Source organism: Peromyscus leucopus, chromosome 14 (assembly GCF_004664715.2).
Source record: "Peromyscus leucopus breed LL Stock chromosome 14, UCI_PerLeu_2.1, whole genome shotgun sequence".
Lineage (NCBI taxonomy): Eukaryota > Metazoa > Chordata > Mammalia > Rodentia > Cricetidae > Peromyscus > Peromyscus leucopus.
This window is the reverse complement of record NC_051075.1, coordinates 53,613,057-53,676,597: the sequence shown is the minus strand read 5'-3', so window position 1 is coordinate 53,676,597 and position 63,541 is coordinate 53,613,057. Positions and strand designations below refer to the sequence as shown.

The 63,541-nt window shown below is 47.4% G+C and overlaps 2 protein-coding genes across 2 annotated transcripts; one reads left to right on the top strand and one right to left on the bottom strand.

The window, feature by feature from the left end:
- Window positions 1–14,323: 14,323 nt before the first annotated feature.
- Window positions 14,324–37,336, bottom strand: Batf (basic leucine zipper ATF-like transcription factor). The gene is made up of 3 exons (XM_028877852.2): window positions 36,991–37,336; window positions 34,502–34,606; window positions 14,324–14,851 (listed from the first exon to the last, which is right to left on the bottom strand). Exons 1-3 carry the CDS (start codon window positions 37,051–37,053, stop codon window positions 14,642–14,644), a joined length of 378 nt encoding a protein of 125 aa, XP_028733685.1. The 5' UTR covers window positions 37,054–37,336; the 3' UTR covers window positions 14,324–14,641.
- Window positions 37,337–58,127: 20,791 nt separating this feature from the next.
- On the top strand, window positions 58,128–58,449 carry LOC114698978 (protein S100-A10-like). The gene has a single exon (XM_037210991.1). The coding sequence runs from the start codon at window positions 58,156–58,158 to the stop codon at window positions 58,447–58,449; it is 294 nt and encodes a 97-aa protein (XP_037066886.1). The 5' UTR covers window positions 58,128–58,155.
- The last annotated feature ends 5,092 nt before the right edge of the window (window positions 58,450–63,541 follow it).

The following is a 63,541-nucleotide window of genomic DNA, read 5'->3' as shown; positions in this document are numbered from 1 at the left end:
TGTTTTCTTACTTCATGAGGGAAGAACCATGGCACGGTCACAACCCGGCTGTGGCTCTGGCTGGCTCCACTCCACCATTGATACGGTTCTCCGTGGTCATCCCACGGTACTGGCATCTCCAAAATTCTGAGGTCTTCAGCAGCTGGGCTGCACTTTTACCAAGAGCCTCTCCTGGGCTCTCCTCATGGTGCCAAGCCTCAGCTTATCCACACGACCCTTCATTCCTGGGCCTTCAACTGATGCTGAGGCTGCCCCTTCACCAATGACCCCTCCTGACCTCTCACAGTGCCAAGCCTCTATGACCCCTTCATGCCTTCAAAACCATACCACCTGGGTGACTCTTAGCTGGCCAAGTTTGGCTGTCAGCTCAAGGCACACCCTTGGCCACCTCTAGAACACAGCTTCTGTGTGCTGACACTCAGGAAACACTTCGCAGAAGATTTCACCTCAGGGATGCTGATCTTGCTCTCTCTCTCTTTTTTTTTTCTTCTTCTGATCTCTTCCTAATTACCACTAGTTTCTCAGCTCCAGCCGACCAGCATCAGTTGCCCCCATAAATCAAAGGTTTCACTTCCATGGTTCTGGTCTCTTGTTAATCATGGCTGACTCTTTAGGCCCAGTTGACCAGAACCACAGACTCCTAATTGAAAATAGCAAGTATGCAGCGAGGCGGTGGTGGCACACGCCCTTAGTCCCAGCACTCAGGAGGCAGAGGCAGGCAGAACTCTGTGAGTTCGAGGCCAGCCTGGTCTATAAAGCCAGTTCCAGGACAGCCAGGCCTATACAGAGAAATCCTGTCTCGATATGCAACATCCCTGGTAGTCTTTACATAATTCTCAAACTTCCCTCTGAACCTCACACACCAGGACTCCATCTGTATTTCTTGTAACACCCTTTTCTTCCAGGCTCCCACAGAAGAGCTCATCAAGTTTTGAACGTTCATTTGACTTTTTTTTTTTAATTCAAAGTTCCAAAGTCCTTCCACAGTTCTCCCAAAAAGAGCATAGTCATATCTGTCACAGTAATGCTCCATGATCCTGGTACCAATTTCTATCTTAATTAGGGTGACTATAGCTGTGATGAAATATCATGACCAAAAGCAACTTGAGGTATCAAGTTGACATAAAACTAGCCAGAATGGTAGTACATAATCTGGTATGGACTTGGCCATATAAATCATGCACGTTGGAGGTAATTTTTGAGGACTAGACCAAGAAGCTATTGGGTTCATTTTGGCCAGAGCAAGGCGTACATTTACTGAGATGGCTTTCCTTCTAAGGAGTGACCTGAATCCTCCTTCCATTGGCAACAAGATGCTGAGGCCCGTGTCTGAAAGGGAATCGAAGCTCTGGTTTCCGTGGTTCGGGTGCCGTGGACCTGAGAAAAGAGAAAAGACCCAGAAAGAAGCTACGGAGTATGCAGGGAGTAGAAATGGGGAGGGGCTTCTGTTTATCTGCTCACTGCTCACACTCGTGTCTGTATTTCAGTTGAGACAGAAATCACTAGACAGCCACACATTTCAGACTGAAGCGATTCCTCACTGCCGTAAAGGTCAAGGAAGCCAACCTGCTGAGCCAGCTCCCCCCCGCTGCCCCGACTCTTGAGTCACTGTGTCTGAATGACTAGGCTGACAGGAACAGGTCTCACCAGGTGAATCCAACTGACAAAAAGTGGGGCACAGGGCAGCCTGCAAGAGCAGAAACACTTGGGTCCAAGGCACAGGGTTCAGGCCTCTGCCCTGTGAACTTGGACTAGAGAGCTGGCTGGTGCCTGAGGACTGGAGCCAAGCAGGACAGATGCAGAAAGCAGAGGTCTTGCCATAGAGGGGATATGAACTTTGACCCTCATGCCGAATGTCTTCAGAGGTGATGTGTAGAGACCAGATAGAAACCCCCAAACTATAGAGAACTGCCCATCATTCATTTATGCATCCCTTTAGATTGCACTCTGGGGTTCCCAGAGAGAGGTGGCAGCTTACATCTAGAGGTCACAGCTGTACACCCCACTCCTGGCAGAGCAAGGAAGGTATGATTGCCTTAACCAGAGCTCCTGTGGTCAGCTCAGGCAGGATAATAGGGACCAAAAATTGGTGTATGCAGTTCTCCTTCATGTCACTAGGTGGCAGCACCACCCAGGCCTGCTGTTCCCATGGCTCGCTCTGTAATTCTTGGGGCTGCAGGCCTGGCCCAGAGCCCCAGCTTTGGAGGCAGCACAGGCCAGTTTGAGTGCTGTGTCCACACTTAACCTTGGCAAACCAGCTAACCTCTGTAGAGGCTGTTTCTGATGAGGATTACAACAGTTCCTGAAAACGGCGTGAACAGAAAATGAGGCCGAGGGCAATCTCTGCCATCCCATGGAACACAGTCCCTTCCCTTACCCCTGGCATTGCCGTTATTTTCCTTCACACCTACTCCAATGCTTATTTCAAACAAGCACATGAATAATCACTTTGGGCTCGGGGAGACAGAAGGCAGGAGGGCCCAAATGAGATTTTTCTAGGGCAGACCAAACTCTCTCATCCCATCCTTTCTATTGCTCTTGACTTTTCTCTTCTCTCCTGGGTGTTTACTTATGAATCATGTGAATACCCTACTCTGTGCACAGCCCTGGGCTGGGCAGGGCCCAGCAGGGAAGCCAAGGAGGAGGAAATAGTTGCAGGGATACCCTGGAGAATGCCTCTTTCCCCAGGGCATTCAAGTCCCTTGGTGCTAAAGCTGACACCCAGGCAGGATGAGGGAAATGCAGCTATACTAGTTGCTAGGACAATGTCCTCTGTCTGGGTACCTCTCCCTGGGCGATACAGAAGCAACCCTGCCCTTCCTGCCCTCGTGTGACCAGACGGAAGTTTGAACACAGCCTTTGGACAGATGGGCTGGTGTGTCGGCCTGTTTCGCTGTGCTATGATAAAGTACCCGAGAGGCCAGGGGGCGGGGGGGGGGGGGGGGGGGCGGGGGGGCGGTACCTACAGAGTGAGGAGATGTGGAGCGAAGGGTTGTGTTCAGCTCACAGTTGGGAGAATTCAAATCCAGGGGGCTCACATCCCTTCGGACGTCTGGTGAGCGGCCATGATGAGAGCAGGTGGTAAAGGGGGTGATCATGTTGTGGATTAGGAAGGCGAGGAAGGGAGGGTGGGAGAGAGGGCAGTTTGTATAAGAATGCCCCCCCTTAGGTTCAGATATTTGATATTTGAGTAACTGGTCCTCAGTCGATGGTGCAGTCTGAGGAGGCTTAGAAGGTGCTGGAGGAAGTATGTCACTTGGGGGTGGGCTTTGAGTTTTCAAAGCCTCGAGTCAGTCTCGGTTCGGGCTCTCTGCTTCCTGTTTGCTGTTTAAGATGTGAGCTCTCAGCTCGCTGCCCCAGCCGTCATTATGTTTTACTTATGTATTTATGTATTTATGTATTTATTTATTTATTTATTTATTTATTTATTTATTTATTTTTGGTTTTTCGAGACAGGGTTTCTCTGTGTAGCTTTGCGCCTTTTCTGGAACTCACTCTGTAGACCAGGCTGGCCTCGAACTCACAGAGATCCGCCTGCCCTCCCCCCCCCCCAAGTGCTGGGATTAAAGGCGTGCACCACCACTGCCTGGCCAGTCATTACGTTTTATAATAGCATTAGAAAAGTAACTAATAGAGAGGAGGGGAGGGGAGGGGAGGGGAAAGGAGGGGGGAGGGAAAAGGAAGAAGGGACAGAGGGAATGGGACAATGAAAGGCAGCAGGAGTCCCAGAACTTCTTGATTTTCAAGACAGGGTTTCTCTGTGTAGTCCTGGCTGTCCTGGAACTCACTCTGTAGACCAGGCTGGCCTGGAACTCACAGAGAACCACCTGCCTCTGCCTCCCGAGTGCTGGGATTAAAGGTGTGCACCACCACCACCTGTTGAGGTTTTTAGTTTTAATTGTGCATGTTAATTAGATGAGCCAAAGGGGGATTTTGATTGCTGGACTTCAGTACTTGGATAGGTGGACCCTGGTAGGAGGAAGTGGCCAAATAAGGGAAGAGACCTTGGGGACTAGCTTTAGAAATGTAATCTAGTGTTTTTTAGCAAGCCAGAGGGAATTGGGGAGAAGGGCAAGGCCTGCTAGAGCTACATGCTCAATTGTCCCCTCAGAAAAGAAGGCGGGAACCCAGACAGCTACACTGGGATTCTCTGGTCGGGCTCCTCAGCTGTGTCGATGGAAGGGTTACCATCATCTCTGACGTCTTTCTGTCAAGAGTCAGATTCCCAGGAGAAGTTCTGATTGGCTCAGTCTGTGTCACATGACTGCACCTTGACCAGAGCAGTCAAGGCCTCTTGATTGACAGCCCTATGCCTAGAAAGAGGAGATTATTGTTTTGAAGTTTACTAGCATACTGGTTATACATAATGGGTTTTACTATGACATTTTCATATTCGTACGTAATGTATTTTGATCATAATTACCCACCGGGACCATCTTTTGTCTCTCTCCCCTCACTGATCACTTTCCTCTTCCTGACTAGTGTCTACCTATAGACAGGTCTTTGGTGACCTAATGAGTTTTGTTAGAATGCTTACAGGAGATGGGTGGAGGGCTGTTTACAGCAACATGGGCGCCTTACCTGTGGCTACACCGTTGAAGAAAACGTGTCCCTCCCCCAAACCATTAACTACCTCTGATCCACGGGGAGGATGGGGCTCTCTGACAGGATGTCTTATGTAGGCAATCACAGCTGCTATGAGTTTGAGAGTGCAACCCACGATGCCCAGAAGATAGAGTCCCCCAGCCTTCCACACCTTCCTCTGGCTCCTCCATTCTTTCCACTTCCTCTTCTACATCGTTCTCTGAGCCTTGGAGAAGAGGGTATAGCTATTCCCTTTATTATTGAGGAGTCAACATTTGTTTTCATCACTTTGCCCAGTTATGGGGCTCTGTTGTTCCCACTGCCCACACTATACAAACTATCTTCTCAGGCCAAAGCTGAAAGCAGTGCTCTTCTATATACATAAACGTCATTTAACAGGCAATGTGATGGATACATTGTTGCCATTTACAACAGCAGCTGCTTCCCCACTCTGGCCGTATGCTACCCCCAGCCATGGGCTTTTGAACCGGTTCACAGGGACTAGTTCTCTCCGGTGGATCTGGCCTCAAATTCAATCAGAAAATGCTTGGTTGTGTCTGTCACAGACTTGCCACTATTGTGCTCGTGGGCACCTCTGTCCTGGAAGGTTGGTGATGTCGCATGCAGGGTTCAGCTGAGTGATACTCCGGATGACAATCCTTTCTTAGCAGCCTGGATAGCACCTTTGAGGGCTCTGGGATCTCACCGGCAGTGAGGAAACGTCTGGCTCAGCTAATTGATTTCTCTGTGTCCTGTGACCAGAACACTTGGTCTTCAGCATTAAGGTCTCCACATTTTGGTGGGCACCCCAAAATCAGTTCAATTAAAAAAGTCATTTAAAAAAGATTTCTATTATTATTATTTTAAATTATGGGAACACATGTGTATCTGTGTATGGGTATGTGCCTGTGAATGTAGGTGCCCGAGGAGTCCAGAAGAGGGCATCAGCTCCTCTATCGCTGGCATGACAGGAGGTTGCGAGCTGCCGGATGTGGATGTTGGGATTCAAACTCTGTAAGAGCAGTACGCACTCTTAACCACTGAGCCATCTCACCAGCCCCCAAACAGGCAATTCTTGAAAGGGAAATTAGGGTGCTAATAAGGAGGATGGACACTTAAGTGACAAAAAAAAAAGTCACTTTAATCACCTGCATTCCAGCATTGGGTCACACTTCAGTGACACCCTGTCTGCTGGGATTAAAGGCATGCAACACTATGCCTGCCCCCACCTTTCCCATTTTTAAAAATATTTATTTTGTTTTATGTGCATGAGTGTTTTGCCTGCACATACACGCATGTGTGCACCTGATACTCATGGAGTCAGAAGAGGGCTGGAGTGACAGAGGGCTGTGGGCTGTCATATGGGTGCTGGGAACTGAAACTAGGTCCTCTGCAAGAACAGCAGAGCATTTAACTGGTAAGCCCATGGGTAGAATTTTAAAATTATTATTATTATTATTATTATTATTATTATTATTATTATTATTATCATTATTTGGGTTGCATGTAGCTCAGGCTGGCCTCCAACTCATACTGTGTAGCCAACGGTGACTTTGAACTTCTGATCCTCCTGTCTTTATGTCCCCAGTTCTGGGGTTAGTGGGATTACAGATATGCACCACCATGGCCAATTGGTTTGATGCTAGGGATGTCCGAAGGAGAAACCTGGATCGCCTTGGGAAGCCCAAGATGTTAGAGATGCCAGAGTCGTGGGATGTCTGCCAAGGAGAGCTGCTAAGAGGGAGTGGAACCAGCCCAAGAGAAGGAAGTGTGTTCAGTCAACAAGGCTGAAAGGAGCTGGAGATCTGAAGAGTGTTTTGACAGCAGACATGGATATGCAGACTCTGGGGTTTGCCCAGCAGGTTTTCTGTCTTGCTTTGGTCCAGTATTTCCTACCTATGCTCCCTTCCTACATTTTGGAATGGTAATGTATATCCTGTGCCATTATATGTTGGAAGTATGTGATCTATTTTTTATTTTGATTTTATAGAGGATTATAGTTAAGAGATCATGTGAATCTCAGAAGAGACTTTGAACTTTGGACTTTTAAAACATTGTTGAGGCTGTGATAGACTCTGGGGACTTTTGAAGTTGAACTAAATGTATTTTTGCATGATTATATTGTTACAATCTTATGGGGGACCCAGAGAGTGGATTGTGGTAGTTTGAAAGTAGTTGGCTGCCTTAAGCTCATAGGGAGTGGCACTATTAGGAGATGTGACCTGTTGGAGCAGATGTGGTCTTGTTGGAGGAAGTGTGTCACTGTGTGTGTGTGTGGGGGGGGGGGACTTTGAGGTCTCCTATGCCCAAGCTACTCCCAGTGTCACAGACCACTTCCTGTTGCCTGCACAAGATGTAGGATTCTCAGCACCATGCCTGCCTTGGTGCCAGCATGTCCCACCATGGTGATAATGGACTGAACTTCTGAACTGTTAGCAAGCCATCCCAGTTAAATGTTGTGGTCATGGTGTCTCTTCACAGCAATAGAAAGCCTAACTAAGACACAGGGGAATATGTATATCATAATAAATTGAAAACTGTAATAATTATTCAAACAAATACATACCAACCAGAGTAGAATAAGTTCAATCCAAGTGTCACAAAAACTCATGCTGCCGTACAGTTGGGTTTTCAAAAATGAGTAGAATTTAAAAAATAAACAAAGGCTGGAGAGATGGCCCTGGGCCAACCCTAACAACCTGAGTGCAAGCCCCTAGACCCACACAATGGAAGAAGAAAACGGAGTCATGTACCTTGTCCTCTTATCTCTACATGGATGCTGTGGCATGTACCTTCCTCAATAAATGAATTAAAAATGTGATAAATTTATAAAGCTCTCATGGATGTGGCCTAATAAAGTCATGCTTCTCAGGCTGCTTAGACCGGCATTACCTAGCTCATGCACCCGGGAAGGATCGCTGGGCAAGCACATGAGGGACTGTGGTAGACAAGGAGTGAAGGGTGCATGAACAAATGAGTGTGCAAGATCCAGCCAGGGATGAGTGTGTCAGGGCCCAGCTGGTGCATGGGGTTTGTTTCCAAGAGCAAAAGGACGAAGCAGAAGTTCTCACCCTGTGGGTCATGACCCCTCTGGGAGGTCGAACAGCCTTTTCACAAGGGTCACCCGAGACCATCAGAACATACAGATATTTGCATTACAATTCATAACAATAGTAGAACTATAGTTATGAAATAGCAATGGAAATAATTTTACAGCTGGGGGCATCACAACATGAGGTATCAAAGGGTTTCAGCGTTAGGAAGGTTGAGAACCGCTGGGTTAGGGTGTCAGGGTAGCCTGGTGGAGCAGTGGTCAAGGGTGCAGGAAGCCTCCAGCATCGGGTGCAGGCTTCTCATGCTCAGCAACACTGGCACAGGTGGGCTGCTGCTTTGTCGGACCTCTGGCCTGTACACGTGTTCCCTGTGCATGAGCGTGCAGGCACACACACACACACACACACACACACACACACACACGAGAGAGAGAGAGAGAGAGAGAGAGAGAGAGAGAGAGAGAGAGAGAGAGACTGTGTTGGCTAGTTTTCTGTAAACGTGACACAAAGAGTCATCAGAGAGGAGCAGACCTCTGCAGCTGGAAGTTTTCCTGTGTCCTGTCTGGTCCTGCAGCCACTTAGACCCAAGTAAACACACAGAGGCTTATATCAATTACGAACTGCATGGCCATGGCCTATGGCTCAATTTTCTTGCTAGCTCGCTCTTATATCTAAACTCAGCCCATTTCTGTTAATCTATATGTCGCCACATGTTATGTGGCTTTACCTGTATGCCATTACATGCTGCTCCCTGGACAGCAGGAATGGCATCTCCTCCACCTCTGCTTTTCTTCTCCCTGTCTTTCTCCTAGATTTCCCATCTGCCTCTAAGCTGCCTTGCCATAGGCCAAACAGCTTTATTTACCAACCAATCAGAGCAACACATATTTACAGCAGAGAGAAAGACATTCCACAGCAGACCTCTATTGAAAAAATGCCTCCGTAAGATCAGACTCTAGGCAAGCCTGTTGGGCATTTTTAAAATTAGTGATTGATGGGATAGGGCCAAGCCCATTGTGAGTGGTACCATCCCTGGGCTGGTATTTCTGGGTTCTATAAGAAAGCAGCTAATTCAGCCGGGCGGTGGTGGCGCACGCCTTTAATCCCAGCACTCGGGAGGCAGAGCCAGGTGGATCTCTGTGAGTTCGAGGCCAGCCTGGGCTACCAAGTGAGCTCCAGGAAAGGCGCAAAGCTACGCAGAGAAACCCTGTCTCGAAAAACCAAAAAAAAAAAAAAGAAAAAAAAAAAAGAAAGCAGGCTGAGCAATCCATAAGGAGCAAGCCAGTAAGCAGCACCCTCCATGACCTCTGCATCAGCTCCTGTCTCCAGGTTCCTGCCCTGCTTAAGTTCCTGTCCTGACTTCCCCTAGTGAGGAACAGTGATGTGCAAGTGTAAGCCAAATAAACCCTTTCCTCCCCACGTTGCTTTTAGTCATAGTGTTTCATCGCAGCAATATTAACCCTACCTCACATCTCTGTTCCCTTTCTACCCCTATCTTGAACTCTTTATGTGGAACTCACCCAAGGCCAGGGCAGACACTCGTCATTTTCACAGCAAGAACTCCATTAAACATCTCTGTAATCAGTGCTGTTGACCTGAAATGTCATTCACCATCAGGACCTCACACCCTTGAGTCAAGCACTATCCCTGTTAGGTCTTAAGGTGTTAATCCACTCTAGTCTTATAATCCCAACACTCAGGAGGCCGAGGCAGGAGGATTTCAAGTTTGAGGCCAGTCTGGATACATAGAATAGAAATTCTCAGTGTCTAAAAATAGGTAAATAAACAGAACAAAGCCGAACAGAAACGTATTTGGTACATTCATGTTGGTCTTGGTCCCCTAGCCCCTTTCTTCTGGGACTCCCTTGAGCAACTTTGGGGTGCTGAAATCAGTAGGAGAGAAGGGAACCAGAGGGATAGAGACAGCCTACCTGTCCTCCAAATAAGTGGGACACCCAGATGCCTCACCTCCTGTATCACAAAGCCACAGAGACAGCTGTAACACCGGCTGGAAGTATTAATAATATACGTTGCTGGTAAGCTGTGGTCCAGCAGACGGTAACCCCGTGACCTTTGAGTTCCCTCGGCTCCTCTTCTCTCCCCACCCACACCCCTCAACCCGAGGACTGAAGTTCTGGCTTTCTCGTAATTGATTCTCGGCGGTCCTGCTAGTCAGAGGTACACAGCGGGTAGCAGGGGGGGATGCAGGCATTCTGGAGGGGGGTCAAGGCCACAGGCAGCACTCATGCCGCTGCCTGCCTCCTGGCAGCCTGGACTTTCCCAGGAGATGCTGTTGACCCAGGTCAGGAAGAAAAGGTCAGACCTCAGAAGTCCCACTCTAGAATCATCCAGGAGGGCTCCCTGCTCCGGACTCCCCCCCACCTTACAGGGGCCAACACTCGTCTGTCTCCTATATGTTCCTTCTGGAGGGGCACGAGGTACTTAGGATGAAGGAGACATGCTTCCTCAGAGCCCCCAAAGCCCTGTGTGAACGGGACATCAGGATTCCGTGAGTCAATGCTCTTCCTCTGGCTGCAGCCTCTTCCCAGGATTATTCTTCCTCGGGCTGGAGTGTAGACAGACTCTGAAGCTGTGGCTGGGAGCCAGGGAGGGAGGGAGTGTTCATTGATCCCACCGGTGGAGAATAAGACCACTCTCTCAGTTTAAAGTCAAATTTGAAGCAAGCTTTAATTAAATATTGGCCAGGTGGATGGACTCCGGCCAGGTCCATCTCTGGGTTTCCAGAAAATGGCCCCAAGTCATGTTTTGTTGGGACTGAAGAAGGCCAAACCCGCGATTCACATTTCCCATCAGATTCAGTCAGGGGCAGGCATACATCCTGAAGTATTTCCTGCCTATGTACTTCCCGCCCACGTGGGATCACGCACATCTGGTGCAGATGGGTCAAACAAGTTTGTCTAGGGGAGTGAAAACACATGGCTTGTTCTCTCCCATAAACAATAGCCTTCAGCATTTCAGGAACTGTCTGTCCTTAGGCAGATAGTGTGGGTGGGGAGAGAAGAGGAGCCGAGGGAACTCAAAGGTCCCGGGGTTACCGTCTGCTGGACCACGGCTTACCAGCAATGTATATTATTAATACTTCCAGCCGGTGTCACAGATGTCACTGTGGTTTTGTGATACAGGAGGTGAGGCATCTGGGTGTCCCACTTATTTGGAGGACAGGTAGGCTGTCTCTATCCCTCTGGTTCCCTTCTCTCTTACTGATTTCAGCACCCCAAAGTTGCTCAAGGGAGTCCCAGAAGAAAGGGGCTAGGGGACCAAGACCAACATTAATGTACCAAATGGGTTCCTTACAGATCAGAGGCATTTTTGTGTCATAGATTTCTGAGGCATAGTAACCAAAACTTAAATATAACTTTGGCTCTTGCAGATCAGCTGCAGCTGGAGGGCAGGCTGTCTCCTCCACTACCTGTATTGATATAAAATTCCAAAATGTCTAAAAAGCCTAAATTTGAAGCTGGCATTTCGGGGGTGGGTGTGATGGGAAGTTGTCTTTGCCAGGGAAGAAGAGAAGAGTATAAAAACATTTAGACTTATAAATTATATTGTGATCTTTGTACTTTGTCCCAAGCCATGCAGATGTTGACGGCAAATGTGACCCCACATTATAGTTTGTGGGTCCACAGATTCTTTTAAAAATTGGGGCAGAGCATGGTAGAACACACTTGTAATTCCAGCACCAAAAGGCTGGGGCAGAAGAATTGCTTCAAGTTTAAGGCCAGCCTGGACTATTTAGTGCCAGACCAACAAAAGCTACGTAGCCAGATCCTGCCTCAAATAAACAGACCAACTCACAATCCTAAAAATTGGCTGCTGTGGGATGCTCTTTCTGTATGCAGTGAATATGTGTTGCTACTATTGGTTAGTAAAGAAGATGTTTTGACCTATGGCAACACAGGACATTGCCAGGTGGGAAATCCAAGAGAGATGCAGAGAGAAGAAAGGCGGGGTTGGGAGACGCTGCAAGCCGCTGGGGAACAAGATGTGAGAGAACACAGGTAAAGCCATGAGACACATGGTGATACATAGATTAATAAAAACAGGTTAAAGATGCAAGAGCTAGCTAGCAATAAGCCTGAGCCATAGACCAAACAGTTTGTAATTATGATTAAGCCTCTGAATGATTATTTTATAAAAATGGCTGCTGTCTGGGCAGGACCAGGCAGGACCCAGAAGCTTCAATCTACAATTGGGTTTGGATGCTGAGGTGTGATTCAGTGATAGAGAATTTGCCAGCCATGTGGGGGGCCCTGGATTCCATCCTCAGTACTGGAAGGGGAGAAAAACACACACTTAGAAAGAAAAAATGATGCCGGGCGGTGGTGGCGTGCACCTTTAATCCCAGCACTTGGGAGGCAGAGCCAGGCGGATCTCTGTGAGTTCGAGGCCAGCCTGGGCTACCAAGTGAGTTCCAGGAAAGGCGCAAAGCTACACAGAGAAACCCTGTCTCGAAAAACCAAAAAAAAAAAAAAAAAAAGAAAAGAAAAGAAAAGAAAAGAAACTCCGTAGGAGTTCTAATTTTACCTTTTCTTACAAATAGGGAGATGCAGTAATCACTGTGCCTGAATTCCTGCTGGACAGAACTACAGAAACATGACATACTCTTTTGGTTTGTCACACTCTCCAACTCACTGCATTTACAGAATCTGTGTGGGCCTAAGAACAGTCGAGCGTGAATCAGCTGGTCCAGCCCGGGGTGGGGGTGGGGTGCCTGTCCTGAGCAGCTAGCTGGGATAAGACGTCCACCGTCGTCGTCGTCGCTGAAGTTTTGGAAGTTCAAGTCTGTACTCAGTAGCTGCCCATCCCGAGACCCCGTCCCCAGCCTCAGCCTTGTGCTCTTTTGGCAGGCTTCTGAGAAAGGAGAAGTGGAACCCCCCCAGGGGCATTAGAAAGTGGAATGAAAGGGGAACAGAAGTCCTCGCTGAGAGATGGGAGGGGCACACGTGAGCTCACATTTCTAGTTCTGGCCCCGAGTCTCAGAAGATACCCAGGCCAGTCATGTGCCTTGTGCGGGGTTTCTGGGGGAAAATCACCATGCTGCGGCAGGGCTTGGGAGAGACACCTCTGACTGGAAAGAAGCCTGCCTATGAAAGACCAAGTTGTGGTCAGCTGCAAAGAAAACTGGACCCCGAGTTCTGGGTCTTAAGATTGTGACAGAGAGGTGGTCCGTGAGACACCTGGAGTGAGTGGTTTCTTTGTCTGGCCTGCTCTCAGAGGCGTGGGAAAGAGGACCAGAGCATGAACTCCCAAGTCCCAGGGCCTGTAGGGAGCTGGAGAGAGGGCAGCTCTTCATCACATGTCCCAGGCCACATGGAGCCTCTGCTCTGGAAGAGAAGCCCCAATTTGCCATTTTGTTGGGGAGACCAAAGATTAGGATTCCAGATACGGCACTGGAGGAAAAAAAAAATGAGTGTTCAATCAAGGTAGCTCTGGGCAGTCTCCCCAAACTCTGAGTCAGGGGCTCAGCCTAACCTTACTCTGGGGCATGCAGGGGCAATGGCTTCCAAGAGTAGAGCCTCCCTGCTGCCCCCATCCCAGTGAGAGCCTCTCACAGACCAGTCCCAAGGAAGCCACAGTCAGGGGGCAGGTTTGTCAGGCTTATGGAGTTTAAGGCTTACATCTGCTTAACACTGCCCTCATCCCGGAAGGTAGGAGACACCTGGGCAGAAGCCATCAAATGAGGCCTCAAAGGAGCCGGAGCCACTAGCCAATGGGTTAGGATTTGCTGACAGGTAAGTGGCTGGCTTCTCCCTCCCCTTCACCACAGCATGGCTGTCCTAAGGGGGGTAACAAGAAATGACTGACTATTCTGAGAGACTACAGGTTGGGCCTGTAACAGAAGCCTGGTCCTGTGCTGCCTGCCTCATTGGTACCCAACCACTCAGTAGAGACTGTGGAGGTGGACAGGTCCTACAGCAGCCTTAGAGGAGACATCTGTTCTTGCTCCTGGGCAGTGCTGTGGGTAAGGCTATATCGAAGGTCAGCAGACATGTGGCCTGGGGACTTCTGAGAAACAGGTGGGTATCAGAGGGGAAAAGGAAGCACACTGACTCCAACCAGATGTCCAGACTGAACACTACCCTGAGCTACTCAACCTAGGGACACTCAAGATGCACAGGTGGCAGCCACGCGATTTCCTAAGGGCATCTTCGGCAGGGTGTGGCAAAAGGCTACCTTGCTGCCTTGAATGTGAGGAGCTGACTTTGTGTTACTCAAGATTCCCAGCAAGGACCCTGGCCCATGACATCCTGGAGACTTGACCAGGAGCAGCCGTCTGGGAAGGTGTCCAGATGGGAGAAGCTGAGATCTCCCCGACGACTCCCGTCTCTCCAGACTGGCATCTTGTGCTAACCACTTTCTCTAACTACAGAGTGAGCTGCTCTGCCGCCTAGAAAGCGTGGGGTAAGAGGCAGGCAGGGCTGGGCAGGTCACACAGAGCAGATCTGGGGAGGAGGGTGAGGGAGATAGATTTCTAGAAGTTGAAGATGGTTTGAAAAGAGACCGGCTTCCCAAACAGGTGAACCAAACACGGAAAAGAGATAGACGTAGAATCCCTTGAGTCTGGAGGCGCTCCCTGAAGCCAGAGAGAAAAACCAGGTCTCAAACCAAAAGAAAGTGGTTTGTAGGATGCTCATGGGGAAACAAGGAAAGCCGCTTCCCAGGGCTGGTTTCTTAGAAAACATTTATTTAGAAAACTATCGACTCCCTGCCCTCCTTCCTCTGTGCTGTAGGTCTTGGGCATCATCCATGACTCTCGGGGCTGCTTTTCCACTCATGTGGGGTCCAGTACATTGGCTACACTCTGGTGGGAGGCTTCGAGTCCCTCTGGCCAGCACAGTTCTTGTGTTCAATCCTTGTCCAGGCCTCTGCCACTGGGTCTCCAGATGGAGGTATGAGGGTAGCCTGGCCTCGGTTGACATGCCCCTCCGAAGGCCCATGGGAGGAGCATCAACTGGGGCTCTGTCCTCTTCCTGTCTGGAAGCTCAGGGCTGGAAGCGTGGCGAGCTGATGTGAGGCTGGTGGAAGGGATGGGCGCTGTATACCACTTCGGGAGGCGAGGGGGCGCCGCTAGCCAGCACGGAGCACAGGGGCTCGTGGCTGCTCAGCACGGATGTGAAGTACTTCAGCTCCTCCGTGAGTTGTTTGATCTCCTTCCGCAGAGCCGCATTCTGTTTCTCCAGGTCTTCACTCTCCTGGAAAGGGACAATCGGCAGGATGGTGAGTATCCGGGAAGGGTGGGAAGGTGGGAAGGTGGGTGGGGCAGGAAGGCAGTGCCGGGGGCGGGGGGGGGGGGAGTGGGGGGCTCAGAGTCGTTTTCTATCAGCACAGACATGAAGAAGTGCAACTGAGAATTTATGTGCACATGAGGATGTGCGTACATGCACACATATGTTTGTATGGGTGCACCTATATATGCGTGTGTGTGTGTGTGTGTGTGTGTGTGTGTGTGTGTGTGTATGTGTGTGTGTGTAAATATCAGGTTGACCCATATGACCCATATGCAAACTGCTGATAGCCGTCTGTTTTGACTAATAAAAATGGCAATTTCATAGTCCCATCTGTCTCTTCCCTATGACTATAACAAAACACTGGAGGCTGGGTGGTTTATTTAGCTCAGAGTTCTAGCGGTTCAAGGATATGGTGACAGAGAGCCACAAATGGTGGAAAAGTGGATGGGCAAGCAGGGAGTGTAGAAAAGAAGCTCGTGCTGGGCGGTGGTGGTGCACGCCTTTAATCCCAGCACTCGGGAGGCAAAGGCAGACAGATCTCTGTGAGTTCGAGGCCAGCCTGGTCTACAGAGCGAGTTCCAGGACAGACTCCAAAGCTACACAGAGAAACCCTGTCTTGAAAAAAAAACAAAGAAAGAAAGAAAAAAATTAAAAAAAAGAAGCTCATGTGTAATAGAAAGGAGAGGTTTATAACAATCTCTTGTGAGTCTCTTTATAACAATCCCCTGTGATACCCAATGCCATCCCTCAGAAGTGAGATGAGCTGGGCACGGTGGCACAGACCTGTCATTCCAGCAGCCAGCGTGTGGACACAGGAGGATCGGGAGGCTAGCCTGGGCTAGAGAGGAAATAAACGGAGAGCCTGTCACTGTGTCTCTAGATAAATGTGCCCAAAGGGCTGGGAAACACACCTAGTGTGGTAAGACAACGAAGCCTTAAGCTCAATTGCCAGCACACCAAAAGGGAAGGGGGGGGGATGGAGATAAGGAAAAAAGAGAGAGTGTGAGGAGAGGAAGAAAACAATAGAAAAGAAATGGAGAAGGGCATTAATACCTCTTAGGGACATACTTGTCCCTTGCTGGCACCACACCCCCCCAACACTGTTGCTTCACCAGGGACCAAACATACACACAAGTCTGGTGCAGAAAAGCCATGGAAAACCTCACCCAGGTAGAGTGTGTGCGTGTGCGTGCATGCGTGTGTGTGTGTGTGTGTGTGTGTGTGTGTGTACACGCGTGCGCACAACCTCACACTTGTGCTCTTATGGGTACGTGTGCAAACATGCCTGCATGTGTGTCCCTGGCCTGAGAGTGGTAAGCATATACCTAGAGGAACTGGCGATCGGGCCAGACCCTAAGAGAGTGGAAAGCAGTGTATGGAACACTCTCTGCCGGTTTACTCCACCCCCAACACGCACACCAAGTGCCGTGTGTTTGCACTTGTCTCACAGGCACCGCTGCTTCCCCCTCCAGGGTGTTTAGAGCGAGCCTTTCTGAATACTGAGGCTCCATGAGTGTCGAGTTTCGCAATCCTGTTCCAAACCATCCCCAGACCCTGGAGAGTGCCCACTAACACTCTGTGCTTCTCGAAGTGTAAACCTAGGAGGAAGTTTATAAACATAGAAAGCGATTATCAACAAACAATCATGGAACGGAACATTTATGACTACTACATACTATAATCGGAGTCACTTAAGACTTGTTTATTTCTGGAACTTTCCATTGAGAATCCTCAGATCACAATTGACAGTGGATTCGCTAAAACCATAGGAGGGGAAGCTCAGGCAAGTCCTGTGTTGTCCGCCTCAGTATAGAAGCAACGAGCATTTCGTCCGGAAACATCTTTCCGAGTTGGTAGGGGACTGCATCCTTTACCAGCCGCCATGGCGCTCTGGTACATAGCAATTGCAGAGAAGCAATAGCTTCTCCAGACCATGGGATTCCCAGACCTGAGAGAACAGTACCCTGCTAAGTGCTGGAGCTTCCCCAGCTCACCAGATAGGCAACCTGGCTTGGAGGGGCAAAGGAATCTCAGCTCGGCTCAGAAGCCACCTGCGCCAGCAGGCAGCTCTTATTTTTGCAGAGTTGGGATTTGAGGAGAAATTTCTCTTTTCCGCGTGTGCGTTCTGTGCACACATGCATGGTTGCAGGTGCATACATGCTAGGTGTGTGTGTGTGTGTGTAGGTCAGAAGGTGACTCCCCACCCCCACCTCACACCTTCCACAGTTTGAGAGAGGGTCTCTCACTGGCCTGGAACTTCCAGCTGGCCCACAAGCTTCCAGGGATCTGCCTCCAGTTTCACCATTGCAGAGATTCCAGGCATGCACCCCCTCACCCCACTTTTTATGCGGATGTAGAGAACCGAACTCAGGTCCTCACATCAGTGCTTTACCAACTAAACCATTGCCCTAGCTCTGGACATCTGAGCCTTTAACAGGTGTCCTGGGTCATTCTAGTGACCAGGCAAGTTTGAAAATTATGGTGAATAAAATACTGGGTCAACACGGCGCAAGCAATTATAAAATCTGCTTTAATTATCTAAACACGTATTAAATGGCTGCTTAAGTGCCAAATGAACTTAAATGTTTGTTGACTGGCTGGCTGATAGCATCAGTTGTTGGCATGAGAACGTTGACTCAAAAGCACAGCGGTTAACAGAGGTGAGATAACTTGACATTTACAATTTGCCCTAAATAATCCGTCAGGAGCGGGCTGCAGGCTGACGAGAGATGGGATTTATCACTTACACTGCCAATCATCTAAACCCAGTGCAGCCGTGGTTTTTTTTGTTTTTGTTTTTGTTTTTTTTTTTTTAAGTGGTGGAGGGGAGCATAGGACCCTGACCTCGCTCATCAAGCCGGCTTCCAGTTCTTTGAAGGTCAGATGTGAGCGTGCTCAGCCTCAGCCTGACATCCTGAATGCTTTCTGAGCTAACCGAGGCCCCTAGCCGGGTGCAAAGGAAACCCCCATTTCCAGAGTGGGGTAAGGGAAGCCAGAAGCTGGATGGTGGTTAGTCCCTGGATGCTGCTCCAGCAGGCTGTGGCCAGATGGGCATTTCAACGCTTTTTTTGTTTTTTGTTTTTTGTTTTTTCCTGACACATCCCAGAGAGAGGTCCGCAAGCCCTTTACCAGGAAGGCATTGCCCCTTTACTGAAAGGTGGGCGAAATGAATCTGGGGGGGCGGGGGGGGGGGGGGGGGCAGTACGCTAAGACGGGAACTGGGGCCCGGAGTCCTGGTCCTTTCCTCGCCCCCTATGAGAGTTTCCACTGGTGACAGCATTTACTGTAAGTTCAGTGCTCTGAAGAGCCTGGGCAAACCCCAAGGCAGCAAGTAGGGACGGACAGGGTGGGCGGGCTCTGCGCTTCTCCCCGCCTAGGGGCAGGCCCAGCTTTCGGGAAGTGACTAGCAAGCTTTCTCCTCTTGCCATCTCCTGGGCCTGCAGATTCCAGAGCCCAAGCTGGCGCAGGCCTGACCGATAAGCACGGCCTCCTGCCTCTAACTGTGGGGCAAAGTTTGTCTTGACCTCACAAAGCCAAACTGCTTCTTGCGAGAGAAATGTCTGTAAACTCAGGCCCTTGCCCACACCGGCCACTCCCTAGAGAAAGGTTCTGACTTGACTTCCCTTGCAGGAGGAAGTGGCTGATCTGGGCCTCATCTCTCTACCCTGCCCGGGGCAGCAGGGCCCCCTGAGAGGACTTATAGCCAAAGGGACAGTTGGGGCCAGCTGTTTATCCACAGGGACAACAACCATACCCATTAGCTTCCCAGTGTGGGCAGGGACCAGAACTCAGTGAGGGCATGGAGTGAGTGGGTGGGTGTATGAAGGAAATTTCCTCTACCAGGCAGGCCTCTCTGGCCACAGTGGACAGAGCTAACCTGCCTCCTGACTGTCACATAGTTAGCCTGATCTTTGCTTTTCAGCATCCGGGTTCTCACGAAATCTGAGCTGTCAGTGTTGGCCATCCTACCAGGAGGCCAACTGAGCCCCGGGGCAAAACCATACTGCCTAGTTTCCTAAAATGCCCACAGGCTGGTGAGGAGAAAGTGCCACAGAGTCCCTGCACACATGTGTCTTCTCAGAAGTGAAGAAGCCTCTAAAGGTGGGCCCAGAGCCAGGAAGGAGATCTGCAGGCCTCCAGCTGGACTCCTCCTTCCTGCCTCTCCTGCATTGAGGACCTGACTGCTGGGGTGAGCCAGGGGCTCCCAGGAGCAAGGAGAAGACCCCAGCCCTCTGTGCCCTCCCAAGGGACAGCAGTTATAACGATCATTACACACAGAGACTAGGACCCCACACAACATCACATAACACCACGTGCCGAGCTGGCCACACCCCTGAAGCCACAGAATTGCCCACTTCCATCCTGCCACCCTGGAAAGGCTCTCCACGGAGGCCAGACCATCCTCCACCATGAGCCAGGGCCTGGCTCCATGGCAGCAGGTGGCTGGCCCTTGGGGGATTCGCTTTCCCTGTTGAATACCAGTTCTTTCACTTGAAGACAAGATGATCCCCGACCTTAGCCAGGTATTGGGTCCTCCGGCAAGCACTAGCGATGCTGGGGTGTTCCACTGTTACAGGCTCCACAAGACTTCCACTGGGTAGCTAATGCTGCTAGTCACAGGAACGGGGGTGTCTCTAGAGTCCCCTCGATTCTCCAATATTTCAGATTCCCAATTGCCTACCTAATGCATTAGTAGACTAGAGCCTGTAACACCCCCCAGCTGTGTGTATGTGTGTGTGTGTGTGTGTGTGTGTGTGTGTGTGTGTGTGTGTGTGTGTGTGTGTATGGCAGAGAAGGAGTCTTATTATGGAGCCTAGCTGACCTGGAACTGGCTGGGTAGACCAAGCTGGCCACAAACACAGAGATCTGCCTGTCTCAGCCTCCTGATTACTAGGATTATAGGCGTGTGCCCCTTGACCTGCCCTTTTAAGTGCTTTATAGCTGTCATCATGTCTAATCTTTGTGACATCATGGCACAGTATGTAACATCTCCCTTTTACAGCAGAGGGAAAGCTGAGGCCCAGAGAAGTTAAGCAACACATCGGAGGTCACACAGCTTGTAGGCTGCAGCCCCTGCCTTGGGAACCTGTTAGAACCCCACGAGCTAGAATTAGCCCTGCTCTGTTCACGTGCCCACGTTACCCGGCCCCATCTCCCTCCCCCATGCTGATCCAAATGCTAATGTTCACAGCTCACCCTCCCTCACCTGTGGGGTCACCTGATGCCACTTCTGTCAAGAGCTGGGGGTGGCTAAGGAGGAGGCTTCCTGAGGCATGGGAACATTCTGGGAAATCCCCTATTGGAGGGGCTGAAGAGGGGGTCACTCAGCAGTGGGGAATCCCCAGGCTGGTCCCTCAGCCCCAGGCAGCTGAGCTGGAGGCAGACTGGGAGCAGCTGGCACCTCCTGGCTGGGGTCTACTGTGCTCCGGGCCAGCTCCGGGCGAGGGCTTTGACCTTCCTGCATTTTATTTGTTAAAAAAAAAGAAAGAAAGAAATTGTATTTTATGTGCATGTTTACCTGCATGTATGCTCACACACCACTGTGTGCCTGGTGCCTGTGGAGGCCATCAGAGGGTGTCAGATCCCCTGGAACTGGAGTTACAGATGGTTGTGAACCACTGTATGGGTGCCGGATATCGAACCTGTGTCCTCTGGAAGAGCAGACCCTGCTCTTAACCACGGAGCCATTGCTCCAGCCCCATCCCCTTGCCTGTACTAATAGCCATTTCCAGAGGTTGAAATAACCTCGGTGTTCTTCCGGCTCAAAGGAGTGTGCATACTTCCTTCGGCACAAGGAGATTCCAACTCACATGCATCTGGAGTTGGTGCCACCCTGTGCCGCACACACATCCAGAGCAGGTTACGGTACGTGGAGCCCACAGTTCCTGAAGAATGTCTCTCACTGAGAGGTGGGCTGCTCCCCAGGAGAGGAAGGACTAGGCCTCCACCTGCCACCATTGCCTTTCACCTGAGGGGAAGAGTCACCACATACATATTGGGTTCTGGACCTGTCTTCAGCTCCCAGCCACCTGTAGCTGGTCAGTCACACCAGCCATGCCCTCGAGGCCCTGTCTATAGTCATGGGAGTGGAAGGCTGTTGCCTGGGTCTCATTTTTCCTCACAGTTTGAAAAACACTGGAGGTTGGCTCACTCGGCGTCCTTCCCCAACACCTCACTGCTTTCAACTTGAGAGACTCAAATGCCCAGCTTCCTTGTCCTCGAGTTTGTGTGTGTGTGTGTGTGTGTGTGTGTGTGTGTGTGTGTGTGTGACTGGTGATATGTAGATAGAAGCACAGGGACAGGGGATTCTCTTTCTTCTTACAGGGTAGAGCCACTGGGCAAGGACAAATCCACTGTCCTTCAACACAGAGTGAAAGCCATGTCGCCGCCTCGAGAAGAAGCTGCTCCGATACTGGTTGCACAGACAGGAGAGCTTTGTTTTTCTGCCTCTAACCTGCTCTTTCCATTCTGAGCTTCTTGCTACGTGAGAAAAAGAAACCGCTGCCGCTACCTGCTGCCTCCCCCTTGATGGCCTATCTACTACGTGTCGCTGTCTGGACTCCTGGGAAGCCCAATTGGGAAAACAGAGAGCAGAGGCTTACGAGGTGCTATGACGGGGTCCTTGGGTATACATGCACATAACTGTACAGACTGAATCCACACTTCCTGCCGCATCCCGCCCCCCCCCCCCCCCCATGGCTTCAGTTTATCCAGTTTATTTCTGCCTGTGGCTCTTCCATCCATTTTTGGTGCCTCAGGTTGCTTTGGCCCAGAGTCTGTCCACTGGTCCCTTTTTCCCAGATCATCCCGGCTTCTGCTTTGAGTCCTACTTCATCTCCAATAGCAGAGGCTCTGGAAAGTCTCCCTGCATGGCTGCCCTACCCCTGTCCTGAAATCCCTTCAGCATTGCACTCTTTCATGCTTTTCAAAGCACTTTTCAAGCTGTGTGATGAACAGCACCGCGATCCACAGGCAGACTCTGCCATCTGGACTCCACCCTGTGCCCTGTAGAGGCCCCAAGTTCATTGTTCTGCATGGGGCGCAGGCATTAAGATTTTAGAAATATTTCCCCGACGAGCCCAGTGCTTAGCCAAACTGAGACTCATGTTCACTGTGGGTTTTTAACACCAGTATAATAGAATAACTAATCACCTTATTAAATTTATTTCATTAAATATATTTCTTTCTTTCTTTCTTTCTTTCTTTCTTTCTTTCTTTCTTTCTTTCTTTCTTTCTTGTTTGTTTGTTTTTGGATTGTTTGTTTTTCAAGACAGGGTTTCTCTGTGTTGCTTTGGCTGTGGGAAAGCTCTGTAAACCAGACTGTCCTCGAACTCAGTGATCTGCCTGCCTCTGACTCCCAGAGTGTGCCCCACCACCACCCGGCTACATTAAATATATATTTTTATAAGTACATAAGACAAAGCATCTTAGAGTTGGATGAAAATTTCTAAGTTAAAAATTTTTCTAAAACACTTTGGAATTTTAACATAATATACTGTTGGTGAAAACAACGTTCAGAACAGCTCTTAAAGTGTTAAATTTATTAATCGTTATTATTACTGTGTGTGTATGATGTGTGTGTGGGGGGGCACAGGCATGCATGAGCTATGGGCAGGTCTGCAGAGGCCAGAGGTCATCTTTGTGGTGTCAGGTCTATGAATTTCAGGGATCAAACTCAGGTAGGCACACTATGCTGCAAGCTCATTCACCCAGGAGCCTCTCTCTGGCCCCAGCACACCTGGCTCTTAGGAAGGAAAGGCGGGAGGTGGGAATCTGTGTGAATCTCACTCAAAACTTGGTCACACTAGTTCCTTTTGAGATGGCGATCTTCCCTCAGGGCAGAGGGAAGATGCCATTATCTTCACGAGTTAGTCCTCAGTGATGGGACAGCACTCAGTAAATGCTCAGGAGGCTTGCTTGCCCGCTTGGAATGTAACAGATGCCTGTGAAAGTGTCTACCGAGTAGGTGTGTGACATTCAGGCTATTTGGTGAGTGTTTTACCCAACATTCCAGCTGTAACAGCTTCTGCTTTGTGCCTCTAGGACAGTTACAAAAGAATCTCAGAGGTTCCTTTTTCAAAAGGCCCAGCCGCGTAGAGAGTGGGAATAGCCAAGTTAATACTACTCTGCCACCACCTCAGCTTTGAATGTCATTTCCTTCACTTGGGCTTGACCAACCCAAGGAGGCTCCAGCAGACACAGTGGAAGGCCATTGTGGTGAAGGGGCAAACTCAGAGTTCTCCTGAGCACGCTGACAGAAAAGCATTGTTCTCAGGGGGAGAAGACACCCAGGTTGATGTGTGTGTGTCAAGGCCGGGTTCTGCACTTGATGAGCAGACAAACCTGAGACAGATTCCTCCTTCCTTCCAGCTGGAGTTCCACTTTCCTTCCAGACAGAGAAGAGAATTTTCACACTGGCTCTCTAATTCCAACTCATACAGCCTGGGGAGGCTACTGCTTCCCACTTTGTGATAAGAATTTAGGTTCACTGGTTCAAAAGGCCCTTAGCTTGGGAGGTCTAGGCCCAGGTCGGGTAACCTGATACCGTTGTCCTGATAAAGGACATGCTGTCAAACTGCCTTCCTGGTACTGATGCTGATAGCCACAGAGGATGCTGCCCTCCACCTTGGCCAGAGAGAAGTCTGTCTGCTGTGGCCAGCAGTTAATGTAGAGGCCCATCACGGGTCAAAGGGCAGGGGACAAATGGCTTCTGAGTGCTCAGCCCTAGATGGTACCTCGATAGCCACTCTAGCCCTTCATCCAAGACTCAGGGAACTCCACACAAGAGGGGCAGACAGAATGGAAGAGCTGGAGGATGAGGAGGAGCCCCGTGAAATGCTGTCCTCTAGATGGGCCATTAAACTCATGAACTCACGGCAGCTGGCTTTACCTGACAAGATCAGCGAACAGTCCCCGGCTGCATTAACTGGACTTCGTGGATTTAAAAAAAAAAAAGTTTGTTTTAAAAAGAGAGGACATGAGTCAGGGAGGGAAGGGGAATGTGTTGGGGAGATTGGGAGGAGAGAGTCGGGGGAGGATGATCAGTAGGCACTGTTTAAGTGTATGAAATTGTCTAAGAATTAATAAAAGATATTCTATTTTTAAAAAAAGTTTGAGAGCAATCCCCAGCCTGGGTTAGAATGGTCTTCATATCCTCCACCTTCCCAATCTGGACCCCCCCTCTGCATATCTGACTCTCTGTGGCTCACTGTCCTTTTCTGATGCCTCATGGCTTTCCACCCCAAGTCTCTGTCGTGGGTTCCCTCTCCCCAGATCTTCCCAGCCTCCTCTTCAGTTTGCTCTTGAGCTCCAATGTCAGGGCCTGGGGAACCCCTCCCCCCCACATCACTGCCTTCACCCTGTCCCTAATTCACTTTCAACATTGTATTGCATTTTCTTCGAAGCGGTTTTTTTTTTTTTTTTCACAAGGTGTAATTAATGAGATCCTGTGTTTGTTTGGTTTCTAGACCAACAGTGGAATGTAAGACCTGGTGGTGGGTGCTGAGACTCGGGTCTCCCTTTGCTGGAGCTCCCAGCTAATCGACGAACAAGAGGCATGTTCATGTGCCAGCTGAGTCGTTCCAGGTACTGGAAGTTGCCTTTTGGGCCTAAGAATTTGGGCCCTCTGCTTGGCTTTGAGCTTATCATTTCCTTTGTGTTTGTGAGTGATCCAGGTCCGTGCCCTTGGCTTGCCCTGCTTCCTGGGATGGTCCAAGTCCATGTGCCATTAGGGTCTGATGTTTACTAGGGTCCATTTTAACTCCCCAAAATGCTCCAGCTTGGAGGATAAATTGCAAGGTCTCCTATGTACCTCTGCTGACCTGGTCCTTACTATATAGACCAGGCTGGCCTTGAAATCAGAGGGATCCATCTGCCTCTGCCTCTTGTGTTCTGGGACTAAAGGCACACTGTGGTGGTATTCTAATTGTACTGAAATGTGATTTTGATTGTATGTTAATAAATAAAGTTACCCCGGGGGTCAGAGCTATTAGAGCCATAGCAAGAGTGTAGCGGTGGTAGCACACACCTTTAATCCCATAGATCTCTGTGTGTCCAGGGATACAGCCAGCATTGGAGACATATGCCTTTAAGACCTGGGGGGCTGTACATACAGACAGTGACGAGACAGTCACGTGTTTGGGTTTACAACCAATGAGAAGGCAGAACAAAATACTATAAAAAGACGGACAGACAGGATATAGCTCTCTTTCGGGAAGCTGGGACACCGCAGGAGGAAGGGTGAAATTTTAGCTCTGAGCTCTGACCTCTCGGCTTTCTCTTTTACATTGGTTCTGTGTTTCTTATTTAATAAGACTGTTGGTTACATCTACAGCACGCATCACCATGTCTGGCCTTAAAGAGCTTTTAAGAAGTAAAATACCCATGATCCTAGTCCCTAACACTTTTTTGCTGTTGTTGTTGTTTGTTTGTTTTGTCTATATGTTTTGTTTTGGTTTTTTTCTTTGTTTTTCAAGACAGGGTTTCTCTGTGAAGCCCTGGCTGTCCTGGAACTCGATTTGTAGACCAGGCTGGCCTTGAACTCACAGAGATTCGCAAGCTTCTGCCTCCCAAGTGCTGGGATTAAAGGCGTGCACCACCACTGCCTGGCATTTGTGAAAATTTCCTAATGCCATCTTACTGGTACAAGTTATCGATTTCTAATGATGAAAAAAAAAGACCATCTTAAAAAAATAAAAAAAGAGGACCTTACACGTCCTTTAAGGCTAGCCTGGGTAGCTTCGTGATACCTTGTCTCAAAATTTTTAATGTAGAGGGGAAAAGACCAGGGGTGTAGCTCAGTGGTAGAGTGTTCGCCCTGCATGTATAGGCCCTAGGCTCAATCCCCAGTACCAGGGGAAAAGAAAAATGTATGAGACTCAAAACGCCAATCACCCTGAGGTTGAGAAACCCTGCCTTGATGCGTATTGTTTTTGTTATCAGAATAGAAAATTAGGTCATTTTCATTTGGCTAGGAAAAATGTGTGTAGGCCTTCTGTGCACAGTCTTTGCCCACTTATTGATAGGCGTCTTGATGTTTTTCTTTCAAAAGATGTTCTTTCTCAGTACACATATTAAATCTTCATGTATTTAATTTAATGCAAGTATTTTCTTCAAAAATATCATCAGCCTTTTGGGTTCCTGCCTTTACATCTTCTCAATAAAGAGGTATTTAAACTCTAGGCCTTACCCACTTTAAATCCTCTTAGTGTCTCTTGCTGTTTGTCGAATGTTCTAGAACTAAGAAGAGTCTTGCTGTGCAAGAATTCTGGCCATGGGTCTACTTCATGGCTTACCCTTTGCGAAATGACAGATGGGAACAGCAAAACAAACCAACCAACCGACCAAACAACAACAGCAACCCCCCACAAAACAAACAAACAAACAAAAACCCAAAGCTCAGAAAGCTTTGCACAAAGCAGATGCAGACTTGTAGGGAGACAAGAACTCGAGATCCTTGGGTGTCCCTAAGAAAAGACACTGATTTCCTCACTGGCAACATGACAAGTTGGCCTACCCCCCACCCCAAGTTTCCTTTTTAAATATTTTGATCCTGTGAACAAGATAGTATGGCCACACTTCCTGGCATTTCCTCTAGAAGCCATTATGTGAACCCATGGTGAGACCCTCCATGGAAAGACAAACTGAAAGGACCTTTGTGGTGATATACTGTGTACCACAATAAAACTTATCTGGGGATGAGAGGACAGAGCCAGCAGCCACTTAAAACTTCTTACCTCTACAAATCCTCATACTCCTGTCTCCACCTCTCTAGTGCTGGGATTAAAGGCCTGCACCACCACCACCTGGCTCTGTTTCTCTTGTAGACTGGTTCAGTCTCTTGTAGCCCAGGGTGGCCTTGAACTCCTGATCTTCCTACTTCCTCCCCCCAAGTGCTGGGATTAAAAGCATGTGCTACCACTGCCTGACCTCTATGTTTAATATAGTGGCCAGCTTTGTCCTCTGATCCCTAGGCAAGCTTTATTGAGGTACGCAATATATCACCACAGACCTTTATCCCATGGACCAGTCCATTCCTGTGGGAAGCAGGGATCACACTGAGGAGCCACTGAGGATGGCCTCCTGAGGACACCTGTTAAACGGGGTAGCTGTTGGCTTATGACCTGGTACCCACAATCCAGTTTAGACAGGCATTTTTCAAGTGTGAGTACCTCCCAACCCTAACACACCAAACTATCATCCTTGGATAAGCAGTTGGGGTAGTTAAATTGCTTTGACATGTTCTTCCTCTACTCAAATAGCTGATGTGCAAAGACTGGAACTATTTCTGATTGCTTACACAGCACATATTCATCATAATAAAACTGCAGAGTACCAGGAGTGAGGCAATTACCCAAGCCCAGTCACCCACGAGTAACCACTATTAGTATTTTGGAGACTGTGCTTTTAACCCCAACCCACAGGCTTTACATTAGCAGATGGTGCTCGGCATACTCCTCAAGACTTGCTTGTTTAACTCAATTCAGTCTCGTAGACATCTTTCTAAGTCAACAGACATAGATCTCCACAGTCATGTCGAGTGCCAGCCTCAAACTCCATTGTATAAATGGATCACAATCTGATCAATACCCCGTTCTTAACCATCTACCGAATTTTATGGCATCCATAGTGTTTGCAGTCCACAGATACCCATGCTTCAAGCATCCTCATCTATTATCTTTGCCTTACACAATTATAAATGGAAGTACTGTCTCCAAAGTTTATTCTCGTGTACAATATCAATGCAACACAACCTTCTAAAAATGGATACATGTATCACATATGTGTATATATATATATATATATATGCATGCATGTGTGCACGCACGTGCGCGTGCGCGTACACACGAGAGAGAGAGAGAGAGAGAGAGAGAGAGAGAGAGAGAGAGACAGAGACAGAGACAGAGAGAGGGGGAGGGAGATGAGAGAGAGAGAGAGAGATCTTTACTTTCTTAATGAAGCCTAAAGATGAGCTGGGAAAAATAAGAATTTTGGAGGGCATTGCTTAAACAGTAAAAAATAAACTCAGCTAGTGATCCAAGGAAGATACAAATAGTGTGTTTAGTGGTTAGGAAGGAGCACTCTGAAGTTCAAGCTGTGTAACCTTGAGCGGATTACTAAAGGCAAAGGATTTTTTTTCCTGATCAGACGCTGTATTGCTGGTAGGGCACCAAACACACAGAAACTGACCACGGCCAGGTGTGCAGTCACCACACTCTTTAAAAGAAATTCAGAGAGATAGAGACACCAGGGAGGTGTCTCTCTTCCAGAGATGATTCACTGGCTTCACATTGCACTTTTAAAAGGTAGAACTAGCCAGAACATAATCTCATTGTGTTTTATTCTTTTACAGATCTTTGAATTCTTTATGCTAATAAATCTTAGGGCACAGTCTCCCAGAGTCAGACAAAGAACCATGGAAGTGGTAGAGGAGCCACCCCAGCAAGCAAGTGCACCCCAGCACCAAGTGCACCGTCTTTGGGAACTTCTCAATTATCTAATTTTCCTCTAACTTCTCCTCATTTTTCATGGTATTAACTCAGTTTACATGATTTTTCTGTCTTATGTGATATTAAACATTACAAATATCTCTGTCCTGAACTGTGGTGAGATTCCTTCAGGAGCCTATAGCAGCCAGTTACCTGGCTCATCTCCTTTGAAAGGAGCACTGGGTACTCTGGTTTCCAGATCTGACATCGGCACTCAGACTACCTTGCTTCAGGTCGCCCTAGGGACCAGATCTCACAGGCCAACAACGCTCTTTGGGATGACTCTGGGACCACCTCCCACCTCCTCTACTCTGAGCCTTCTGTGAGCAATGTTTCTAAATTGATCTCCGACACTGACTGAAAGGTCCCTATGCTGGAAGGTGCCAGAGAGCCTCCAGCGGTGACAGATGACCTGCCATGGGGAAATGACTAGCCATCCCTTACAGTGTTTCATCTCATACCATGGACCTGAGGGTCACTCAAACCTCAATGATAGTTGCCCCTTGAAAGGACAGAGATAAAAAGGGATTAAAAGAGCAAATGACGCCCCTCCGGTCTTCCAACTTCAGCGTGACTTTTTGGAAATAGATAACATCAGTAAGTTTGGGTAATCCATTTGGAACTTACATGTATACTTTGCTCAAACAGATTTAAAAATGTGGTTCGGAGCTGGGCAGTGGTGGTGCAAGCCTTTAATTCTAGCACTCAGGAGGCAGAGGCAGGTGGATCTCTGTGAGTTCGAGGCCAGCCTGGTCTACAGAGAAACCCTGTCTCGAAACCCTCCCCCCTCCAAAAAAAAATGTGGTTCAGAGTAAACTAGATACTGTATTTATACTTTTCTTACTTAAGAGTCTGGGGACTTGGGGCTGGTGAGATGATTCAGTGGGTAAAGGTGCTTGCTGCCAAGTCTTATGACTTCAGTTCCATCCCCAGGACCTACACAGTGGAGGGAGAGAACTGACTCCTTGGGTTGGCCTCTGACCTCCACACATGGTGGCATGCATGCACCTTCCCCCCATATTAAGCAAGCAAACAAACAAACAATAAATAACTGTAATCTAGAAAAATGTAAAGAGGAGCTGGGCAGATGGCTCAGTCATTAGGGGGGTCTACTGCTCTTGCAGAGGACCTGAGTTCAGTTTCCATCTCTATGGCTCACAGTTCCATGGGGTCAACACCTCCTTCTGTCTTTTGTGGGCACTTGTACTTCTGTACTTGTGCTTACATGTGTGCGTGCACATGTGTGCACACATACATACATACAACTTTAAAAAAAATTTAAAACTATTTTAGAAGAGGAAATGATAGTCTTTCTACATTGAAACACAACTCACTTTAACAGTTTCATCATGGTCCACTCAGAATGGACTACCATTTATTCAACCACCCTTTTAAAAAAATAACTTATTTAAATTTATTTTATGTGCATTGGTGTGAAGGTGTCAGATCCCCTGGAACTGGAGTTACAGACAGTTGTGAGCTGCCATGTAGGTGCTGGGAATTGAACCCAGGTCCTCTGAAGGAACAGCCAGTGCTCTTAACCGCTGAGCCATCTCTCCAGCCCCTCAACCACCCTTTCACTGATGGATATTTAACTGGTTTCTGGTCCTTACAGATCAGTGGTAGAGAGAGCATCTGCCCAGCCATGTACAAGTTCCTGAGTTCAGTCCTCAGTACCACCAAACCAAAACAAAAACCAAGAGGAAAAAAAAAAAAAACAAAACCCAGCAGAGAATTGAGTCATCAATGGTGTGCTAGCAAACAGATTCCAGGACAGCAAACTGCTGGGAGACAGGGAAGGTGTCATCTGAGGGGGGGCTGGCCACGCTGCCCTCTGATGGGCTGTAGCCACTGGTCCTGCTAAGGGAGTGTGATGCTCACTCTCTCCTCTCCCTTGGCCATTTCCTGTGTGACCTTTCACCCTGTCACCCTAATTGGCATTTTCCTGAGGAGGCCTGCCACATCTTCACATATTTAAGCACATTATCTTTCTCCCTTTCTCTAAGTTTATAGTCCCTGCTCATTTTTCTGTGAGATCCATCGCTTTCAGGGTCAAAGAGCTTTCACAGATGCAGTAAATGTGCCTTTCTGGCTCACAAGCTCTCTAGATAATCTCCTCCCTGTTTTCCATTTGCCTTTGATTTTGCATATAGTGTTTTGAGCTATGTAGACTTTCGAGATGGGGGGGGGGGTCTCACTATGTAGATGAAGCTGGTCTCGAACTCACAGAGATCCACCTGCCTTTACCTTCTGAGTGCTAGGATTAAAGGTGTGTGCTACCATGCTCAGCCAATTTTTTTTTTCTTTTTTGATGTATGTTTGTATATCAGCATTTTCCTTTATGATTTTCTATTTTATTTGAATTTTTTATGCCAAGATACATTTTTAAAGCTCATATTTCCCCCTAAGATGTCTTTAGTTTCCTTGAACAATACTTAATCTGTCTGTGTGTTGTATAAGGAACGAGGGACCCAGCCTTTTGCTTCCTCGAGTAATTAGCCAGGTGTCCCAACTCTATTTATTGAATAATTCAACTTTTCTGTTGTTTTGTGTTTCCGTCTGTGTCTTGGAAATCATCACATCCATTTCATAATTATGAACAAAATCACAAATACATTTTGTATGGAGTTAATCAATGCTGAGATCACTGTAACATGGTTGCCGCAGGAGGCTCCTCCCACCCCTGTCGTTTGAAAAGCAATCAGTGCTCCATGCTTGATGACAGAGCGAATATTCAAAATGCTAACTGGGCAGCATCTTATACTCTCACAGGAGAGGCTAGGCTCTGGGGGCTTTAAGGCAGGTAACAGTGCCAACGGGAAACATTAAGAAGACACTGGCAGCCTGGCGTATGTGAGGCTAGGACCCCAAGATGAGCCAGCCCCATGTGTCCCTTACTGGATATATTCCCAGTAACCCACAAGCCCTGATTTTCAAATTCTTGGTGGATGAACCCTATGGCCGGAAGAAGGTTCCGGAGCCTTGCACGTAGAGAAAGCATGGAAAGGAGTCAAGGGCAAACCGAGACTTGAAACTGAACTCACGGGAGGAAGCAGGAGCTTTTCTCTCCGAACCACACATGTATATAAGAGGGTGATGGAGAGGGGTGATGGTCAGCAAGAGGACACGCCGTGGAGCTCAGACCACAGCCAAACTCTCTGCATGGTGGCAGCCGTGTGTTGCTGCTAAGAGCTGCCACCCGAAGCCACGGAGCTCTGGGTTATCCTGACAGCAGCCCACAGGCTTGCGGTGCAGCCCCTGAGACCTGGTCACTGGGCAGGACACGAACGCACAGTACAGTGCTCCCAAGAAGGGAGCGGGTAGAGTTTAAATACAAGGAAACTGGGGTGCTGTGGGGATTGAGGCTGGGACATGGACATGATGACCCCATGACCCTATGGACCCACAGAACACCAGGGATTACTCGACCGCAGTCATAACCAGGACCATCATCTAAACGTTTTGGTCCTGCCTCTTGTCTTCCCAAGACAGACAAGTTACCAGTTCAAGGACCTCCCCTGAGGGGCTGGGCAGAGCCCAGAGGGCTGAATTTACAGGGAGGCAGCCTGCAGCTAGAGACAGGGAGACTCTCCCACTCCTGTGTCAGGAGGGAGGCAGCACTCTGCTACTAGAAGTGAGCAGGTGTGCAGTGGGAGCGGGGTGGGGGGGCTTCCACAGGAGGGGTGAGTACTGCAGAAGACTCTCGGGCCTCAAATGTGTCTGAGCTTTACAGCCGTTAGGAAGTCTCTCAGCACCGAGATTCGGTGGAGAAAAAGTACATACATGCACGCGCGCGCGCACACACACACACACACACACACACACACACACACACACACACTACACACACATACAACACACACATACAACACACATAATAGTACATATATACATACAGGGAAATACACGTATGCCTTTATGTAGAAAAGTATACATATGTGCATGTATATGCCTGCTTAATCTCAGTTTTCATGCTTCTTATGCTATTATTCCAAGTCTGGCTGCACGGAATCTTTGGAGTGTTTACTGCACGCCAGGCACCATACCGAGTGCTTCATCTGCACTCTCTCTATAGGCAGCAGTTCCTGCCATTTCCCATTGAGATGAGGGCCCGAGTCTAAGGCTCATGAAGACCATACCTGGGCTCAGTCACACAGACAGCGAACGGCAGAGTGGCTGTTGGAGCCTGGCCCTCCCTGTGCAAAGCTGTGCCCAGCTTCTCTTCTTTTAATCTTGCGAACTTACAAAGATTAAAGGTGCTTGTCCACCCACCCAAACAAAGAGGATCGTATCCTATTTTTAAGTGTGGCTTTGTTGCTTTAAGGACTATTACATAAGAACCAGACTCAGGTGGGAAATGTCAGCTTAAACTAATGAAACTGCTGTGAGATGTTTAAGCCCTACGGGAATTGCTGGAAGTGGATGAGTAGCCGGGTCTCAGTCTGTACTGAGCGCTGTTTAGTCTTTATTTTGTCAGTTTGACATGTATGGTCAACTGGAAATGGTGTCAGCATGAGAGTATGTTAAGTGCCTATCAAGCAAAACATAAGCGCAGCAGAGGTTCAGACATCCCGTTTTCGGTTTCTTTAAAGCTAAAAGAAGAGCTCCCCCTTTTTGTCTTCTAACGCCGCGCATTACTTATTCTTTCGTTGGATGTGTACGTGTGTGCGGTGTGTACATGTGGGTGCTTGTACGTGGGCATACATGTGTATGGGTGCACGTAAATGTGTGAGGCCCAAAGCTGATGGCAGTATCTTCTTCTCCAGTCACTTTCTAACTTCTGTATTGAGTCAGGATCTCTTGCTGGACCTAAGGCTTGCTCTTTTTCACTAGGCGGGCTAGCCAACTTGCTCTAAGAGTCTCTGTTTCCACTTTCCTTGAACTGGAATTACTGCAGGCTGCCATGCCCATTAGGTGCGCTCTCTCTCTCTCTCTCTCTCTCTCTCTCTCTCACACACACACACACACACACAAGGGCTCTCTGAAGTTCTGACTGTCCTGGAGCTCACTATGTAGATCAGGCTGGCTCAGATTCACAGACATCTGCCTGCCTCTGCCTCCTGCCCATTTGGCTTTTATGCCAGTTCTGGGAATCTGAACTCTGACCCTCATGCATACATGACAAGTATTTTGCCCACTGACCCGTTTCACCAGCCCGCATTACTTATCCCTGATAAGGTTAAAGCAGTCCATTGCCATGCTAAACATGCTAAACATTTGTATCATCAGCTTAGTTGTTTTTGGTGCTTATTGTACTTTTACCATTGACAGAAACTTCTAGAATATTAGCAGTATGGGAATATTTTAGGAGAAAGGATGTGATGGAGAAAGAAGGGTTGAGCAAGAACACAGTGAATGGGGCAGACTGTAAAGAGGGAACAGGTTGGGAGCACTGTGCCCAGCAAGGACTCAGGGTCTCTGGCCCAGGCTGTGGACCTCCCAGGTGGGCCTGCAACTCATCTCCTCCCTGCTGGAAGAGTTTGAGAATATTGGCCACTCAAGCAGGACGGTGATTGTCCCAGAGAAGTGCCCAGAAATTGTGTGTTTCCCAGCCCCTAAGATGTATCATTAACAATGGGAAACTCAACACAGGACCTTCATGGTGTTCAGGAAAAAAAAAAAAAAAAAAGGGCAGCATCATTGACCCTTTGCTCTCAAATGCAAGGGCATTTGGGTGGCAGACAGGCTGCCTTCTGGAGGGATGAGATGTGTGGTCCTGAAAGATTGGCCATCCCAAAGCCAAACTTAACATCTACCTTCCTCTGAGCAGCAGTATTTTGCTCATGGTGACTCAGGCAGGATGACGCTCTCTCTGCTGTCCCTTTCCAAACAGGTGATTCCGCCTCTCGTCAAGCCCCGAGGCTGCCAGCATCCCACTCATGTACCCTTGCCCTCTCCTGGGTTAGAAAGGCTCAGCCTCTCTGCTACTGAATGTTTTCAGGCGTGCCTAGGAGAAGAGAGCCTTCCCTCCCCACCTCGCCCCTGCAAGCCTCATCCTGCATTTACTCTCCCCATGTACATAGCACCCCCCCCCCAGCAGCAGCATCAGAGCTGGGTCTCACAGTCCCACTGGTGTGGGGTGCAGAGCCTAAGGCACAAGAGCATGCTGCGAAGGCTGGGCACTCACCAAGTGCAGGGTGTCGGCTTTCTGGGTCTGCCTCTGTCGGCTCTTCTGCGCGGCGATGCGGTTCTTCTCCCTCCTCTGAACTTTCCTCACATCATCCGATGAGTCCTAGGAAGCAGTGATAGCAATAACTAGGTAGGTCAATCCCTCTCTTCTAGTCAAAACAGGCTATTAGAGAGTTTAGCTTGCTCCTTCCTTCCTTCCTTCCTTCCTTCCTTCCTTCCTTCCTTCCTTCCTTCCTTCCTGGTCCTCAGTTCCTTCCCTACCATCCATCCCCTTATTTACAAAAAGCCTGCACCCAAAGACATTTTCTTCAGCATCCCCTGCTACCCACCCTCAGGTCTCCTCCCATGGTCTTCTTTTGATCAAAAGCTACGTGAAGAGGTGAAGAGAGATGGAGGCCTCAGGACGGCAGCTTCGGGAAACAGCAGTTAAGACAATGAAGTCTGCCCCGCCACCTCCGCTCACTCCAGAGCTGCTCTACCCTCACGTTCTCTCTCTGGGGTGTGTGTCTGTCTGTCTGTATGTATGTCTGTATGTCCGTCTGTGTGTGTCTGTGTATATCTTCTCGGTGTTCTTTTTGCTGTCTTCTTTACAAACTTGGATGAGCATTCACTACGCGCCAACTTCTGTACCAGCGCTCTCAGAGACGCTATGATATGACTCCCCAGCTCTCTGAGCAGGTACAGTCATTTCTATTTTACACGGGATGAAGCTGAGGGTCTCCACACTGGTCCCTGAGCTCATGGCCAGCCAGGGGTATGGCATCCTCTGGTGCTGATTCTAAAGCCTGAGAATTTCCACCAGCAATTTTCTCGTGCTGTGCCCTTGGGCAGAACCCGCCCCCCCCCCATCTCTCCTTCTTTCGTTCATTTCCTTCACTGTGCAGCCATCTTGAGACCTCCCCAGTCCTGAACATGATGCCTGCTACAAATGAGGCCCCAAAAACAAGTCTATGAATCGAGGTGGAGGCCGCCTGCTTTAGTGAGCTACTGGTAGGGGCATTAGAAGACAAAGCGCTCTTTGGGTGCTCTCTACATATGTCCTATAGAAGACCAGGGAGGTCAGCTCCAGCTTTGCCCCTGATACTGCAAGTCAGTGGAGATGCTAAGAGAAGCCCTTTGGCAACCCCTACCCTGTCAGAGGGGTCACAGATCCTGGGGCCAGGCTCCAATTCCCCTTCCTTCTTTATTCAATTCTTCTAGGTCATTCTAGCAGGCAGACATTGGGTTAGAGAGAGCAAGGAAGCGCTCTTCCCATAATGCTGCAGGGGACTAGGTTACCATGGAACTGTGAGTAATTTCCTCCCTAAGAAGAGTATGGTACCATCTTCCAGGCAGTTGAACCGCTCTGATACCATTGTGAGCAAGGGGATGACTGTTTTCCTCTAGAGGTCTTCACCAGTAAGGCTTCTTGGTTAGGGGCTTATGGTAGATGTGGTAGCAGATGATCACTTATGACAAGTGTGACAGGGGATGGTTGCATACTTTTATTTTGGTTGCAGCATTTTGCAAGCCCTCTGGATACGTGTAAGGCAAGCACTCTATCAGTGAGCTACAGCCCCTGCCCGATATGTGTGCTAAGAATGACATTTTTACATTACTGAGATGTAGAAAAGTTTCATCCGTATGGTCTATCCTGGATGAGGAGAACCCTCCAGAGCAAGGGACGTCAAGAATGTGGTAGAGAGAGCTTCAGAAACTACGAGGTGGGAAGGGCATCCCATTTGAGGCATCTCTCATGCTGAAGCATCTTGGTTTGGTAGTTGGTCAAGACTCTAAGAGTCCCAGAATCCTTCCCTCCTTCCCTGGTTTCCCGGAGCTGATATTAGCTACTGGTGCAGGTAGGTCTCCAACAAACCTCCACGACCACCGCCTTCTTCCTGCTATATGGAAGCCACAGGGAAAGAGATACGGGCTGTGGCTTCAGCCTCCCTCCCCAATGGCTGTGGCTTCAGCCTCCCTCCCCAATGGCTGTTCTAGTCACAGAGGCAGTCAGTCCCTCGGCAGGTAGATTTAGTCATCCTTTCCTTCCTGTCTACTTTACTTTGGCTTAATGTATTTCTCTCCCCTCACCTCAGTTCTGTCTTGCCCCCCGGCTCTTCCTGGAAAGCTACAGATCTAGGATTTGGGTGGAGTCTGCCAGCAGCCTGCTGGAACATTCCTCTGCTGGTGCCGCCGGCAGACCCCTTCCACTAAGTTCTGTGATATTCCCCCTGCACCTCGCTTCCTAGAAAGTTCCACGGTGGGAACCTAAGTGTGCCAGAGATGAGGCGTACTGCTAGGAACGGAGGAAAGGGGGGCTTGTGGTGGGATGAAGGCTTTGCCACTGGTACCTCCCCATAGCAAATACCACATCTCGAGTCTGTACAGAGAGCACCCTGCCAAGTAGAGAGCTACTTCCTTCCCCACAGAGCTCCCCGGGCAGAACAGGGGAGTCTGGCCCTCTTCCACCACCCCAGGGTATTCAGAGGGCAGGGGATGTGGGGGTACCTGCTTGCCAGGGGGCGGAGAACGGCTGAAGCTGGAGTCACTGCTGTCGGAGCTGTGAGGCATGGCCGTAATCTTCGGGGCTCTCCCACAAAACGTCCCAGATGCCTCTGGGCGATCTTCTCACTAGCTGGCTCCCCTTCCTGACTGCTAGGGGGGCCACCAGCCCTCCACCTTCCACAGGTGCCTCCCCTGCTTGTCCAGCAGTCACCTCCAACCGACCCCTGCGTCCTTCTGTCTCTGGGGTGCAGAGGGACTGCTCCCCAAAGGGACATCTCGCTTACTTTGGGGCTTGCGCACACGCTCTCTCTTGTGGTTTCTGGTAATTCAAGCTGGAAGTCACATGGGCGGAAACGTCAACAAGTTAGAAGGTAGTTAGACAGAAAATACATATCTGGGAAAAGACCAGAGAATTAGGTGAAAGAAAAAAAAAATACACAAAACCCCAGTATCTTCCGGCAGTTTGAAAGGCAGAGCAAGCTCGCTTCAATTGATGGAGATAAAAGAGAAAAACAGCCAGGCAGGGAAAATCCCCAGCCCGAATTAGCAAGTCCTCTTCTGTCAACATGGCAGAGCGCGGGGAACAGCGGGAAAGAGTTTCCACCATCACACGACTTGATTTTTAAACCCAAATAAAGCAGTAAGACTGGGACCTCTCTCTGGGTTTCACCCGAAAGCAGCTACCCACCCTGTTTGGGGGGGTTGGGCCTCCCTCATTCACCTACAGGACAGGGGGGTGATCTGAGGACAAAAGTGAAGGAGAGCAATGTCTTTTACAGACTGCCAAACCAGAAGTTGGGACTCTCTGAGGGTCCCAGGGGGGCTCTGGAACGGATAGTGTGATAGTCACCCTCTCCCTGGCTTCCTAGAAAGATCCATGGTGGGACCCTAAGTGTGGCAGAGATGAGGTGTACTGGTGGGAACGCAGGAAAGGGGGGCTTGTGGAGAGGTTTAGCACCACCCATGCCTCTTAGCAGGGCACTTATATTCTCCCAAGAAAAAGGATGCCTTCAGCGGAGAGGGTCCTTCAGGAGTTCAAGGTTGACCAGGAGTCTTTAGGAGTCAAAGGTCAGAACCCAGCAAGGGGAGAATGTCAAAATGAGTGTCAGAAGCTCTGGACTTGGAGTCAGATCAACCGTGAGGAAAATCCACCCCCACCCCACCCCCCACCTAAAACCTGCCCTGCCTTCCTCTCAGAGCTACTGCAATGAGAGAAAAACGATGTGAGTTGTAATGTCCCCACACCCTGTCGAACATGCTATGGAGATGGTCGTGCTTGCCATATGTGACATGACATGGTCACGTTCGTAGTTTTATTATACCATCCCATTCCCATCTTGGCACTTTGGCTCTTTAAAACAGGTTTGGGGGCTGGAGAGAAGGCTCGGCAGTCAACGGCACTGGCTGCTCTTCCAGAGGACTTGGGTTTTCTATTGCCAGCACCCACACGGGGCTCACAACCATCTGCATCTTCAGTTTTGGGTCTCCAATTCCCTCTTTTGGCCTCTTCAGATAACAGGAATGCACAGGGTACACACACACACACACACACACACACACACACACACACACACACACACACACACTGTACAGTCAAAACACTCACACACATTAAAATAAAATGTCTTACTACGTTCCCAGTATAGCTCGAAGCCAAACGCTCACCTTGCTTAATCTGACAACACATCTGGTCCCTAAAGAACTTCAGTATCCACTAATTACAATTACTAATTTTGCCTGATGACAATATTGTTCTAAGGGCAAACTTACCAAAATAAAAATCTCAACACTTGTGGAATTTTTATTTAGTGGTGAGAGCATACAGTAAACAAGTAAGTGGGCATATAATATACCAGGGTGACAAGGGTCCCAGGTAAAAATGAATCAGGGTAGAAGAATTCTGAGGATGGCCACTTCTCTAAGCCAGTAGTCAGGAAGAGCTTGATGAAGGGGAATTACATGAGCAGGAACCCAAGGAAGAGTAGGGGCAATATCTAAGTGAAAATTCCATCATCCGTCCTGAAGTGGGAGCAGGAGAAAGGCCGGTGTCTCCGGATTAGAGGCTCTGAGACGAGCAGGAGATATGGTACGTGAGTCCTGGGTACTCTTGGAGTCCATTGGGAGGATTTTTGCCTTATTCCAAAGTAAGCAGAGAACCAACCACAGACCCATGCTCTCATCCCTGCTACCATTCTACCTCAGTAATTGTGTGTGTGTGTGCTCCGCAGCACTTACCATAACCGCTGATTAATCTTGTTTCCTTCATTGGAATGCTAACTCCGTTTGTGACTCTCTTAATTATTTCATCGGATATTCCTTGAGCACCTACCATGTGCCAGGCAAAAAGTTTGACTTTTTTTTTCCCCTTTGAATGAGATGGCTGTCACTAAGTTTCCACTGTGTAACAGACCAAGAACATCATGACAGCTTTAAACAAACATGTTTTTGGCTTATGAGTGTGTAAGTCATACAGAAGATTCCAGAAGGCTGCATTAGCTCGGATCGCGTCTGTACGTCTCTACTGACAGGTTGATTGGTAACTGACTGATCTGGAAGGTCTTTTCCAGCAGTCCTCCTTAACCCACCCTTTCCCCTCCTCCCGGCAACCCTGCCTGTTCTTTACTGGGCAGGTGCAGGATTTCAAAAGCAGAGCAGAGGAACCCAGAACCTCCAAAAATCCACACCCAGAACCAGCTCAGTATCCCACCCACTACATCCTATCGACCACAGTCACAAAGCCACCCAATGTTCAGTGGGCTGAAAATACAGTCTCCCTCCTGATGTGGGCCCAATTGAGAGACTCGTGGTCATGTCTGCTCCCTCCCACAAGTGGGCAGCCATTGGCAGGGTCAGAGCGGAGGACTGGTGTGTTCTGACTCGGGTTTCACAGGATCCCTTTTAACACAGTTGAAATTTTACTATGGGGAGAAAAGTGAAGCAGGTAAGACCAGCTGGGATTACAATGTTAGATGTAATGACCTGAGAAAAAGGTGCTCATAGCATAAATCATGGAGGTGGTGATGATGGTGCTGGGATGTGGCCCTTGTTCAAGCTGAAGATTGTCTCATGTTTACAGTCGCATGTCCGGTGCCTAGTAGGTACCCAGTAAAGAGCTGTTTGAGTAACTCTCCAAATGAATTCCTAAACAGCTACAAGCTATGACCTGTATCTTCTCTAAACCTAAGTGTATGAAAAACTCCTTAAGGAACAGAATGGTCATATTTATATTTCATTTAGTTTCACCTGACGTATTTATCACCTATTATGTGTTATAATAGGAATCAAGAAATCATAAATATAAACAAGACAGAGACCCTGCTTTCATAGAAAGAAAAACATAGTCAAGCAACCAAAGTAGTCATGGGTCATGTGCACAAAGTTCTTAGCTCCTTGAATATTCTGTCATTTGACAGACAATGATGGCCTGACTCTGGTGTCCAGTCAATGCAGGGAGGGAATAAATGAGACTAATGAGAAATACAAAATGGCCTCTTCTGTAGAAAGAGAGGGTCTCACTCAATGGAATACTAAAACATTGTACTAATACTAATACATTGTTTTAAAATAATTAAGTTTAAAAATAATAAACATCTGGGCTGGCAAGATGGCTGCCTCAGAGGATAAAGGTGCCTGCCACCCAAGGCCTGGCAACCTGGGCTTGGTCCCTAGTAAAGATGGAAGGAGAGAATCGATTCCACAAAGTTGTCCTCTGGCCACCCACCACACAATAATAATAATAATTAATAAGAATGATGATGATGATGATGCAGGTTTCATTACAGCACAAGACTGAACAGGCAAGAGCAGTGAGGAGGAGGAGGGAGAGGAGGAGGCGGAGGCGGCAGGGCCTCCTGGGTTATCGACTGTTACACAGAACGTTGCCCCAAGCGCAGCAGCTTGAAGCCGCTGAGTTGCTTTAAGTTTCCATGTCTCACACAGGTTTTGAAGGTCAGGAGGCTAGGAACAGTCGGGCTCAGGGTGGGCTCATGAGGTTGCTCTCAAGCTGTGAGTCGGGGTCGTTGCCCTCTGAAGATCCTGATGGACTGGACGATCCATTTCCAAGCAGGAGTCCCCCCCTGGCTGTTAGCCAGAGGCCTGGGTTCCTCTCCCGGTCTTTTTACAGGGCTGCCTGAGCAGGCCTCAGGACTGGGGAGATGGCTTCAGCTAGTGTGAGCAGCAGGGGAGGGGGAAGGGAGGGAGGAGGGGGGAGGGGGAGAGAGAGCATGCTTTTTATGACCCAGTCCTCTCTTCTGTCGGCTTTGCTACTCACAGGTGAGGCACTAATACCCGGCTCTTGAGGGGAAGCCAAAGAGACTTCACCTCTTTCGCTTTTGTTTTCAATTTCATTCATTCATTCATTCATTCATTCACTCATTATTTTTGAGTGTTTTGCCTGCATGTATGTCTGTGTTCCATGTGTGTGCAATGCCCAGAGGAGGGCATCAGATTCTCTGAGCCTGGAAGTGTGAGCCCCTATGTCGATACTGGGGACTAAACCTGTGAGCCATCTCTTCAGACTCTGTCGTTTTTCTGAGACAGAGTTTCACTCTGTAGACCAGGCTGGCCTAGAACCCGCAGAGATCTTCCTGCCTCTGCCTGCCCAGTGCTGCTCTTAAAGGAATCCACTACCATGGACTAAGACTCCACCTCTTGAAGGTGAGACTATTAAAGAACTTGAGGACTGGCCACTTGTGGTGGCACATGCTTTTAATCTCAGTACTTGGGAGGCAGAGACAGCCAGATCTTTATGAGTTCAAGGCCAACCTGGTCTACAATAGCTAGCTCCACCACACTCCCTCAAACTAACTTCTAGGGGAACTTTCATTTTCATGAGAGGCAAGTGGACTGATATGAGACTAAAGGGGTGTCAGAGGCAGCAATCTGTCCCTGGCTTTCCCCTCAGCTGAATTTATAACCTTGTGTGGGCTAGTTTTATGCCAACTTGACACCAGCTAGCATAATTTGGAAAGAGGCAATCTCTGTTGGAAAAATTCTCCTACAGAATTGGCCTGTGGGCAAGCCTAAGGTACATTCCTTTTGTTTGACGGTTGATGAGGGAGGGTCCAGTTTACTGTGAGTAGGGCCACCCCTGGGCTTGTGGTCTTGGGTGCTGTAAGAAAGCAGGCTGAGCAAGCTATGGAGAGCAAGCCAGTAAGCAGCACCCCTCCACAGCATTGCTTCCGTTTACGCCTCCAGGTTCCTGTCTTGAGTTCGTGCCCTGACTTCCCTGGTTAACAAACTATATGTAAGCTGTAAAATGATATTAAGTCCTTTCCTCTAATACTTTTGGTCATGGTGTCTTATCCCAGCAGTAGAAGCCCTAACTAAGACTGACGCTAAGGAAGATCTCTTTCCCTGTTTCCCCAGGTGTAAGCCTGGTGTGTGTGTGTGTGTGTGTGTGTGTGTGTGTGTGTGTGTAGTTGATGTGTGCCCTCTGTCTATGGAGGTCGGATAACAGCTGTAGGGAATCATTTCTTTACTTCTACCACGTGGATCCTGGGGATCAAACTGAAGTCGTCAGGCTTTGTGGCAAACACCTTTATTCCAGCTGGCCCTCTCTCCGGACCATCATAGTGATGACTTCCCGGGATGAATGAGCTAGACCTAACCGGAGGCCCAGCCCTCCACTGCATTTGGCTAATGTGCCTCGATTTCAAAATGGGATGTCCAAAATCCCTCCAACCTGGTAAGACTATTACAAGGTCCAAATGAGCTAACAGTTTACAGTCCTCTAGAGCATTGTCTGCTACACGGAGGACGTGATGAGAACTTGTGAAATAAAAAAACCTATGTGCTGTGGGATGGTCTGTATGTCAAATCTGTTGCTCTGATTGGTCAATAAATAAAACACTGATTGGCCAGTGGCCAGGCAGGAAGTAGGTGGGACAAGGAGAGAGAAGAATACTGGGAAGCGGAAGGCTGAGAGAGAGACATCGCCAGCCGCCGCCATGACCAGCAGCATGTGAAGACGCTGGTAAGCCACCAGCCACGTGGCAAGGTATAGATTTATGGAAATGGATTAATTTAAGCTATAAGAACAGTTAGCGAGAAGCCTGCCACGGCCATACAGTTTGTATGCAATATAAGTCTTTGTGTTTACTTGGTTGGGTCTGAGCAGCTGTGGGACTGGCGGGTGACAAAGATTTGTCCTGTGGGCAAGACAGGAAAACTCAAGTTACACCTATGTGCAGGGATCCAGCGACATATGGTAAACAGAGAGCCTCAAACAACGGCTGCCGTGAGCAGCTGAAGTGATTTACAAGGAGGGACCACTACTCCACCTCTAACATGGTGGGCACTTGTTGGTCGGAACAGACTCTGGCCCCTTTGAGTCACAGTAACAATGTTTTAGTTGCTGATTTCAGGGAGATGGAAGAGGTGGGAAGAAAATGGAAGACACTCCAAGGGCTCAGGTCAAGCTGACAATCCAGTCTCTCCATAGCTGATATTGTGACACCTATTGGTCGGCCTTGTTTCAAATCAGCAGAATATATCATTTGCAAACGGTTTCTTTCTTTTTTAAAAAATATTTTTAGATTTTTAAAGTATGTATAACTATTTCAGCTACATGTGTATGTGCACCACATGTGTGCCTGATGCCTGTGGAAGTCAGAAGAGGGCATTGGATCCCCTGAAACTGGATTTACAGACCGCTGTGAGCTATACAGATGCCTGTGAGCTACCGGGTGGGTGCTGGGAACTGAACCCAGGTCCTCTGCAAGAGCAGCTAGTGATCCTAATGGCTGAGCAGTCTCTACAGCCCTGCAAATGGATTTCTTAAGATCATCCAAAATAGGGTCTTTTTGTTTTAGCTTTTCAAGTGTGACAACGTATATTCATACCAGTCCAGGTCCCCTAACTTTGCTCTTCCATGTCTCAGGAAAGACAGATTCCATTGGAACACACAGGGATCAACTCAGTTCACAGGCTTTCAGTTCTGACTGGCTGATGATTGACAGACAAGGGCAGGGAGGCTCCGGCCACAACATTAGGAGAGAAACCTAGCAGAGCCGAGTGTGGTGTGGCCCTGGCTGACAGAGGAGAAGGTGCCTTTCCTCCTTGAGAATCATGTCAGGAGTCAGGCCTCCTTTCTAGGAAGGTGGTGAGACACCTCCAAAGCCAGAGAGAAGGAAGGAAATACTGGCTTGACACCCATGATTGTGGTTCTCATGCAACCCTTGGTTGGATGGGAAATTCTGGACACATTGTCCAGTAGGGGGCAGTCTGTGGCCTCGGGGGCAGCTTAGTGTCTCAGAGGAGTAGATAGCCCTGGCCTCTATTATCTCTCTTGACTCTCACTCATCTGCCTAAGGATGCACAGGGGTTGACTCTGGGCCTCGTCAGCACCCACAGACTCCGACTCTTCTGCCTAAAAGGTCTCAAGTAGATTGTCATCTATTCTCACCATCTGCTTTGAGTTATCCAGCAACTTCTATGAACCAAAGCACACCAAGCTAAGTGGGGAGCAGGATGTATGTGAATCCCTGACACCCGACTTGGCTCTCATTGGTCCTCTCTGAAGCCCCTGTCTGGGCTCTAGGCCTCCACCTTGGCAGGTGGCAGAGCTGGTTCATATTCCCAGAGTGCTGGCCTCCTATTCCCTAGTAGCCCCTTCTCCACTTAGTAAAGATGAAACCCAGGGACAATGAGCAAGAGCCTCTAAGGAGTGTATGCAAATGACCCAGACTCCCCAGGGACTCCACGTGAACACTGGCTCCCAGCCTGGGGGAAGTTTAAGGCCTCTTCCATGCTCCCACACACTGATGTCCAGCCATGTTGGGCTGTTTCCCAGGCCAGAACTTTCCTGTCTACGCCATCAATTGATTCATGACATTTAAACGCCCCGCCGCTCACCTTTTTTTCTGAGCTCCCTTTTGAGGGATACTCTTGAGATGTGGTACCTTTGAAGTCTTCGAATTGGCTGCTATTAAGTTATTTGAACAAAAAAAAATAATAAAAATCCCCTAACTGCTTTAATTTAAAGAACTTTTTAGTGGAAAAAGCACATTAGGGTACATCATCACAGCTTATGGGATGGCGAGAGGGGAGTTTTTACAAAGTTCCCCAAACAAGCAGAGAAAACATTTACCTGAGGTAGAGCTCTCTAGTGAAGGGGCCAGAGGGGATGGCCAGGTGATGTCCAGGAAAGTCCCTTGCAGTGGCCCATAGTCTAGTCCTCTGAATTTTCAGTCTAGATAAACACTGAAGGAAACCCTTAGATGGAGTGGTAGCCCTTCATGAAGCCAGCCTAAAAGGGAGAAGGCAGGTTTCTTGATATTTTGGCCACAGAAGTCTTTGTTGTGGAGGCTGCCCTGGGCTTAACAGGATGTTTAGCATTTCTGGTCTACCCATCAGACTTCAGTAGAACCCCAAGTTGAGAAGAACTGACATGTCTTTAGGTATCACCAAATGCTCTGAGGGAGGAAGCATGTACATCCTAAACTTCCAGCTCCATCTGTCAATCTCAGCCTGTGGCCTCTTCTGTCCCCTCTTCCTCAAGCTTAAGCTAGACAGGTGTCCCTGTTCCATGATACAGCTTTGAGTCTTCAACCTGAGGGTGTGGCCATGTTGATAGCAGAGTTCCTGAGGCACTCAGCATTGCTTCTAGAAGGTTCCAATCTGCTTTTACCTTTCGGGACAGGAAGGCATTGGAGCAAGGCCCCTCAAAAGATGAGAGAGAATTCCCAACTTTGTTTCCCATCAGATTAAAAAATGAAGGACTGGCAAGATGGCTTAGAAGGCAAGGGCGCTTGCTGCTAAGCTTGACAACTTGAGTTCAATCACAATGATACTCACTAGGAAGCTTCCTCCTTAATGGCTAGACTTCATAGTACTGATAAGGGTTATACAGGAAGTCTCTGATAGTCTTAACCAGCTGTATACTCTGGATGCTAGAGTAATGACCAGCATCACAAGATATGTCTACAGATATACTAGTGGTATAACCATTATGGGGATAACCAACCACCTTCTGAATCGATTTAAGACCTCCTTCACAGGAAGAAACTCTTGCCTGCATGAAGAAGCCATGTTTGAGTAACTCATAGGCCCTAGAAGTGAGCCTACTGTTATTATTTTGCTAAATGGACATAGTATCAAACAGTTCTGTAAATGTGAATCTTTGTACCCATAGATTAGTGCAGCTCTTGGGCATCATCAGAGATGTTTCTTTGGATAGTGGATGGTGATTAACGCAAAAACTTGCAACTGGTCAACGTACAGAGAATAAATGTCTGTGGAGTGTTCAGCCACAAATGGGGCATCTATATCACACACACTCCTCCAAGGCTCATGGACTATTGTGGGGAAGGAGACAAAAGGGTGTAAGAGCCAGAAGTTGGGGAGGACCAGTGTGAAAGAGTGTCCTTTGGACATGACGGGACCACAGCACTCATAACTCACAGTATGCCTGCCACACAAGACCTGTACAAGATGAAGCCAGTCAACATTCTAGCATGGAGTGGAGGGGGCGGGACTCACAAGCCCCCATCTCCAGCTGAGGTGCTATTGACAGTTGATAGTTTTGGGAAGAGAGAGAGTCAGGTTTCTTTGAAGGTGCCCTCTGGTAGGTTGATCATGTTCTAGTGGTCATGTGTATATGGGCGGCACAAATGGAACTTGGTGGGTTATGAAAAAAAGATAAAGAAGAATGTTAAGGGACAGCTGACTCCATTTTCTTTTTAGTTAAATAATGATAGACTTTGATCATGTCCTTAGCTAGAGGTCAACTTGGTTTTTTTTGATTTGTTCTTCCTCAATAACCTTGCAAATTATACATTGTAAATTGTTTCTATTGTTTCAAGAATTAGCTGATCATAAAATGTTTTGTCATATGTTAACTGCCTGACCATAAAGCCCATAACATGTATCTTTCCCATGATCATAAAAAGTAACTGCAAAATTCCACTTTTAATCACTTGCTCACTTGGTATAAAGAAGTTACTCTGCCTTTAGTCCGGACCATTTTCATTCTCCTACTGTTGGAGACTGAAAATATGGCCCAACTGTTCATAAATTTTTATCCTGCAACATCTTGGTGTTAGCTCCAGTATAGTTTTTGACACTATAATAAAGGAGGAGGAGGAGGAAGAGAAGAAGAAGGAGGAGGAGGAGGAGGGGGAGGAGGAGGAGGAGGAGGAGGAGGAGGAGGAGGAGAAGAAGAAGAAGAAGAAGAAGAAGAAGAAGAAGAAGAAGAAGAAGAAGAAGAAGAAGAAGAAGAAAGATACAAAGTTGTGAGGAAGTGGGAAGGTGAAAGGTGGATCTGGAAGGAATTGAGGGAGGATTGAGGGGTGAATAAGATCAAAATACATGGCATGTATGTATGAAATTCTCAAAGAATGCCGGGAGGTGGTGGCCATGCCTTTAATCCCAGCACTTAGGGGACAGAGTCAGGTGGATCTCTGTGAGTTTGAAGCCAGCCTGGTCTACAGAGCAAGTTCCAGGACTGGCTCCAAAGCTGCACAGAGAAACACTGTCTCAAAAAAACAAACAAAACAAAAAACCTCAAAGAATAACAATATTATATTTTTTTAAAATAAGGTTGAGAAGAATAGTAGACACCTACGCTGACTTCTGGCCCCCACACCCACATAAAAAGATGAATGAGCTCGAGCTTGCATCCACATGCATACCACAGAGAAAAGAGCAAGAGGCTAAAATAATAAAGAAAGAAAATGGATCAACAAAGAGATAGCATGTTTAAAGCGGTGTGTGTGCTAGAACCAGGCAGTCAGAGATTCACCTAGTCCTTCATTCTCGACAGTGAGGGCAAACCCCCTCTACCTGGGCCTTTCGGAAGAAGATCTCTGGCCTCCCTGAAGCGAGAGACTGTGGGAGAGCCAAGTGAAGCAAATTGTTTTGCAGCCTCTCTCCTTCACCTGCCCGTAAGACGATGGGAGAAAGATATGTCCCAGGGAGCAAGAGAGTAGGCGCGCTACCTCTTAGCTGTGGATTTGACTGAAATCAAGCGACTGGCTTTGTCACTCTGCAACCAATCCCTTGAAACCACGCCCACTTTCCTAATCTACATAGCAATGTACATCATAGAAATTGACATATTTAAATCCATGCTTTGTGCCTAGAAGAGCGTGTGGTACCCACTAGCTGTTATTACCATAATATTCACTTCCTATAACCTAAATAGGGCTGGTTTGTCAGTGGGTCTGACAAGTACGTTGATTCTGAAAAGTTAATTTCCCTTGTGTTACTGAGATCTGCTCTGTACGTTCATTCTTCTTAGTGTATTTTTAAATTGGAATGTAATTCACAAAACATGGAGGTACTCTGTGTGTGTGTGTGTGTGTGTGTGTGTGTGTGTGTGTGTGTGTGTGCCTATACATGTGTATGTGTGGAGGCAATAAGTTATGGCAAAATATATTTTACATTTTTGAAGACTGAATCTTTTTCTGGACCTCACAGCCTGAGTTAACAATGCACCTTGAGGTCTTAAGCCGTTAAGACTGCTGTCCTACTGTGTATGCAGCCCGTTTGCTTAACCTGCCTTTAAGGGGACAATGTAAGCTCAGAGTAATAGTGTAAAGGCAATACAGACTCCATCTTAGGGAAGGGCCACCATCTCAGACCACCTGCTGTACTCAGTTCCAGGAAGGACCTCAGGAATGTGCCATGACAACTCGAACAGATACAGGGCTCCTTACAGACATTCTCTCTGCGGTTTACTGTAGCTAGAGCTTTCCTGTCTTGCCCACCGTCAGAACAAATCTCTGTCACCCGCCAGTCCCACAGCCGCTCAGACCCAACCAAGTAAACACAGATATTATATTGCTTACAAACTGTATGGCCATGGCAGGCTTCTTGCTAACTGTTCTTATAGCTTAAATTAATCCATTTCCATAAATCTATACCTTGCCACATGGCTCGTGGCTTACCGGTACTTTACATCTTCCTTGTCCTGGTGGCGGCTCCAGGCAGACTCCTGCCTTCCTGTTCTTTTATTTCTCCTCTCTGTTAGTTCCATCTATACTTCCTGCCTAGCCACTGGCCAATCAGTGTTTTATTTATTGACCAATCAGAGCAACTTGACATACAGACCATCCCCCAGCACAGCCAAGTGCAGACCATCTCAGACACCTGTACTCAGTCCTGTGGTCCTAATCATCCTCTATGCAGATCTGCTGGATAAAGCCACGAGGAACCCGAGAACAGGCTCCCACAGGACATACAGAACATCCCACAGCAGTTTATGGCCCTTGAAGATATCTAGATAATTCTGCTGAGCAGCCCAGATAATCCTGCTTAGCAAGGTGTGGTTCCTCGACAAAAAGTCCAACCCAATAGTTTCAAATATAGTTTTGCACCAAAAGTCTAGAATAATAGTTTCAAAAAATCACCTTGCCCCATATCTCTTCTACCCAATTCCAAGTTGCCAAATCATGTAATTCCTGGCTTGTAGTTTTTCCCCTATAAAAACTCTCTCTCTGTCCCTGGGCCTGCCGCCACCACCACCACATTTCCCTCCATCTGCCTGGTGGTGGCCCAGGTTCGAGCCTGACAATAAAAAGACCCTTATGTGCTTGCATCAGAAACCGGCTCATTGGTGGTCTCTAGAGGTTTTGAGAAAAGGGTACAACAGTAGCACATGCTTTTGGTCCCAGCACTCTGAAGTTCAAAGTCAGCCTGTTCTACATGATGAGTTCTAGAGCAGCTAGGATGACATAAAGCAGTGGTTCTCAACCTTTCTAATGCTGCAACCCTTCAATACAGTTCCTTATGTTGTGGTGACCCCCCCAACCAAAAAATTACTTCTTTGCTACTTCAGAACTGTAATTTTGCTACTGTTATGAATCATAATGTAAATATGTGTGTTTTCCGGTGACCCCTGTGAAAGTGTCGTTGGACCCCGAAAGGGTCACAACCCACAGGTTGAGAACTACTGACATAGAGAGACACTGGGGGGAGGGGGAGGGGAGAGAGAGGAGAGGAGAGGAGAGAGGGGGGAAAGAGAGAGAGAGAGAGGGGAGAGAGAGAGAGAGAGAGAGAGAGAGAGAGAGAGAGAGAGAGAGAGAGAGAGAGAGAGAGAGCGCATGCGCAATGTAACAGCCAACCTTACTTGCCTTGGATTTCCCATGTCATCAACTTTTGCAACCTAAGCTAGTGAGTAGCTGCAACCTTGTCATATACTTTCCCATGCTCCTGACCCAGAACAGGGCATATCATTTGCTGAAAGCAGCAGACACAGAGGTTGAAAGTAGTCTTCTAAAACAACTCTCCACTATAAACATTGAACACAACACTTACGGCCATTGGTTGACAAACAATGATATCAGTTGTACTGTTTGTTGTCTGGGTCAGTTGGGGTCATTTGCATCCAGTTACTTCATCCCTATAAAGCTCTGTTAAAGATTTTTGTAAAGTGCCCCATTCCTTCCCCACGTGATGCTTCCTGTGCTGTTCGACAAAGACGGAGCAAAGCCCTTTGTAAAAGACAAGACACACAGAGACAGACATATGCAGACACACACACACAGTCCACACAGGGACAGACACAGGTACATAGTCACAAGACAGCCTTCAGTCAGGCGCAGACGCAGACTCACACCACAGGTGCAGGACGGGACACAGGGAGTATGAAGTAGAGAATTCAAGTCTAAACCTGCTCTTGCCTAAATGACTCCAAGGGGGGAGCACGTTTCTTTCCTCAATGCGACACCAATGCATTATTGGTGACTCAGAGTTGATCACTAATGCATTTAATCCACACCTCAGGGGTCTTTCTCAGTCACCTTCCATAAGCCCCAGGGCTCTTCTCGGCTCCACATCCCCAGGGCTGGAATTACAGGTGTACAACCCCAAACTTGTTTGTTTGTTGGTTTGTTTTTAATGTGGGTTCAGGGGACCAGACTCGAGTCTCCGTGCTCGCATAGCAAGAGTGTTGCCCCCTGAGCCATCTCCTGGGCTCCTAATTTTAAAAAATGACATTTGTTTATTTGCTCATGTGTACGGAGGTCAGAGGAAGGACGGCCTGTGGGAGTCAGCCCCCTCCTCCCAGCGGGCATGTCCCAGGATTTTTGCATTCAGGTTCTCAGGCCTAGTGTCAAGCACCTCTACCAGTTCAGCTTTCTCGTTGCCCTGTGGCCCACTTTAAAAGTTAATTTTCCCCCCTGTATCCAGGTAGCTGTACAGGCATCACTATTATCTAATTTTCAGGTATCTTTAAATATACTAGACATGCATCAGAAATATTTCATCATCCTCAAAGAAGTCCCATTTCTGCTAGCAGTTACCCCCACCCTCCAAACACCCCTCCCCCCCATAACCACACACACATTTTGGAACTAATATTATGTCTATGTGGATTTCCCTGTTTGGGTCATTCCATACGTGCTGGGTTTTGTTTGTTTCTGTTTGTTTGGTTGGCTGGGTGGCTTTAGTGTTTGTCAACTTGGCACAAACAGAAACACATCTAGAAAGAGGGGATTCTTACCAAGAAAATGCCTCCATCAAATGGGCCTGTACTCTAATCTGTGGGGCATTTTCTTGATTAATGATTGGTGTGGGGAGAGGTCAGCCCATTGTGAGCAGAGCCAGCCCTAGGCTCATGATCTTGTGCTGTATAAGAAAATAGGCTGAGCAAGCTATGGGGAGTAAGCCAGTGAGCATCATTTCTCTATGGCCTCCGCTTCAGTTCCTGCCTCTAGGTTCCTGCCTTGGGTTCCTGTCCAGACTTCCCTCCATGATGGACTATGACATGAGCTTTGTAAGCTGAAACACACTCTTACCCAAGTTGGTTTTGGTCATAGTGTTTGTCACAGCAATAGAGCAACAGAAAGCTGACTAAGACACCATATTAACGGGGACTATTGGGGTCCAGCCCCTCAGTAGTCCTCTCCCAGGGTCTGGGAAGAATCTACAACCAGCTGATAATCTAATCTTTGACTATATGAAATGAATCTACATACATGAAATTCTTTAGTCCATACACTTTATTTTTCTAAGTCAGTTCTCTCTCTACACAGCTTCTATTCTGCTCTTACTTAGCTCCTTTCTTGCCTAATTTCTCTCTACATTTATATGCTGTTCCCCCATGTGCTATCTTAATTCCTTCCTCTAATTCTGCCCCATCTAGGTTCTCATCCATCTAGTTCTTTCCCATCTTAGCTCCTCTTCGTCCTTAGTTCCTCTCTATAATCTTCTAAATTCCCTCTCTCATTCTTTCCCATCTTCTTAGTTCTTTCCATCTTATTCTTACCCACCTAGTTCTTCCCCATCTGCTCTCCCTCATCTTCCATCTCATTCCTCTAGTCCTCTCTTCTAGCCCTTCAATCTAGTTCCTCTCTAATCTAGTTCTCTTCCAATCTAGTTTTTCCGCATCTCGGTTTGTTCCCCTCCAGTTCTTACCCATCAAGTTCTTCCATTCTCTTTTTTTTCTTCTCCGTCCTGCTCTGAAAATAAAACTGCCTTTTATCCCTTTGGCCTTTATCTCTCCAAGCTATCTCTGCTCCCACAGTTTCTGGCAGGGCAGGGGAAGTGTGCTCGGTCACTAGGCTACTTGGCTAGGCGACTTCCTTCACAGCTAGATGTACCTGTAAGCTGGAACCCTTTAGTTCTGAGTTAATTGTTAAGGGTGGATCTAAAAGTAGAGGTATGTCTTTGGAAAGGAGAAAGTTAAACTTAATTAGCACATCCGCCAGGCCTTCTCAGACAGATAGTCTGGATGCTTAAGTCTGTTCTTAGAGAGTACAGAGATATCTCTGATAAGATACTTTGTCCATCCAGGGATGGTCCTGGCCGGATGCTGCTAATGACGATAATGACAGAAAGGCCTGAAATTAGGGATCCTGGCTGCATTACTGCAAGAAGGTTATCTAAATATTCCATTAGAAAGGGGAAATTGTGTCCAATGAGTGATGGAAAAGCTACAATAGCACAAGAGAAAGTCATAGCAGGAAATGGTTAATAATCAAAAGCCAATATCGCCAAGACTCCTTGAGTCTCAGCTTGACCTCTGGAAGGCCCTCGGCTTCTTCCAGGTATTAGCATGTCATAATCAGCTGAAATCCTATTTCATATTATTGCAGCTTGCAGCACCATATAAATGAAATCATGTTGATCTTTTATAAGTGGCCTTTTGGGGTAATGTTTTCAAAGCTCATCCATGGCACAGCAGGCATCCGGGCTTCATTCCCTTCTACAGCCCAATAATATCCCATCATGCCTATAACGCACTTTGTCCATTCACCACTGGTACACTTAAGGTTGTTTATACTGTGTGGCTCTTACAATAATGCTGCTGTAAACATTTTTGTATAAGTTTTGTGTGGCTGTTTTCAGTTCTCTTGGATGTACACCTAGGAACAAGGTGGTTGTGTGTGCCGCAGGTCACTCTGTATTTAACTTTGGAGAAACTACCAGAATGACATGGAGTGGTCCATGAGGATTTCAATTTTTCAAATCCTCACCAATGCCCATCCTTTTTGTTATAGGCATCTGATACATGTGATGTAGACATTTTGGTTTGGTTTGTATTTTCCTAATGACTCAAGTATCTTTTTTCTCTTTATTTTTTCATGTGTGTGCATTGTACATGTTTGCATGTCTGTGGACATACATATATGCCATGCACATGTTTACATGTTTTTGGGGGTGGGACATGCACGCACGCTCTCATGCATGTGGAAACCTAATGTTACTATTGGGAGTCATCCTCCTTTGCCCTTCCACATTGTGGATTGAGGCAGATCTCTTAATCAACCCCAGAGCTCCTGGGTTAGGCTGTCTTGCTAGCCAGATAGTTCTGGGGATAGCTGCCTGTACCTTCTGAGGCTAGAATTACAGGCAGGCTGCCGCATCCCTGGCATTTACTGGGGTTCTCAGGATCTGAATGCCAGGTCTCATGCTTTCTTGGCAAGCACTCAGGCATGGGTCTGTCTCCCCAGTCTTGAACCTTTTTTTTGGTATATCTATTATCTAGTGTATATTTTATGCCTTTTTCAAATTCTTTCCCCATTTAAAGGAGGGTTTCTGTGTTTTTACTGCTGGGAGAGTTCTCCATATATTATAGGTACTGGTTCTTTATAAGATATATGATTTGCAGTATTTTCTGGGGTTACCTTTAACTTTCTCCTTCTTTATTTTTCAATCACACACATATGTATCTATGTGTGAGTTTGTGCATGTGAGTGCAGATGCCCAAAGAGCTCAAAGGGTGTCGGGTGCCCTGGAGCTGGAGTCGCAGGTGTTTGTGAGTTGGACGTGGGTGCTGAGAGGTGAGCTCCAGTTCCCTGTAAGCTCGGCATCCACTCTTAACTGCTGAGCCATCTCTCTAGCCCCTCACTTCCTTGATTAGCATTGTTTTAAACAAAGACCTTTTAGTTTTGGTGAAATTCAAGTTACCTGTTTTTGCTGTGTTTGCTCATGATTTTGTGTGGTATCTAAGGATTTGTTTCTTACTTGAGGTCACTAGGTTTATGTCTATGTTTTCTTCTAAGAGTTTTATAGTTTTAGTACTTACATTTTAATCTTTAATATCTCTCTCTGTCTCTCTCTCTGTCTCTGTCTCTGTCTCTGTCTCTGTCTCTGTCTCTCTCTCTCTCTCTCTCTTTGAGACAGGGTTTCTCTGTGTAGTTTTGGTGCCTGTCCTGGATCTCACTCTGTAGCCCAGGCTGGCCTCGAACTCACAAATATCCACCTGGCTCTGCCTCCCGAGCCTGGGATTAAAGGTGTGTGCCACCACCGCCCAGCATGTTTACTCTCTTTTATGCCAATTTTTATATGATATGAGGAAGGGGTCCAGTTTCATTCTTTTGCATAGGTATGTCCAGTTTGAGCACAATTTGTTGAAAAACTTTCTTTCTTCGTCAATAGTCTTGACAAGCATGTGTTTGTTTGTTTGTTTTTAAATTCTCAGGCTAGCAGGATGGGTATATGCACACTCCTGAGCACATGTAGGTGTGTATACAACTTCCCCAGGGTTGATTTGGGGAATCAGCTCAGAGTGCTCTTCTGCCTTCTTGGTTGAGGCAAGGTCTCTCAAACCCAGAGCTTGTTAATGTGTTAGTCTAGCAAGCTTGCTCTGGGGATCCCCACCCTGTTCCTGCCTTCTGAGACTGGGCCACCACACCTATGGAGTTTACATGGGTCTCTGGGGATACAAACTCCAGACCTCAAGCTTTTTTAGCAAGGGCTTTAACCACTGAGCAACATCCCCAACCTCCCCTTCATTTCTTAATATCTTCATTGAGAAATGAGTCACATAACATACAGTTTATCCTCCCAAGTACACAATACACTGAATATATTGAGTTGAACATTTTATAGTGTTTTCATTACACACACACACACACACACACACACACACACACACACACTTCCCTTAGTTGTCACTTTTCTTCCTCCAAACTTTCCCATTTACCCATCCCCCAACCGCTCATACACTCTCTGTGTCGATCTTTTTTTATTGACTTCAGTGATTTTTAGCAGGGACCACTTTTGATTTCACTGGTTTTCTGTGTCTTTGCGGGGCATCATCCTACTGTATTCCTTCCCATTGCGGTTGATAGTCATTGAATGAACAGAACCACAGTTTGCTGAGCCGCTCAGTTATCGGTAAAATTTTGGGCTTTAATAATGTGCATTCTGATTCTCTAAAACTATTTCGGTGCCCAGAAAACGGGTGAGTTTCCAGTAACTGACGAGGTGCTACTTTCAGCATACTTGGTGACTTCCATTTTTTGTCTCAGTCACGGTAGTGTCAAAATATTTACATTTCTTGTAATTAATATCAGCACTTTTACCTTTTCTGCCTTTTGCTTTTTAAAGGGAAAAGGCAACGCACAATTAAATATTAAGTAGTCACTCAAATGGCTGCCATAAGAATAGGCGAAGTTAAGCCTGGGGCGGTTGGTTGAGAGGCCGGCGAAGCCTTCCACTCCTCTCCAAGCCGCTGTGACCCGGCGACACTGTGATGGCAACAGGTGACTCAGAACAAGGGTAACAATGAGAAGAGCATTAGTGTGTAAGAGATGGGGATGTATTTCTAGACGACAAAAAAATGTTGGACATGTACGCGATTTGAATGATGAGCAAAAAATCAGTTTAGCACATGAAAAGGGACCGGGCGGGGTGGGGGGAGCGAGGCAGAGGGTGAGGGAGAGTGATATACTGGAGAACTATGCAGTTATCAAAAAGAATGCCACAGAAGAATGATAAAACTTTTATGATGCCCAAAACATTCACAGCATGTTAAGATATTAATGTATAAAGATATTGAACTTAAAAATTAGGTTAAAAATAATACAGTCATCATACTCATTTCTCTTAAGAGCAGCCGTGTGCATTTAACTGGGAGACTATACACCCTAATTGTAACAATAACACAAACCTCATACAGGGTTTTTCTAGCTGCTAGGCTTTGAAAGTGTCTCCCAGTTCATACGTTGGGACCTTAGTCTGCCAAGTGACAATATTGGGGGGGGGTGCCTAAATGAGAGGTGTTTAGCTGTGCCCTGGGGAATAGACGAATGACTTTTTAAAATGGATCTGCATGCCAGGCAATGGTGGTGCGTGCTCTTCATACCAGCACTCAGGAGGCAGAGGCAGGCAGATGTCTTAGTGCCAGGACAGCCAGGGCTGGCTACACAGAGAAACCCTGTCTTGAAAAAAAACAAAACAACAGACACACAAATAAGTAAATAAATAAAATGGGTTTGCAGAAGGCTGGGAGTGCAGTACGGTGGCAGAGCACTTGCTTAGCAGGTCGGAGACTGGGTTTGATGCCCAGCACCACAAAAAGTGTTTTCTGGAATGTCTTCCCTCCTCAGCACGCGTGCCTGCCTACCTCCCTCCATCTGATGGCACACCAAGAGGTCCTTGCTGTCTTCCAGCACCTTGATTTTGGATTCTCAACCTACAGAGAGCTAGGAGAAATAATTCTTGTTTATTATAAATCACCCAATCTCAGCCGGGTAGTGGTGGTGCACGCCTTTAATCCCAGCACTCGAGAGGCAGAGGCAGGCGGATCTCTGTGAGTTCAGGCCCGCCTGGGCTACAGAGTGAGTTCCAGGAAAGGCGCAAAGCTACACAGAGAAACCCTGTCTCGAAAAACAAAAGCAAAAACAAAACAAAACAACAACAACCCCCCCCCCCCATTAAAACCAATGAAGACATGTGTGGTGGTTAGTCGGCTTGATAGAATCTAGACTCACCCGGGAGAAGGTCCTGTGGACATAATTGTGGAGAGTGTCTCAGATGTGTTAACTGACACAAGAAGACCCTTCTGAACGGAGGAACTCTTCATGGCCAGAGGATCCTGGACTGTACAAGGGTGGAGAAAACAGTCTGAACCCCAGCATGCATGTGTCCCTCTCTGTTCCGTTACAAGTGTGATGTGACAAGCTCCCCAGCTAATGTCCTTGGGGGCTCTCTGCTATCATGGACAACACCACCTGGAACTGGGAGCTAAAGTCCAGCCGGGAGGGTGGGTGGCTACACAGCTCATTAACACACAAGATAGCTGACCCTCAGCTTCAGCCTCAGCTCTACACCAGTCAGCGCTCCCAGTTCGTGCCACAGAAAAGCCACCCATCAGCCCGGTTCCTCGCAAATAGAATCTAATTCACCTCACTACCATGACCCCCCACCCCCGACAGAACACAGTGTTTCCACACTGTCCTCCACTCTTTGCAAGACTTCTCCGTTTCCTTCGATTTCTCCCAGTGCATGTGAACACTTCCTTGGGCATCCCAGTGACAAGATCAATGGGCAATCAGAAATGAAGAATTATTTTTCTCTGTGAGCCATTCTTTATTTGTTTGTTTGTTTTAGAGTTCAAAACTTTCAATTCTTGTTTAAGATGTTTAAAATTCATAGACAGCTTTGTGGGGAAAAATTAACCAAAGATGATGTGTTTGCAGGATACATTTGTATGTATAAGAACGTATGTCTGTCCAGCCATAGAAGACTAGAAAAACAGGATTACAAAATCCTCCAAAGGTGGTTATCAACACACAACACAACACACACACACACACACACACACACACACACACACACACATAACAAAGACACAACTAGTCCTGGAGTGACTGTATTATATTATAAATGCTAGAAGAAAATGAGCAAGAGCTTAAAAACACAATTTTGGTGTGTGTGTCCAGTTCTCCCCAACGACTGCTGCGCCTCGGAGCCCAGGTTTCAGCAGACCTCGTCAGGATGCCATCTCAGATGGAGCACGCCATGGAAACCATGATGCTTACATTTCACAGATTTGCGGGGGACAGAGACTACTTAACAAAGGAAGACCTGAGATTGCTCATGGAAAGGGAGTTCCCTGGGTTCTTGGAAAATCAAAAGGACCCTCTGGCTGTGGACAAAATAATGAAGGACCTGGACCAGTGCCGAGATGGCAAAGTCGGCTTCCAGAGCTCTTTATCACTAGTTGCAGGGCTCATCATTGCATATAGTGACTATTTTGTAGTACACATGGAGCAGAAGGGGAAGAAGTAGGGCCAAACGGAGCCCTGATACTCCCTCCCCATGCCCTGATACTCCCTCCCCATGCCCTGATACTCCCTCCCCATGCCCTGATACTCCCTCCCCATGCCCTGATACTCCCTCCCCATGCCCTGATACTCCCTCCCCATGCCCTGATACTCCCTCCCCATGCCCTGATACTCCCTCCCCGGTGCCCTGATACTCCCTCCCCATGCCCTGATACTCCCTCCCCATGCCCTGATACTCCCTCCCCATGCCCTGATACTCCCTCCCCGATGCCCTGATACTCCCTCCCCATGCCCTGATACTCCCTCCCTGGCAGGGCCACTTGAGGACTTGGCCTCACTGCTTCTCACGAGCAGATCAGGACCCTTAGGAAATGTGCAAATAACATCCAACTCCAATTCGACAAGCAGAGAAAGAAAAGTTAATTCCATGACAGAGAAGCTTTTGATTTTTGTATTTGCATCCTGCTGCCCTCAATAAAGAGAGTCCTTTTTTTTTAGTTCTGAAAAAAAAAACCCACAATTTTAATCCAGTAAAAGAAGACAGCATTTAATCTCAAGAGTAAACAATAATTTGAGTCACATGGTATAGAAAATACACTGCTAATAAGCCATTAGCCAAAAAAAAAAAAAATGTATTTTATATAGTCAGGGTTTCTCCGTATCAGGGAGACTTGAGAGGTGACAGTCTTCATGAAACAGTTTTCTAGAATGCTAAGCTCAGGCTGTTGTCTAAAGCTTCTTTTAGTTTAAAAAAAGAAATCAGCATATAATGTATCAGATGCCATTATGTCATTTCAGGGGTTTGTTTTAAATTTTTACTGAAATCTATTATTCTGTGTGTCTGCTTGTCTGTATGTGCACTGTGTGTGTGCAGAGAAGGACAGAATAGCTGGATCCCCGAGGGCTGGAGTTACAGGTGCCTGGGAACTTCCCAAAGCAGGTTCTGGAAAATAAACCTGGGTCCTCTGCAAGAGCAGCTTTTAGTCACAGACCCCCCTCCTCAACCCCCACTACAATGTTTGTTTATTTGTTTGTTTGTTTTGAACAAGTGGGGTTTTTCACTCTCCTTCACCCTCCTCTCTCCCCCACCCTCTTCCACCAACCTCTTCAGTATAGAAGAATATTGATAAAAGCCCCCCATGAGTGTATCTGTAATCAGGATTTGGGGAGTAGCACTCACTGCGGAATTAATTAGGGGGACCTTTTGTTTGCAGGGGATCGTGGAAGTAGATGAGATAGCGTCTGACAGCCCCTCCCGGCTCATGACCATCTTCAAGGATGTGTCTGAGAAGACACAAGGCCATTCCTCTGCCATTCCGCCAGCGGAGGCAGCATCCTTGGATGCACAGGAGGGTGCACAGGAGGACGAAGGTATTCTGTTCTTATGCAAAAGGTTTACTTAAACTCAACCCTGACCCAAGGTGAGCTGAGTCCAGTGTTTGTCACAGCAACACTTCTGAAACCATAGGGAAGACATTCCAGAGGACAACTGTTTAACAAGAGGAGGGAGGCACGGAGCTGGCCAGGAGGCAGTCCGGGAGGGCGGCGTAACAGAATGGATGGAGCCCTGTGAGAGGGAAACCGTAGTGGGAAGTAGAGTAGGGGCGTGTGTGGGTATCTAGAGCAAGGGCAGGGGACGAGGTGGAAATAAGGTGAGCATCAGAATAAGGCCCCAAACCCTGGTGTCCAGAGTGATAGCCACACGGCTGTTGAGCCCTTCAGACGTGGTTGTTGATAATTAAGGTGTGCTGCAAATGTAAAACACATACCAGATTGTGAACGCAGTTGGAAAAAAGAATATAAACTGCCACTTAGTTTTTGTTGAATTGAAAGTATTTTGTATATGTTACAATATTATTAAAATTAATATCTCTTTTTGCATTTTGAATGTGGCTACTAGAAAATTCCAGGTGTGGCTACATTATATAATTTGAAGTTATTTATGTGGCTTACATTAAATTTCCCTTTGACAGTGATAGTTCAAAGGAATGTCCGAGCACACACCCACACATGGTGTATGTACCTCCAGAATGGCGCTGAGCTCCACCCTTCCAGGAATACTAGAGAATTTAGGTAGAAAAAATTGACAGTTTTCTTAGAAATGACTACAGTTCCTCTATGTGTGTTAGAATGTGTGTGTGTGTGTGTGTGTGTGTGTGTGTGTATGTGTGTGTGTGTGTGTGTATGTGTGTGTGTGTATAGGGAGGACCTTCCTTGTACTCTGCCCCTCTACTAGAGAGTGAAGACTGACATACACAGAACTTATATCAATAAAGCCTTAAGCTAGGCTTGGTGGCACACGCCTTTAATCTCAGCATTCTGGAGATGGAGGCATGTGAATCTTTGTAAGCTCGAGACCAGCTGATCTATGTAGCAAGTTCCCAGGGCCAGGGCTACATAGAAAGACCCTGTCTCAAAACAAAACAAAACAAAAACTCCAAAACAATGTCTTAAGGAAACATATATACCCCAGAAACCCATGGCATCTCCCTGTCTTTCAACCCAGTCAGTCCTTCATTCCTAAGGATAATTGTTGTACAACCAAAGATGATTAGGTATATGACCTGAGAAAATGACTGCAAAAGGAAGAGAAAAGAACAAATAATTCGACTACTGACCCTGGAACAAATAGAACTAATTAACTGTTTCAATTAGTCTTCTCAGAAATATTCGATATGGGCAAGTGGATCTCTGTGAGTTCGAGGTCAGCCTGGTCTACAGAATAAGATCCAGGAAAGGCACAAAGCTACACAGAGAAACCCTGCCTTGAAAAACCAAAAAAAAAAAAAAAAAAAAAAAAAAAAAAAGAAAAAGAAAAAAAAGAAAAGAAAAGAAAAGAAAAAAGAAAAAGAAAATAATTCTTGTTTCATTTTTTCTTTATTTCTTCCCTTTCCTCCTTCCTTTCCCTCCGTTATTATTATTACTAGTATTATTGTTTTCTAAGCCTGTTTTCTGCAATGGACTTAATGCTACTTTTTTTTTAAATTTCAGGTTAGGCTTTCTCCTGTTGGACCCTACCACTCATGGGTCTGTTTTCATCTGGTTGCAGCACACTCTCTAGTAACTTTTTTGAGAAAGGGATGGAGATACCGATTTATTTGTTTGTTTGTTTGTTTGTTTATTTATTTATTTATTTATTTATTTATTTGTTTATTTATTTATTTGTTGTTTTTTAGAGACAGAGGTTCTCTGTGTAGCCCTGGCTGTCCTGGAACTCACTCTGTAGACCAGGCTGGCCTCAGATTCACAGAGATCCACCTGCCTCTGCCTCTCAAGTGCTGGGATCAAAGGCAGGCGCCACCACCGCCCAACTTAACACTGATTTATTTTTATGGGTGCTTGCATGTTTCAAGATGTCGTTTGTCCTTCGGCTTCTTCGTATTTTGGCTGTATAGAGTTCTGCCTACAAGATAATGCGTTTGTCAGAACTGAGGAGACTTTGTGGTACTGCCTCCCACCCAGCAGAGTAAATTCAAAGCCTGATGCCTGTGCGTACCTCCCTCCTTGGTAAGTTACCCAATGCTTTTCCCCAGAAAAAAACTGTTTTTAGGATGCTCTCCCCATTTTCTTGATCTTACGCGGTTTCACAAAGAGGCATCCAGAAGTAGGCTTTCCTACAATTGTCTCATCTGTACTTTCAATTTTAAGATACATATTTTTTTTCAATTTGGGAAAATATCTTTGGCCAGTTCAATATCTCTTCCTAGGTTTATGGACTTTCTAAAATAGCTTTAGATTTTATAAATCTATACACATGGGCATGACCTGTGTGTGTGTTGGGCGTCAGACTACAACTTGCAGAAGAAACAGGTTATCTCCTTCCGCGGTGGGGCCTAGGGATCCAGCTCATGCCAGGCTTAGCTTTTATCTGCTGAGTCATCTCCAGGGCTCGCTTGTTTTTCTGTATTTTTTGTTTTGTTTTTCCTTCTGGAATTCTTATTAATCAAATGTTGGATGAACCTTCCAGGTGAGCCCTTTTGTATTACTTTTTCTTCCAACTCTTGAATTTAAGTTTTTGAATTAATTCACATTCATTTCTTTGCTCTGCTCTTATACTGTTTTACCTTCATGAGAAATAAAGAAAAAAACGAAACAAGAGTTCTTTTCTTTTCTTTTTTTCTTTTCTTTTCTTTTTTCTTTTTCTTTTTTTTGGTTTTTCGAGACAGGGTTTCTCTGTGTAGCTTTGCGCCTTTCCTGGATCTTGTTCTGTAGACCAGGCTGGCCTTGAACTCACAGAGATCCGCTTGCCCCTTGCCTCCACAAGAATTATTTTATTTTCATTGTGTGTTATAAGTAGAAAGATTGGTCAAAGTAGCCCTGACTGGCTTGGAACTCACCCTGGCTGACTGAGAATGGACAAAGATCTGTCTGCCTGTTATTAAAATGTGCTCGAGTTTCTTTTAAGTTTGATTTTTGAGATTGTAATATAAGTACATTTCTCCCTCCCTTCCCTCCCTCTAAACCCTCCCATCTACCCTGCCCTCCTTTAAATTCATGGCCTCTTCTTATTGTTAGTGCATGCATACAGGCATATACACATATATTCCTAAATATAACCTGTCCAGTCTGTATAATATTACTTACATGTGTGTGTCCAGGGCTGACTGATAGGCACTGGTGTTGGTGTGCTGGAGAAGACCAGCTCCCCAACCCTTCTATTCTCCCTTCTATTTCTTTTTCATCTTTAGTTGTTTGCCATGCCTCACGGGTTTGAGTGAATGCCTGAAGGATGCCTTTTGTGAGCCTCGTTAGTTCAGTCTGGCTTAGCAGAACCCAAAAACAAAAAATAAAGCAGTCTTCAAAGGTGTGGAGGTGGGAGCCGAGTCCTCCCAGCCTCCAGGTGGCAGCCAAGTCCTCCCAGCCTCCAGCATGGGAAGTGCAACTCTTGTCTCTCTCAAGTCGGCTGTCCGACATGGAATCCTGGAGGAAGCTGCTTCAGGCGTCCTCATTGGTGGGAGCCCAGTCCTTAGAGGAGCATGTGGGCTTGTTGGGAGACTTAAATGAAGTCATGGCTGCCAAGGGCTCTGTGCCATGGCCACTCACAGTGCCAGCTGTATTGGCAGCCCTGGCTACTTAGCTTCCAGGCTGGGACAGGA

Bases quoted from the DNA above. Each gene is read 5' to 3' on its own strand.
- Batf (XM_028877852.2), bottom strand. From the start codon at position 37,053: ATGCCTCACAGCTCCGACAGCAGTGACTCCAGCTTCAGCCGTTCTCCG. The intron at 34,607-36,990 runs GTACCCCCACAT...ACTGCTTCCTAG, and splicing joins CTCCGCCCCCTGGCAAGCAG to GACTCATCGGATGATGTGAG. The intron at 14,852-34,501 runs GTGAGTGCCCAG...GTCCCTTTCCAG, and splicing joins AAGCCGACACCCTGCACTTG to GAGAGTGAAGACCTGGAGAA.
- LOC114698978 (XM_037210991.1), top strand. From the start codon at position 58,156: ATGCCATCTCAGATGGAGCACGCCATGGAAACCATGATGCTTACATTT.